Source organism: Amphiura filiformis, chromosome 5, assembly GCF_039555335.1.
Source record: "Amphiura filiformis chromosome 5, Afil_fr2py, whole genome shotgun sequence".
In the NCBI taxonomy this organism is placed as follows: domain Eukaryota; kingdom Metazoa; phylum Echinodermata; class Ophiuroidea; order Amphilepidida; family Amphiuridae; genus Amphiura; species Amphiura filiformis.
Window position 1 is genome coordinate 3,657,578 of NC_092632.1, and position 72,089 is coordinate 3,729,666.

Consider the following 72,089-nt stretch of genomic DNA (forward strand, 5'->3'; position numbering starts at 1 on the left):
AAAGAGAAAAATATGTATTTTCATTTAAAATTGTGTTTTCATATATTTACACACTGTTAATGTTCGAAATGTTTCCTGACGCGATCTTCAATAACACAACATCGATGCCCAAAACGATTAAAGGGTTAAAGTATCTTTTTTACATTCTATGTACAATATTCTATGGTAATGTAACTTGCGTGCTCATATTTATTTTGTTCAAACTGATTTCAATAGATACATATTTATAATTTATAGTGAAATAAATACAATAATTTATTCTACGTTCTCGTTAGTAAAACAATAAAATTTTCACACCTTGGAGTTTTAAATAAAGAGGTATAACGACAAGACAATATAAATAAAAGCGCACAAAACAATTATTTACAGCATTGTAGACAGGAAGACATTGAACACAATGACTCGTTTGTCGCTCAAATGTAAGGGCTAGATGAAAGAAATATTACTTTGACGGTATTCGAAGCATTCCTAACGGTATTTTGTTATAGAATAGTAGGCCAACATTGTCTATCATTTGTAAAACTATGATACTATGTTCAAAGATATGATACTATCTGCATTTCTTATCATTTCTAAGAAAGGTTCTAGAAAACACAAAATAAAGTTGGTTACTTTTGCGTAATGTGAAAAAAGTATTAATGTTGGGCACAACTCGCCCTGTATTGTTATATTGATTTATCCGATTTCGTTATTTTAAGCATTGGTGCCATGTATATCGACATTAAGTAGACAAAAAAAAAATGATTTGGGCGACAAATGACTCACTGTGAATTATTAAGGCACATTGATGAAAATAAGTTAATATTGCATACGGTTATTTCTAAGTTTTTTGTTTGCCTCCATATTTTAGTGCATTTCGGAAAAAAATTATATATATTTCCCGAACAACAGGTTTTTTTTTGTATAAAGCTTAATTGCATTATAGTCCGTATATACCTTCCTCGAGTCAGTTTCAACTTTTGAGATTTTCTCAACAACTTAATTTTTGCAGGTATCTGTTATAGTTGGATTCATTGCATTATTTCCTTTCTGAAAATGTATACTTTTATATACTTCTCATCAATACATTTAGAGATACAATTAAAACAATAGGCCTATCTAAATTACTGACTCGAGGAAGGTATTATTGTGTTCGTGTTGTATTGCACTAAATATTCTGTGGGTATATAAAGTGTATTGTGAGAAATTATGAACAATAATCCAATCTAATTTAAAAGACCTAAGTCAGAGAAAATGGGTTTCCCGGGAAGAAAAGAAACCAACATGATTTATCAGCCACTACCGTACTGATCATGCTGATGCCTACTGATTCAGTTGGCGTGTGAGCATTGCTGCTTATAGCTACTAGTAGGGCCTGTATTTACGCGCAGTTTCTTGGAACTTCTTTGTTGGAGCATACATCTGCAGAATGGCAGATGATGAGGCATCCATCCATCTTTCCAGGAAATAAGCTCGGGCTAATACTTCCTCTGAGTAACACCAAGCACCACACAGCACGAGAAGAGACAACTCACTATTGTGGTGCGTTTGGTGTACTTGTCCAATAATTGCAAAGTATAGGTTATTGTGAAAGGCATTATATAATGTGCGCATAAGGTTTGGTGAAAGTTTCCAAAGCTATCCAGGGCAATAAAAAAGATAAAGTGGAGATTGAGGTTGTGGCATGTAAGGACAAAATTATATACGTTCGATCGACGCGGATGTCGACCCGACTAGCGTTGTGCTGAACATGACGTCAAAAGCACAACATACGAACATCACACGCTATGATAATCAACCTCTCTAATGTCTTTTTAACAACAATACCAGATGTATTGTAGGTGTTGGCATTCACAATGAGCAATGCTATTGCACAATTGGTATGACGTACGACCTTCGGAAAGTTTTTGTCAACATCGGTCACCCAAGAGCTGGAAAGCTTACATTACACTAACACGAACTCAACAGTTGCAATATTATAATGCTTGATTGCTTTAGCATCAGGAAATCGGAACATACGGCTGATTTGAAATAATATATTTGAAGTACTTCAACACATGTTTCAAGGTAAAGTTACCGACTTTAATTCTTCCGTGTTTGGTAGGCTACTTTGTTTTTATCAATGGTGTGCACATTGTATCGAGCTTGTGTCAGTCAACTAAAACCAATCGATCAAAATTTGAAATAAATAAATAAATAAATAAATAAATAAATAAATAAATCATTCAATTAATGAATCATCAATGAATCCCACCTTTGTTTATCCCTCAGCCTTATACATTTTGCAATTAACGGGTTACCTCCTCATCAAGTCTCTTTTGCACAACGCCCTATGTTATTTTTTTACAGTAAGTTACAGTAAAGCAGAGTCATGTTTACATTGACCAAATTGCAGCACCAGACATTACAAAAACATAAAAGGAGAAAGAAACAACAGAAATTGTTAGTAAATGCACACGCACTCATCAAGAAATTGTGTTTATATACAAAAATAGAATTAAATAAATAAATATATCAGCCAAATTATTGCCCGGCACCTGGCCAAGGCACATACGAATAAGCACCTTCCGTTAAGACGGTGGTGGGTTACACTTTTACAACATTTGGTTGTTCTCGTGATTGAAATCCCTTTTTATTCCAAGTTGATTTAAAAAAGCGAACTTCTTCGGTTCACAATATTGGCCCCATGTTCTGAGTAATCATCAGTAGATATCCATCGCTCTGAAAATGAAGAGTGCGACGCGAGTATGGAGCCACCAACCCACGTCGAGTAAATCCGTTCCTCTGGTGCAGTGATTACGCGATCCACTTTGGCCCGTGTTAGTTCGCTCTGAAAACGATCCACAAAACCAGTTATCTTTGTGTTGCCTCCAGTGAGTAGTATGGATGGTTCTCGAGTGCTTAAAAATTCAGAGTCACACCTGCACCAACAAACATCAAAAGTAAAATAAAGAAAAGGGATTTTTAACACCGAAGCAAGGCAAATCTGGGGTGTATTCCTATTAATTCACTAAACCTTTAGTAAATCTCAAAATCCATCGTAAGTTACTTTTTTTTTATTTGATTTGTTCGGGTTGTGACAACCCTGGATAACCCAAGAAAGCCTCTATTGAAGCTTATTTCCATTGGGGTCCATTTGAACGCCGGGACGGGTTGGGAACAGTCAGGGGTTAACACCCTACTCTTTTCGAAACTGGCTGCGAGATACATGTACAGGTATGCCTCTCTGCACACTGTTATGATATATCGTAACTCTATTTTACAAAGGACATAAAGGAGATTTACGATGGTACACATCTTAATTAATTTGGGCCCCCAGGAACGTTACCATGGCCTACGACGACTAGAGTCATCGTAACTTTACGAGGGGATACGTATACGAGCTGTTAAGCTACAATGGGTTAAAAGCTACTGAAATGGATACCTGATCCAGGCAGAACTGATCATTTTTTGTTTTTGGCCATATCTAATTCTATAGGGCGTAATCGGGTGATGGGTGGTGCCGATTATTGCCAAAGTGAATAGTGTTTGCTGAAGGTCCAAAGTACCTTCAAGTTTCATGTGAAAAGGTTGCTTTCGACCAAAATCCGGCAAATACAAAAGGCCTCTATGACGTAACGTTTCAGGATATGGGTTTTTTACCTTTGTAAGGATTCTGTAATGAGATTGGCCATTCCAGATTGGTGCAGGATACCAAAGATATCTGGTTGAAACAAAGGTTCTGTGCATCGGAAAAGATCTGTTTGACCTATACTCAATGGACTGCCATCTGGTAGACGGTATTCAGCTGCAGCGGTATGCTTAACTTTCAACATTTCAGCTTCATAATCTGAAGAAAACAAATGCGGCAGATTACATTTTAAAATATGTTATATAACGAAAATAAAACAGTCGATCACTACCATGACTACTGTAACAAACAATCCAGTAATTTAAATGAAGACATATTAAAGATGACGAAGACGCAGATGATAGTCTATCAGCTAGCTCAGCGGACGAATTTCGTTCCAAAGTTAAAGATTCGGCAATCTGTAAAACGTCAAACTGAAGAAGGCGAATGAAATAAGAAAATAAACACGCTTACCTGAACACACATATGCTAAGCTTTCCTTCATATTTCTCAGTGTTTCCCGTTCAGATGATGAGCTAAAGCTGTAGCCTCTTTCCATTTGTAAAAGTCTTCCAAGTTGCCGCGTTACTTCTTTACCAGCAATATCCAACTATAGGAAATAATATCAATTAGAATAGATATGTCACAAGATTTCAATTAACCTTCAAGTTTTAAGGAAACTTTTAATATTGACTTTAAATAATGTTGTTACATTTCTAGAAATTGCAAATGTGCATGGCGCCAAAAAGTCATCCACAAACTGCGTGGTGGTGACAAGGTACTTGTGATCCATCGGTACTTTGAGACATCTAGACATTTCAGGACGTCTTGCGACCCGTTAAGGGGTAAGCACCGTAATCTTCTAAGGAAAGAAGTGGCGCATGGCGGATATTCTATTTTTATTGTCGGCCTTGAAAAACTGTCTATCCATGTATACCTTGCTGAAACAACGTGTATTTAAGTTGTTCCTTACCGTAGTTACCGCATGTTTTAATGTGTTTCCATCAAGTACCGGTACAACTTCAGTTATTCCACTGCCACTACTCAACACGAGACCGGAGGTATCAGCATTTGCATATAAAGCTAGCGCTGCCTGATTGGCTACGTAAAGAGCGGGAACATTCAATTTCTCAAACATCACCTGTGGGAAAAAGCAAAGAGGGAAAATTGAAACATCAAACTATGTCTCTCTATACCGTGGGAAATAATCCACGGAAGAATTGCATCGGTGGAGTCTAAAATGGCACCCATTGCTAATTAAGGGCTCGGATGGCAACGTGTACACAGTATTTTTGTGGATATGAGAGCACATCAGACATATCGAATTGAATTCTGAATACAAGAGATTCAAAATGCAATTCGATATGTCTGATGTGCTCTCATGTCCCACATAAAATACTGTGCAAACGTTGCAAACGTTTCTGAAAAAGTAAGCCGGATGGTCATTAATAATTCCGGGATAAAATACAATAACTGTATGTACCTCCAAACATTTCTCTCTCTGTTCTCTCGGCGCTGAAGCTATTTCACTTAGAAGTACCGGATGTTCCCCAGTGGTGAGGGCAAGCTCCTGTAACATCACATGCTCCCAAATGGCTTCCAAATCATTCCAGTTATCAACAATACCATCTAATAATGTAAGCAATACAAGCAACTGGTCAATTTATTTATTTATGTTCAACAATGCATTGTAAGCAATACCAAACATGTTATTGGTATAATTATTTATCATGATTATAGATGTTGCAATTACATTGTTAATTTTCGTTGAATGACACCTTGGAGACCGAAAATGTACATTAGGCCTACTTGGATATTATTAAACCTGCCAGTAGTATGCTAATATGGAACAGAATAAAACCTTTTTCCACAAGGCATCTACAATCATTGCCCTTATAATGCACCATGTAAACAAAGGGAACAAAACTGTGATAAAAATTATTCAAATGTTTAACTTATCTGCTGTAATTATTCTCATACCTTCTATGGGGTAGTCAAATGACATCGCACCGTGCTTGCTCCCCATCACTTCATGCCCAATAAATGCCCTTTTTGTTTTAGCACGAGCCAGGTCTCCGCTAGTTTCGCTTTGTCGGCCAATCACCGTAGGTATAACGATGCTTGGTAGATAGCTACCAGCCATTCCAGCTTTGAGAATTTCAGATCCATTGTCGAGTACAATAGCCGTTTCACTGTGTAAATCGGGACTACCAGCAGTTGCTAGAAAAGTATAGAAAGAAGAGAAAGTAATTTTCAGGGCCATAGCTTTGTGAATTTTGACCCATTTTGAATGGTCCTGCAGGAAAGTCATTGACCATATCCAACATGTATTGAAACTTTTAGTTTAGACCAACAAATGTCTACAACCAAAGATCATTCATAGAGCATCCAAGAATACAACATTTGCTGTACGTGCCACTTATATGAAATTTGACGTTTTTCAGCCAGATCAAACCAATTGACATAATATCTTTTATTGAAGCATGCGCTGGGAAAGGATTATAATGTTCTTTCATGTGCAAATAACCAATTTCGCACTCTAATGGATTAGTCCATCTATCAGTAACTACCCCTTTGTTATAGCCAGGGGGGGGATACATTACGTAACGTAGGCCCTATATTGTTAGATGTTACTTTGATGCCGATTTGATTTGCTGACAGGTTATTCATAAAAGTTGTACCATTGTTTCGAACAAAGGGGTTCCGCCATTAAATTGGTAAGTGATCTGGCAGAATATTGACACTTTATGCGGCCCACACACGATCAATGTTATTGATCAATATATTGCGGACCCAAAATGCAGGAGTGGATACAAATCTATTGTGCGTGTACAATGGTAGATTTTGACAAAATTGAACGTGTATGGGCCGCATTACACAGCAGACGATTATCAATAAGTGGTCACAATAAAGTCATGTGTAAGTGCACCACTTGAGAAAGTGATACCATTGTTCTCACGTATCCCAAATGTGGCGTATACACGATCAATTTGATTAACCCTAGATAAAAGCGTTACGTAATTAAAACACCCAGTCAGTTGTAGTTCACACCGACCAAGCACAAGTCACCCGATTTCGAAAACTGGACGTTCACTCTACACTCTCATGAATATTGATTGGCAACATTTTCCAGTATATCAGCTCTCTAATCGGAAACAATAGATCAATAGAGTCTGCATTCCGTTGGTTATAGCCCAGGAGGATTTAATAAGAGTGAAGGTGAAACGATTATGTAACGCAGTGTTACTTTGTGCTGATCTGATTTGCCGACAAGCTATTCATCGATACCTTTTGTTCAAGGCAAAAGGGTTTCACCATTAAATCGGTAACTGACCTGATATCAGCATTTGATCGCTTTACCAGGCAGCCTACTGTCAATAAAACACAAGTCATCCAATTTTAAAAATTGGACGTTGAATGTACACTCTCATAAATATTGATTGGCAACATTTTCCAATATGTCAGAACTCAAATCGGAAACAATAGATAAATAGATGCTGCAGCCCGTTGGTTATATAGCCTTCCGACATTTACGCGCTGAAGGTTGTGGTTTTACGAACATCAGTGAATATTAAAAGAGAAGCTAGGTTGGTCTCCGTGTCAAAAAATGTCTGGTTCCCATTTTTCATTTTAAATTTCATAACCCTATTTTGTCTTACTTTCGTGAGCTCTTAATTTTTGAAAACTTGTACAATGAGTACATGAGACCCTCAGTTACCCATATATACCATTCAAACCCTAAGAGCCCCAGTGATATTGCTGCTGTAAAGCACCTTTCGTGTATGCTCAAAATGGGAACCTGCATGCACCAGGATCCAGTTTAAGGGTATTTTGCCAGAGGATGATTTAAGGAAGCCCCATCATGCACTGCGAAAGTGTTATCACTAGAGTTTCAACTGGCACTTTACTTTTCAAATCCCATTGAACTCTGTGCAAAAGATGCTGTTTTAGAATTGTACGTGTGTCATTATTACTTGGTCGATTTCAGAACAAAAGTGATATGTGTTTAAAGGATAATTCACACCTTCTGTAGATAACATAAAATGTAAAATCGACCAGCATCTTCACATCGTATTTTATGTAAATGTAACTGTACAAATTCAAATTTAACCATGCACTTCTATGCAGCATAGCAAAGCAGTGGTGTCATGTTACTCACACTGCTCGCCTGATGCTGCACAGTAAACCCAGTGGTGTGGTGGGTAGTACTTAAATCATCCTGTGGTATTTTGCTAAAGCATGTTGCATTGTGGTGATGTGGTCATAATCTTCTTTGATCTACACCAGCAAGTGATATAAATGTTATTATTTGAGTCGCGACTCAAAATCGTGACAGAAAGTCCAGACTATCATTTTCAATTCCACGCAAGTATTAATGAACTTGTATGAGCTAAGTTCACTTAAATTAAAATCTATTTTATAGTAGGATAATATTTTAGTTAAAATTTGGGTTTGTTCAATTTGTGATAGGGTCTTATATTGGGTAGAGGGGTAAAGTTTAAGATCATAGGTTAAATTCATAAATGACTTTGTTTTTGAGTGTCTCTAAATGTATTCTTACCTGACCAGATATTTGTGTATTTTATAGACGGTCGTGTGACGGTCGACATTCCAACATGTGGCGGTTTTTCTTCTATTGGACTAGGGGTCCCAATACTCGGAGTTCTAGCACCTGCTCCGGATAAGGAATCCGTTCCCATACTAGTGATACTACTGCAATCAGTTTCAAGATCTTCTTCGGAGTCATCATCTTCGGAGTCATCTGAGTCAAAGAAGCCAATGTCTTCATTTGACGCTTCACGGAATCCACGATATCTATCTGAACCTGTATTCAATGGATTAAATAAATTGCATTAATAATGTAGGCCTATATGAATTTACTTCGAACCTCTAATCATAAAGGACTGAGCTAAGAACCTGATTATGATGACGATGTTGTTGTTTTTGTTGTTGGCGGTATCTAGTCTATAGGCTACATATTACCAGAACAGCAAGTTCTCTAAAATCTTACAACAATCGTATGCCAAATGAGCTTACATTTCACAATACTGGTATAAAATAATGTTGTTATCCGATAATATCTGACGCATGGGCTGATAAAGTAATATAAGATAAGATCATGAAGTAACATATAGTCTCTGCAGCTTTTGTTTAGCATCTCAATATGCCCGGGGTTTTGCGTATTGCGGTGCGCATTTGTCTCGGCGAAATTGGCCAATTAATTATTTTACCATCTTATTTTATTTACAAAAATATTGGTAAAAATACGTTAAAAGCATGTTGCTGGAAGAATTGTGTGATCAAATCTTTAAATTGGTGAAAGTATTTCATTATGTGTACAAGAATGTAAGTTTAGACAATGTCTTTTTGATCGAGTTTGAGTTGTGTAAAAAGCTCCAAGACATACTATTGTCCTGATGAAATATTGGAAATTCCAAGTACATTCAGAAAACATTGAAAAAAAAAAGTTTATTGAATGGTTACTTCAGAGTTGCCTCCACATTTATTCGATATGGCGTTTCCAAAATAGAGAAACCTGAATTTTAATTTAATTGTAATACTTAATGGCACTTCCCTAACCAATAAAGGGGGGTTTGCCCGGGGTTTTGTGTTTCTAGCCACTTCTTTGTCATGTTTTTTTGGGGTGGTGTGGATCAAAAGATTTCCACAATTTAGTTGATTGGGACATTAAACGTGTAAGTTACGTAAATTGACTGTATTTCAGTGCACAGAACACTGTGTTTATATTTTTCGACGGACAGAAAATACAAATATCTTTGTCATACGACCAACTCTGCAAGCTTCTGCAAGAACGGTTACGCATACAAACAATAAATTTAGTACCTAGACCTAAGTTTCCGATGGTATAAAAATCTCTTTAAAATCTCAACTTTTTTGGAGTAAGCGAGGATGAGACCGTGTGGATTACGAAGTCCCCCTTCAATAGAACTTTAAAATGTCAACCGCACAATGTCTGCTGAAGTTTAACGGTGGGCCCTATTTTATTTTAACATCTACCAGTTGACAACGACAACCATAATAGCGCAGCGTTGGCTTTGTGTGTGTAACAGTATCGTTGCATGCTAAGGTCGTTTTACCAATGGCGGGTGTACCGCTAACTCTAAATCTTTCGCACAGAAACATCCGCTTCATCTGATGGCCCAAACAGATGCATTGCATGTACTACCGTCCACTATGTGTAATCATGGAAGAAAGAGATAAGAAGGAACCACAACGAACGCATTCACTTTGTCCACTCCCTTTACCGACATTTAGTTGACATTGTTATTCATGAGGATTTACTTTGATCAATACCCCGCGTTAAATAGGTGATTGGTATTGTATTCCATGTATTTGCATGTCTTCTGGAGCGTGTGTGAAGGATGATTTGAACTAATGACCTTCCGTGCAAGCACCCTATAGGATTTTCTTTGGTGACGTGATCATCGGTCATTGATGGCCTACATCCTTTTCTTCCATTTTGCCCAATTTTTCCGAACTTTGATGACTTTTTTCTCAGAGTTGGCAGTCTTTGGCACTGAAACGAGTTAGCTAGTTACGATTATACACATATAAACTATTAAATTAAACAGGTTTTATGTACCGGACTCAACCGGAACATTGTGCATTATTTAAGAACATTTTACATCTATTTTTCATCGAAAAAGTCACCAAAATCTTACCTTATTTGCTAAAGATGAAACTCAGCAAAAAAACGGCCGATTTTGATTACCTTTTCGATGTTTTATAGGACATTTTCTACACAACACGATCAAGAAAACAGTTTGATCTGTAGATCCCAAAACAAAGCTACTATACATGTTCAGAGCATCAGTGAAATTCCATAATCTTACTTCTGGGTAGCGTTTGTTTGTTCGTGGATGGGTTTGTTATAAATTTTTTCCAGTACTGATTTTGCCAAGCATCGATCGCGGTAAATGGATCATACATGAAAGTAAGTACCATTGATAGCTTTTCTTTTCATGCGTCAATAGATAAGCGGATTAAAACTTGGCCGATCGAAGTCGTTGTGGTTCCTTCTCATCTCTTTCTTCCATGGTGTAATTAATGGCGAGCGACTCACATACAGCATAACGTACGACAACACTTTCGTTTTAATCGTTTAATAGTCGAGTCGACAGTATTCATATTTTAAGTGAAGTAATAGCTTCCTGTTGTTTCATCTTTAGATTTGGAGACGGTGAAAATTAGCATTAAGTTCGTTGTTTATTTTCATAATCCAAAGATTCAATGTTATTTTTCAAATACAGAATCATTGAATATTTCACTTCCTGGCAAATCTCAACTGGCCTGGTTGTACACATTTTAAATGCTTCTTCATTTTTTGGTTTCAAAACTTTTTAAGTATAGATATTAGTTATTCGTTGTTTACTTATTTGTTTTGAACTGTTTAATCTTTTTGACAGGACTCAACACCGCCAGTTATCTTGTTAGGCTGTGTACGAACGCCAGCCATGTAGCTAAACTTGAGGTCACATATCCCAGCTCGATCCCAGGTTAGCCTGTTGGCTGTAGTCTTTATCAATGAATGATCAAATGTCTTCCCATACTGCACAGCAAAATTAATATTGCGAAAGATCTTAACAGAGTGATGTTTCCCCAGGAAAGTATCTTTCATAATCCGAGTTGATAATTTACTAGGCTAATAGGCCTATTTGCACCTACTTTCATCAGTACTCTGACTACAGTATTATCACTATAAAGTAGTAATGGCGTTCAGCTTTATTTTGAACAAGCCTTATATACAGCGCTGCCGCTTTCACATGGAAGTATTATCTCAACCTACTATATAGTAAATTGTCGCCAGGCACTTTGGACATTATTCAAACATTTGTGATATAACTTTTATTTCAAATTGTTATGCATTTTATTCCAACTTGTTTCCAAAAACCTATAAGCGATATTGCTTATTATATAAACCTGCACTGCACTGCAAAAACAGTGTTTAGAAAGTATAGGACAGAATTTAGAAAGTTAAATGTTTAGCATAAGTATTTAAACGCTTTAATGTTTAAATCCTAAACATCTATACACAAAATCACATGAAATATGTGTAGGATCTAAACATTAAAACGTTTAATTTCAAGTTCAAGTAGGATACTTCTCAACGCCTTATTAGGGCCAAGCGAGAAGGATTAATTGCTATACATTTAACCATCATCTATACACCAGTTATTCGGTCTCCGATTCATTTATAAACACTATTTTCGCAGTGCATGTCGTTGGTAGGCCTATTATGCGTTCCGTCGGGTCACTTTAATACAGTAGGGCATTGTGGGATATCGTCCATTTTGGTGTGTGTTTTTTTACATCGTGACGTCAAGGCACCAATCTAACTAACACGCAGACTTGCACTGGAGGTTATTATAAATACCACGATAATGAAGGGATACAAAAATAGATCCTCGCAAACACTTAATATAGAACTTTAAAAGTAGATGACAATAAACTTTATTAACTTTTATTAATAGAATGTTTTGTGTAGTCGCTAATAACTTTGTGACGTCTTAGGATGTGTTTGTTATTTCAAGGAGCGGCGTGTTTAAGTGTTATATTAAGACCCTGGTATCGGACTGCTAATCTAATATGGCGACGATGTGATAACTGATTTTAAAACAAAACATTTTAGACGATCTGGTATTATTGATGTAGTTGTATGTTTTGTTGTATTGTAACGCAATTGTGTCAGGTATAACCATCTCATTACAGCCGCGATACCAAAACTGTGTAATTTCACTGTGATATTTTTGGTGTTGAAGTAGTTTATAACCTTGCTCATGTGAAATTCCTTATACTACCATTAGCCATTTCTAAAAACAGTTCATAACTCCAATTCAATATCATGCCCCAAATTCAAAACAATGTGTGACATTTACGAACCATGAAACTTTACAACTTCATATTATCACCTAAAGAGTTGTAATTTTATAATAGAAATCACTGTAGTGAGAAATTTAAGAAGCGGTAGAAGCTTTATGAGTGACATTGGATGGCACGACAGGCAACATGGAGGATATTAAGAGCCTTTTATTATGAAAATACGATCGACACGGTGATTTTGGCATTAGGCCTATATTTGTTTGAACAGACTTCTCTGATCTGCGTAGTTCAATGATGTATACTTACCTCGACTGCTAATACTGTGTAGCATCTCTCGATCATCGTCGGAAGAACTCGAGCTTTCTTCGTCTTCATCATCACTTTCGCGGATAGTCAGGGATGGCAACTGTTTCAGTTCACCTCGAACTATGATAAGATATTTAAAAGAAAACAATAATAAACGAGGATCAGCATACAAGTTCAAGTTCAAGTTATTTTATTGACATCACCAAACAAATAGGTACAGTCAAGTTACACAAAAGATACACATATAGAAAATATAAAAGAGAATAAGTAAATTATAAAACTAAACTATTAAACATCTAGGTTACTACGTGCTTGAAAAGCAGAGTTTACAAAAGTAAGAACAGGTTTTATACTATCAAAATCTGTGACACTCATTATTTTTATAAATTTAACATCGTCAGTCAGATTATCAAAGTTATCATACATATCAGTTAAAATTTTCAACATATCTCTACGCAAAGTATCATAAAATGGGCATTTAATAATAACATGAAATTCATCCTCAATCATATTTAAAGTACATAGATGACAAATTCTCTTATGAGGATCTAGTTTAGGTATTAAATGACGCCCCTTTTCAATCATCAAAGAGTGAGCACTGAGTCTTAATCTACTGAAATTTGATCTAAATGCGCGATGAAACACAAGAACATAATTCTCACAATGAAAATTTGTTTTGAACAAACAATAAGAACGAAGTTTAGGCTGATGTTGACACATAAAATCTAAACATTGAACTTCATAATTGGATTGAAGATTGGAAAGAATATTAACATGAAAATTGTGCTTAGTTAATATGTTTGGTTTATCCCAAATATCTAATCTATCTATACTAGCAAGAATTTTCTTAATACCAGAAGACCATGAGAATAAACCAGTATCACATAATATTCTATTGTCCAAAAGAGCATCAATGGCTAGGGAATTATTCCCATGCATACATAAATAAAACAGTAAATATTATATACTTAGATGACTTGTGATGCATTAGTGTTTAGAGTAATGTTTAAGGAAAAATAAATGAAACCATTATTGGGGAATAATGCATTGTTTTCTTTAGGAATGTAAAATAAACAGATCAAGCATAATTAAACCGAAAGTGTTGACGTACCTTTATTGGTTTCCGGTTGTCTTTTAGACCGTCTTGCCAAATTACTCTCCGTTGCCATGGAGCTAGCTTCATCATCAGCGTGTTCCTCCTGCTCCTCCTGCTCCTCCTCCTCCTCCTCCTCCGCTTCCGCCTCCTCTTTCTTCTCCCCGTCTTTTTCATCTTTGCATGACAGTAAAAATCTACTTTTTGCACTTGTTGAATCATCATCATCATCATCATCCTCACCTTTAGGTTCTTCTTCTTCTACAAGAGTAGGACTATTCGGCACGCTTGACTTTTCTGTCTCAAGGACATCTGAATCAATTGAATAGCGAACTGTTTGGACGAACAACCGTGAGGTTAACAGCTCGTCTTCCTTGGAACCAAAAAATCGTATTTTAGCTGCTCCGCGGTCACTAAGAGGTCTAGTTGCTGTGTAGGTCACGTCAGGTGGTTCTGGCGTCTGCTCTGAGTTGTCTACTGTTGATGAACCTGTTGTAGTTGCTGAAGAATGGCTGTCAGCAGAATATAACTCTGGCATACGGATATTAGGCTCACTGATGGACTCTTGCGTACAAAGTACAGAGATAACTGCTTTGGCACCACAAGCCTCAAAAAAGCGATCCTTGGCACTCTTCTTATCAATGTCCATGCTTTCAGTGTCTGTATTAGGTTGTGACGCTTCTGTTTGTGAGAAAGGGTGTGGCCAGCTTTTATCAAAGACAATGGTTCCTTGAGCAAGTCCTTCCTGTACAATAGGAGACCTTGAGAATGTTTCGCCCTCATTTGGCTCACCTTCCGACCATTTACCTGGTGGATACATACTCATGAATTCTTCGTAAGAAGGCGGTGGTTTATCATCATAGCGAACGGCAAGGAAATTACTAAAGTCAAATTCAGCGTGGGGAATTGTTGGGTCTGGAGAATCTACACTATGATGTCTTATAGCTCGCTGTCGTCTGCAAACTCTTCCCCCTCTCCGGCTAACACGCTTAGATTCATCGTATGGTGGTATGTCGGGGGAAAATGTGACAGACTTCTTTCGCGCAGAACGATCTGTGCCCGGATCTGTGCTGTTGCTTCTTTTGAGAATAGAATTGCGTTTCCTTTTGGCACCATGACCTTCAAATGATGGGTCCCTTCTTCATCGGGTGTGGTCACTACAATTGGTATATCAAGACTTCTTGGGCGCATTTTCTGATTACCCAATCTTCTGAAATGACTCTTTCTCTATTTCTTTCAATTTGCTCCAAACGAGCCAATTCATCAGATGGTTCGCGTAGCGGTGGAAAGCTAATTTCACCGGTAGGAACTAGAGGTACATCTAATTGGGAATTTATGTTAGTGTCTTCAGATATTGTAAGACGCGGGGTAACGTCTTTAATTGCCACCGAGTAAGGTGGTGGCGGGGGACGATTGTCTACTGGTCCAGGAAATGATACTTCACCAACAAAAACAGGTGGCACTCCCAGGCTATCTTGCCGGGCGAGATGAATCTCCTCACTGCTGACCACTGATGGTGGGCCTTCATCAGGCTTAGAGCCATCAGTGGATTTTGGAGGCTCCTCTTGTGTCACCTGTGGGGATGAGATACTATGAACTGGTCGACGGTATGGAAGAACAATTTCATCAATTTGATTACCACTGTCATCATCACATGCAATAGCGGCTAAAATAACAGGTGGACTCCCTCGTCTTTTTGGTTTATCAGTTTGATTGTCATCACTACTAGGCGTGACAAGGACAGTTACTGTGCTGGTACATGTAGCAGTAAACCTAGGCACATTGGTTGAACGTGTTGCATTGTCTGATGAGTCATTTTCAGTTGGAGACACAATTGCTAAAGTTGTCTCTGGCGCGGATTTGGAACTGATGAGTTCCGTTGAAAGCACATCAGTTGAGTCAATGGGTTTTATTTCTTCTTGTGGAGTGGAAGATTCAGAATGATCAATTGCAGTATCATCAGAATAGTCCACGCATATGGAAGGCACAAGTGGGCGCAGTACTTTGGTACAAGTTTCCTTTGGTTTCTGTGTATCTGTAAATGATTAAAACAAGAAAAAACGAATTTTAATCTTTGGTACAAATGTATTTTGTTTGGTTTATGACTGTGTCAATTTATTGATATGCAGAAATCAAGCAATTAGCCCGGGGGTCACTCCCATTGTGGCCTGTACACCATCCGCGATAATGAAAACGCGTAAAAAGGGTCGTTTTTCGTGGGTAGGCACGATACGCGCGTATCGCGTTTAGGGTGTCAAAAACATGAAAAATTGGAAAAAAGGGTAGCAAAATTGCAATTTCTAAATACGCGGAAATGAAATTTAGGGTATGAAATTTGATGTTAGGAATGAAATCCCTGTTTAGGGTGTCGTTTTAGCCAAGGGTTAAATCCTTGTTTAGGGTGCTTTTCAAAAGTTGATTATCGCGGATGGTGTACAGGCCACAATGGGAGTGACTTCCCCCAGGGGCAATTAGTCATCTTTAGAGAACAGAAAAGCTTGAGTATTTATTCGTCCAGGATTCTGTCAAATAGGTTGCTCCAAACACAGATACTTAAGGTGGGTGGTCCAACACATTTATATTTTCTACCTCACATTGTGGCTCATCACCAAACATTCATATTCTAAGATTTAGTATTATTTTTAACTCCTCCAGCTAACTGTTAAGCCTGTTATATGTTTCGTTTATGTGGTATGAACGATAACAATGTAGTTATACCATATACCACACCGGAAGTCAGGTTCTATGGGCCACTGTAATAAACATTTTTCTTCTAAAATTCAATGTCTATAGACCAATAATGTAACTCATTATATGGTCGAATCCAACCAAAAGTGTCCACGGGCCAAAAATAAAAGTCCGAAATAAAAATGTCTCCACAATTTTTTCCTTTTGCCCATTGATTGATGACATATTGGCCTTATAGGAACCAAAAGTGCCATTACTAATCTTGAAAAATAAATCCAGGACGTGTGATAGTAAATGTGATATCAAAACCCAATGTTACCTACGAATACCACTAGGATGCTTTCACTATCGCAATACTAATCAACCTAAAACAAATGGAATATTCCCATTAACGCTTTTTTCGTGTAATGTAGACCACAGGGTGTCAGGAAAATGCTAGCTCAACCAGAAAATATTTGTTTTTATTTTTATAACGCGATCAATATGATCTTAGTCAATTTATGCTAGTTTATTTTTGAAAATGAAGTTTTGGTCAGTTTCTGTATTTTATTTATCAAATGAGTATGAATCAATTTACACATTGTATAAGAACGAGTAGGATATATGTTTTCAAGAATATTAGGAATTATAAGCATACACCTAACGCTTTATACAATGAAAAGGTGAACAAACCCGGGTATTCGTAGGTAACATGAGCGATTTAACAATATCTATATTGAGTTTAGAGGTTTAAAGTTTGCTATTATGGTAATGAATTAATAAAATGGTAGTTTTAGATCTCTTTCAGATGGTACGTCCAAATGAATAAATGCTATTACCTTAGATCAAAATTTTTTTGATGCTTTTAGCAAGATTTTGACCACTTCATTTTGATATACAAGTAGTTAATCAGCAATTTTACATACTGTAATAAATAATTGTTGAATGAATCCGTATATGGGTAATAATAGTGTCCTGGGGTACCGCTTAAAGTTTTTGACAATTAATTTCCATTGGTAGCGACACTTCATTACACATGTCATGTATTATGCTGTATTCGTAAGTAACATTTCAGTATTTGTAGGTAAGAATTAGACTTTTGGTGGATATCCCAATCAAAACTTCATTTTATAAAGCACTTTGAATGTATCATTTTCTTTATGTGCGTTTATTGATACTTTAGACCCTATCATGTATTAATAATGTCGGTTCACAGCGGTTGAAAGAGTATTGAAGTAAGAAACAAAGGCACTAAAGTGACTTTAATTTGCTTAATTGCACAAAACTCGCTTAAAACCGTTATTGCAGACTTGTGAAGTCCATCTTGGAGTCAGTTACGTCTTGTGGCCTTTCGTTTGAGGGCAACTACAATTAGCTTTATACCAGGGTCCATCATTATGTTGTCTAGATAATGAGACAATGAGAACAGTCGTTTTTTCCATGGTATTCGTAGGTAACCTTAGCGAAAACGTCCAAAGTTACCTTCGAATAAATCAATTTGGACACAAATTACTCAGACACCAGAAGGTCGGTAAACATTTAAAATGAAGCACACATGACAGTTGACAAATCCAAGTATTTATCCCTTCTAATCTTCTTTGAATCTGATTTTTCTTTCAAATGAGCAGACCGTCGTCTATTTCAGTACATATTTTTCAACAATTAAGCCGTATTCCGTTTTGCATGGTGGGCATGTATGTGAATTCGCAACTTTCATTGACATATGATTTGATAGCAAACATACAGGCCTTCGTTATGTACCAATATGGGCATTGGCATGAATGGCGGTGTTTCACAATACTGTCATGATGTCCGAGTGTATTCGTAGGTAACATTCGGTTACCGAAATTAACCTACGAATACTTGCTTTTATTGTTGACACCTCAGAAATATTTAAACGCAGGCTATTGAAACTTGGTAGAAATAAAGAGTGTATTACCCTGCACCTATTGCTTAACTATTGTTTACTATTCTCTCACTTTGTGGAAATGACACAGCTTTTAACATGTATTCGGAGGTAATGCATATTTTTTACCAAACCTACCTTTGTGCCATTTAGAATTTCTGGCAGCTAAACACAATAACATATCAAAGCTTGTATCAATTGCGCATTTATTAGTGATTTCCATTTTTTAAAGATATATCTAGTGCTATGAAAAATTGTATTCGTAGGTAATGTAAAAAATACCACTCAAAAATGATCACAAAAAATTCATAATTATGTACAAATATGTGAAAAATTGAACAGGCAATCTTTGAATACACGCCTTTCAGGAAATCAATTTAGATTCAATCCAATGACTTCTTTTCATAACTGATTTAGACGTTTTTAAAAATACTTTAAGAAATATTTTGAAAAAAATGGGTAAAAATAGCATGTTTTGGGGTCTCTGTGTCTAAGTTTTTCACAGAAGGGGTCTTATTATATATGGCGCGAAGCGTATGATCAAGGCGAATAAACACAATACAAAAATGAATGCCAATTGATTAATACTTTTAAGTTATGGCCCTGAACATGCCGTGTACACTTTTCGTTGGATTCGACCATATGCTTTGATGAATCCAAATGTTCGAAAATATTGGATTCAAAACATAATGATGATAAAATAAGCCTTTTTAAATATGGCGGGCACTACGGGAGAGGGCGTACTTTGATTTGGGTTATCTTTTGTCAGCTGAGAAGCATACAAATGATTACCCAAACCAAAGTACGCCCTCTCCTTTTGTGCCCGCCATACTTCAAAAAGGCTAATTGGATGCTTTACGCCCAATATTATTGAGTTTCAAAACATTGGACTCGACTACGTCTCGTTCAATATTTTAAAGCTAAAGCTCGACCAAGAAATATAGATCGATCAAATTATACATAAAAACTTGACGGGCCTCATTTAGAGGTAGAAAACATCATGTTGTATACTTTTTATAATTGATGGAACCAGTGCTAGTTCTGATCAACTTCACTTACAATCGCATTATTACTTATAATGGCAAATGGGATTTTTGGGTTTTGGCCAAACACTCCATTATAGACTATATAGACTTCAAGGAAATAATTCAAAACCATAAACATTCAAAATGTTTAAAGCAAATGATTTTTCACGGATGCTCTATTTCTGGCCCTTTACTTATGCTATTGCATTATAAGTAATGAATGACACTTAATCAATTGTAACTTATACACTACATATAACTTTGATTTAAGCGACATTTACGTCACCATAAATGTATTATATATGTATGTGTTTATACATGGATGACATCGTTAATTAAACAGTATTGGAGAAGCCATAAATATTCAGTTATTAAAAGAACAAGAATTGGACATAAAATTGCATTTTGAAACAAACTAATTTTAGAATTAGATTGATGATGGTTCTGGAGATGCCTAAAGAATTTGAAGTATTTGCGTTATAAACATTCACATTAAAATGTGCTGGCGCATTCCTTATCTTTGGATATACCCTGGTTTAGCGAAGAAATGTAAATATTTAGACTATCAAGGAACTGCAACATATATGCTCCTCCATTAAAAGTTCGCACAAACTCATAACATAGACAAATGGAAGTTTTAGTAAGGATTCCTTGTCATTTGCAAGGCATGCTCTGATGATTTAAGCTCACTTCCTGATTGTAAGCGTCTCGATTTATTTGTGCGTTGAAATGGCCATAGCGAGCTTTGTCATTTCTGTTGATGTCATCATGGTGATCAAGTAGATAACACTGAAGGATGTCCAAGTGATTTAAATATAACGGTGAAGAACATATGGTATGGAGATGAGAGAAACAAGAACCTTGACGTCATCATTACTTTGGTTTGTTACTAGGCAAGGATCAAAGTGATGACAGATTGTGGAAAAAAAGGAAGCTGTACCCATCAACCTTTTGGTAGAGAGTCGATATTTTGGAGTTGGAGAGGTGTGTTTTATACCCTTGTGGCCTTCTCTCCCTGCTGGATAAGGTAGTAAACCAACGGACAGACAGACAGACATAATTGCAAGACATTATCAGAAGAAAACATAAATAATTAAACCTGCTGGTTTGATAAGGACAAGGAGGGATAAATTCGATAAAGACGATCAATTGAAAATTTGACCTTTCGCATTGAAAATTTTGAAGATATTGGAAAATGGAAAACACCAAACAAAATTAGGTATTTTGGGAGAAAAATGTATATCTTCAACATGAAAGGCCAAAATTTTCAATTGATCGTCGGCCTTCCATCCCAGCTATATACACATTAAGTACATATCATTAGATTTATAAAGTTTACTTCGAGGACTGTAAAATATCAAAAATATCAATTTCTTATAATTTGCCATAAAATGCGTATTATATCGCGAATTTCAAAAAATCATTATTATTTGATATCAGAAGGACATTCTTTGTATTCAGAATGAAATTCCACATGTCTGATGTGCTCTCATGTCCCACAAAAAATACTGTCCAAACGCTCATATACCAGAGCCCTTAAAAGTACATAGTCCAATTAGTATTCTCAGTGGGCATGGTGGGGAGCCCGAAAATGGAAAGTCTACGTTGCTATTGAAATTGTTAATGCGTGTACCAATCCCGGTACCAATGCAGCAGAGTCAAGCCAAACAGCACACCGTGTTTTTTTTCTTGTGCAGTTGATAAGTTCAATAGTTTTGTAATGCTACACTTTAATTTTAATACAACTTTTACGACTAGGACTTGGTAACCATAAGACGATGTAATCGAACATCTCCTTGAGTCGTTGCATGATAAAATAATATAAAAGGTGTCTTTCTTTGTGCAAAGTTTTCCTCAAATTATTACGTAGTTTGGTGGGTAAAATACGTTATTGAAGGTATCTATCAAAATGGAGATGACAGTATTATATTACCACTATTTAATACGCTCTGAATATGTACCCATGATCATGTGCGTCATGCGATCAACTAAAAATATGAAAAAGTAAATATTTAACGCCATGTACAGATACCGTAAAGATGTTCACACCCCACCCAAAAAAACAAAAAAACATTCGAAATGTCGTTTGTAATGTTTCTCTAATTTTACAATATAATCAGTAGTTATTAGTAGATCTTCGTTGAAGGAGTCTACAGCAAAATAATATTTAGCATGCTAAGAGAGCATAATACTGTGGATATTTCAATATGTTTGCCTGCTTTACGGGTACATCATGTTTTGCTTATGAAGATTATTTATCCCATGGAAGTACTAGTTATCCGGAGTCTGCATGGGATCAGGTCAAAGTAAACTTATGTCAATTATTATATCAAGACTTTAGTTCACATGTGTTATTGCTTATGGTTTAATTAATGTAATGTCAAGAGTCTGCTATCCCAGGTAGTTTTGAATCGTTATTATGTCTGCAAAATGGCATATGTACATCATAAGCAGCTCATCAACGTCAGAATTTGGTCTCTTTCGCGTTGCTGACTGTTTCTGCACTACGATAAACATATTGTGGCTGTTTCTCGCTACATACTATTAATTGTCGTACGAAATAAAGATATATACTATTTCATATACATCTGTTTGGTCAGCGAATTTTTAAACGTGTATGTTTTGTAACTTTTAAATAACTGTTTAAACCATTTTCTGGTATAGTTTGCCAAGCTGGTGGCTTGGTAGATATAGCTTCATATTTCAGTCTCTTCTGTAAGTTGTAACCCTATCACCTTTGATGGTATGAACGTCTGCCTATACTGTACAACGCAACTCAACTTTTGGTTGTCTATACACATGGTATAACTATCTCGTCTCGCTCATACAATATTAATGCACAAGTTATCAACTTGTACAAAGATGGCGTCTGCGGTGTTTTATGAGGGGATTTCCCTCTTTAGTATATGGTCACCTCTTGAACCACAAGCATGGCAGGTTTTGAAGGTCAAGCCAGTGATAAGCATTAGAGTTTCATATTTCACTATCTATAAAATTGAAATTTAGATGAAGCTGCTATGTGTGCTTTATGTGTTTAAAACGTCCGAGAACTTTAAAGTACATGGTGCATGTAGAATAAACGCTTGGTCCTGGGTCTGATTTGGGTACTTATAAGATTTGCCATTAAACTTGGGTGCAAATGGGACGTCTTTGAACTGCAACAACTTTAGGACTTGAAAGGAAGCAACAATATTCTGCAAAAATGTCGAAAACGATAAAGCACTAGTTATAAATGACATTAATTATCTCCAAAAAGTAACAAAGGAAAATATAAATAAATAAACTAAAACCTTTCCAACTCAACAAAGGTGGTTTATGAGCTGCAAGTTTGTGTTCTACTACCCCAAAAGGCAGCACTCTTCATACTTTAATTCCCGAGAAAATGTAAAATATACAACAATATCTCATTTAAGGGGGAATAATACCCTGATTTTCATCAGTACCCTTCTTCTTTTTTTTCTTGCAAATTTATGAAGTACATAAACATGTTCATCATCTCATGTCCTGAACTTTTAAAACATCTCTACCTACAAAGTGCTTTTAAACCATTTTAGTATATCATTTTTGCCCTATATACTTTTTTGTTTACCTGTTACTATGGGATTATAGTAACTCAGTATGTGCCTCACTCATAACAAAACATAATTTATTCTATTCAAGTAGTACTTGAATAGAATAAATTATATCCTTTGTTATACCATCTTCAGACTGTGATCAACTAGGCATGCTAGAATATCTCTTCCTCAATGAATGGTATAGCAAATTTAATACAATTTAGCCTCTATCATGTGTTGTTTGGAAAAGAGATTTCTATAAGGTTATAGGTCATCATAGGTCAGGTTATAATCACCTGGTTGAGGTCAAATTTAGGCAACCATTTTGAAATACATGTGATATATCAACATTGCTAAAATGAGGCATCAATTTTTATATTTGGTCTAGTTTGTCTTTTTACTGGATATATAATGCTATGATGGACATAATAACATTTCTTGGGAATGGATGTAAATGGTGAGTACAATTTAAATTGTCTAGTTGAAATAGATTGGGCAAACCAAAGGTAAAATTGGTACCAAAATCACAAAAATGAAGCTTACGAAAAACTACCTAATCTGATGGTATAGGTGAAGAGAAATGCAATTTTTTTCTACATAACTGTAGTTTGGTTGTGAAAACTTTTTACCTATGGCTTAATTAGGTTTCAGTGAAATAATGTCGCTAGTTAAAAATACAAAATATAGCTTATCATTGAAAATAGAAGCATTTTAACCAGTTCGTTTGTTGATAGGTGTGGAGCACTGAAAATCACCAAGTTCATGAAGTCATCAAGAACCACTTATTTCCATTTTACATATCAACATTATTTCTCTAATGCGTTAGCAACATGTATCCAAAATGTTAACGAAATCCGTTGACAGTAAGCTTTCCAAAATGAAGTGAATTTAAAACATTTTTTTCTCATTTCTTCACAAAATGCAAAAAAATGCAAAAAAATGCAATGGGTGTAGTACCCCTTAAGCCACTTATTTCCCTTAACAATTCGACTCATTTTCAGCCAGTGACTGTAGACCATTGATTTTATGCTACTGCTGTTATGTAATGAAGTGTGTTTTACATATATATATATGTTATTTGAAGACAAAGGTATAGTGTTTATGTGTTCATAGAGAAATGTAATGAAAATAGTCCATATATCGGGTTACAAGTCAACTTTTATTACACACTGACCAACCCTCGTACTACAAATGATACCACATACTTGATTACGTAACAGTCTTAGCATAAAATCAATAGGCTACGGACACTGCCAAATCACGCAATAAGGCTGGCCTTTAAAGTGTAGTGAAAGCATTTGTTTAAAACGTCAGAGAACAGAGAATATATCCATGATGCAGTCATGTCTACAGTAGAATTCACCACGACATTTGCAGGACTTAAACCCCATTAAAAGCTATTAAACCAAGATAACACTCATTGAAAACAGCTCAACTGATTAAATCAGATCTTCTCTGGTACAGACAGACCATAACACTAACAGACAGTGAAAGAAACCAAGATAGAGAAAAAGACACGTTACCCAAGTACACATTCCAACATTTTCACAATTTCATTTTGAGACAGACAGACTTCTTTTATAGCCTACACTTTACAAAAACTGATGTTGCCAATTTTGATCAAATGAGGTTTGCCCGGGAGGTTTGACTACAATTGTTTAAGTTGTTGTTGTTTTACAATGGTAATTGTTTAACTGTACATTTAATAAAATCTTATATACATGTAGCATCATGTATAAAACTGCTTTAAAAAAGCGGCCAAAGTTGTTGGATAATAAAAATAATAAAAGACAAATATTTTGTAATGGAGAACTTTTCTACCATCTGTTTTTATCATGCTGGGCTTTAGTGTAACTACTACATGACAAGAAATTTGGTTATGTTATGATTACTTAAGCTTGACCATTGAGGTCCGGGTCAGTCTTTCGCTATCCGACATGCAAGGAATCTAGGTTCAGTCGAACTGCAAAATACTCTTTCTATTATTGGTCTTTGAGATCGCCAGCTCGGAATGTGCGGTGATGCTGGCAACGAGCGAGCCCGGCCGGCCGGTCGGCGTGATGGCCAGCAAGTATCATACACATAGCGGTGTGATTAGCCCTGCCTGCAAGTTTAATTAATTGCAACATCTAGTTTACTTCCGGTTAGGCATTCCTTTATCAGCAGTCCTTACATATCATATTTCGTTGTCTAACACGAAACCATTATTGACTAACAAAGGTTATGCAATAGTTCGCCTGCCCTATGAGGTCGTCGAATGATCATACTCCATGAGGACTAAATCATTACGCGTAATAACATACTATGTTGCTCACTGACCTTGTCATTAACATGATATTAGAGTCACGCGGTAGCCGTAACCAGCAAGTTAAAAAAAATAAAACAACTGATAAAGGAGAATAAACAGATGCTCCTCGGGACTGTATTTACACGTAACACGACGCTATTGTTCTATGATATTTTTCGTTGGGTACGAAATATATCTAAAATCATGCTAAATCTTATTCACTGTCCCAAGTGTAATATTTTGTTATGACGCTATTTGCTTTCCATAGCTAATTTAAATATATCGCTCCGCGGCTCCCTCTCCTCAATTACCCTGGTCTACTATTCTGGGTAGATGACAGCCAGCCGCTGGAGAGGAAGGACCTGAGCATAATTATTCAATCATCTATAATATGTTGTGATCACTTTGTTGATGAGAAATTAAAGTTTATTTGTGAAGTTATATTTTGCTATACGTTTATTTCTGTTTGAGTCTTTCCCCGTCTCACTGGAAGATCCATTGGCCATGTGTCTGGTTTAATTTCCAAATAACTGGTTAGTGAATCTTCGCATCAGTTTTGAGTCATATTAATTTTAACAACTCATTAATTCAAAAAAAGTGACACCAATCCTTCAGTCAATCATTGGTTTGATGATAAACAAACATTCCTACTTCATCATCTGATCATGTTCATTTCCCGCGGTGTTTCATAACCAAAATTAGTGGCAATAAAACTGATATCCAGAATTTTTGAACACGGCTACAGCTCTACCTGGGAATCACTTTGGCACTACTTTCTCACATACACTTTATACCCTACATACAAATTCTGTACCTCATTCGCCAAGAAATCAAGTTTTTCACAATTCTTTTATTCTTTCCGGACCACAGCAATTCATATTACTAAATACTCCATTTCCCCAGCTGATTTAACATACTGCAGTTAATACTGTTCATTTTCCTATACACAATACACAGTGCTCTCATCATCATGACCATTGACGCGTGACCTCTACAAACAGTGTATGTTATAGGTATAGGGCATTGCCTAGTTAACGTCACTGTGTGAAAAATAACGGCCAATATTTATTGTACCCTCTGAAATTCTAGAAAATATAGTTTTTTAACATGTCCTAAATTTTTAGCTAATTTAGATGGTTGGAAATATTCGCACTTTGGTGTTTTAGTAAGGAAGGGCACGCATGGCCTGCAAAATTCCCTGTGTAAATCGAATGCAACTTTTAGTGACTATCACTCATTAAAGCTAAACCACTTGACGAATATTTTTTGTACTTGCTGTCAATCATTGTCAATCAAGAATAATGTATATATTACATGTAGGCTAAAAACTGAGTAGGTGGGGCATCTGCAAATGTTCGTACCTCCCTGATATGTAAGTGACAAATAACAGCAAAAACAACTCCCATATCTGTCCGTACATTTGGTCAGTGGAGCGAGTCAGGGATTTCAAGTGGGTGATTATTGATTGGCAAGTGCCATATTTGGGCATAAGTGCAGTCCACCATTCAATGTGGAGGATGGGCTAGACTTTATCGATTGATTTTGCTGGAGTAATTTCCTGTTAACCAGGTTTAAGTAAAGGTCGAATCATGTTTGCTGTAAAGTTTCCACGCAGTATAAGTGCACTATGAAGCAGCTGCCCGTGGCGGAGCGGTCAAAGCGATGGACTCGTAATCCATTTCTGGGTTTTTTTTCGCTCCGGCTCAAACCCGGGCACAAAAAGTACGTATCGAACGGCAGTGGAATCTATTCAAAATCACTCTCCTGTGACGGGATTTTGAATATATTGCACAGGCGTTGCTTATACTACGTTTGGAAATCGCAATCTCTCTAATACCCACTTCAACTCGTAACGTTCATTGTGAATCCAATAACCTCATTTAAGGGTAGACGAGGTATTGTTGGTCGAAGCAGCCAAAACAATCGATTTTCATTATCTAAATCAATATATTATTGAAAAATAACACCTTGATGTTTTGCAAAAGTCCATTCTATAAATCATATACTTTGAAAACGTGCTTGATTTATTGTTGTTTAATGATATGTGTACGTTTTTCAAAAGTGTTGTTGTTTCAGCCCTCTTTACAACATAACTCAAGAACCACAGCACCTACAGAAGTATATCTGTGATATTTGAATTCTTCTCACTATGAAATGATCAATGCAATTTTGGCCAAAGCTTACTACCATTCGCAAGATACTGTGAACTATCAAATCACAATTGCTAACCTTAACTTTTGTCAAACATACTGTATAGTACGGAAGCATATAAGTGCCACGACTTGGCAAGATAATGTCGACTTATTATCAGCATTATGTCAACATGACGATATAATTTATCTCGCAAAGACAACTTACTACTACTATTCCGAAAGGCACCACTCTCCATACTATAATTCCTGAGAAAATGTAAAATATACAACCCTCAATATATCATTTCATTTTTAGCCAGTGACTGTAGACCATTGTTTTTATGCTAATACTGTTACGCAATCAAGTGTGCGATATCATTTTACATGTGTTGTTTGAAAGACAAAGGTACAATGTTTATGTGATCAAAGAGAAATGTCTTGAAAATAATCCATATATGGGGCGGGTCACAAGACAACTTTCATTTACATACTGACCGACTCTCGTACAGCGTATAAAATTGACTGGTTGAGTGTAGATATAAGTTAAAGATAAAAGAGCTAATTATTGCACAAACAATTTAATTAACACTGTAAAGCTTTAGGTTCATTTGCGGGGTAGGGATTGATTTACATTCATCTGGTATAGGTGTGATTGCATCTGCCATTAGCCGTCTGCCAAATATTAGATTGCACAAGCAGGATATGATACAATCAGACGTGACTGGAGTACGTCAAAGGTATTTGAGATTATTTGATAATAATTCTATAAAATATTAACACCCTAGACCCTAATCACGTTAATTGTATGTGTGCTATGGAATATGACAAACATATACAAATTATGTTTGAGAAATGAAATAATATGAAAATAAAAAAGAAAAAAAACTACTAAATGCATTACGTTGTTTCTTCACCTGGCGAAGCAAACAAAACTGCAGGGGCTTTCCAGTTAAAGGTCGCGACTCGCCAGTTGAATTGATAAACTTCCCGAAAAATTGAAGATGTATTCTTAAATAATGCTAGTCCTCATTTGTATGCGTTTTTAATATGGTTTTATATGAAATTGTACTATTTCTGACAATAATAACATTTTTGTTTGTATGGTTGAAAATGGATTTGTTGATTGATTGCCGATCCACAGGGAGATAGTAATGAATAGTGATTGCAAAATTCCAAATAAATATCATGCTATGAAGCTGCCCTGACCCCCTTCTACAGTCTTCCGGTAGAAAATGTGTGTCTCACTACTTCTACTAATTTACGCTACGTAAATAATCCTTTGTACACAGATAGGTGTACGAGCATAAGGTTCTAATAGAAACTAAACGTTTGATGTAAAAAAATCTGTATCTCAAGAAACACTGATCAAACACTATTCACTGTTAATGACTCCTTGATAAAATGCCAATAAAATGAAGATTAGGAAAACATTTGAAAACATCGTTTTCACCTGCTACACGCAGGGAAATGGTTAAATGATATATTGTGTCACAGGAAACTATATAGAGGTCAATTTGATGGAAGAAACAAATACTCGTATTCATATGATCCTGTTGGGTGTTTTGCCAATACAATTACGTGCATTTTAAGTATCACATGTAAGATGAAAACAACCTTTTTCTTGCTATAGTTTTAGGACACTTATTACGCTTGGTATTGTTCTAATGTTGTTACACAGAGCGGTAGCGGGTTACGCTCGACCGGCTGGCCAAAGTATGGAGCAGGTGTTGACTTTTTCGTGACGTAATCTGGCGAAGCATCAAAATACATTACACCTAGTCGTTATCCATGGAACATGAATTAACACATGTTAACTATTATCTAACAGAGAGAGTTTCCATATCAAATGTAATTAACAAATAGGTGATTTTAAGTTCAGGGCGGTGCAATCGTTAGTCATTTCAAATACAATACTTTAAAAAATATTAGAAACACTCATAATTATTTAAAAACTTTCCGTACAAAGTTAGCCAAGATAAGTTTAAACAAATTATTACGTTCACATAGCCCATCATCCGATTCGATATTGTTCTATCAAAGCAGATAATGATATTTTAAAAGGAATGTGCTTGTATTCCTCGAGTATATAAAGATCATATTTTGGCCCAAGATAAAGCAAATTGCACAATTTCAATTTACCATATATACTCTCGAATAAGCTGATGCCCTATCCTATCATATCTATAGTGGAAAGTAAGAATAGATGATGTCATTAGAGGAGATATATTATATTTCAAACAGCTTTCTTTAATATAAACCGCAAGTCCGTAGGAAGTTTATAACGTAAGGATGTCTGGAAACAACTTTCAGGGTCACTGCAATAGATGTCAATTGGTTAACAGCTCTTGGTTGATTTACATGTCAAAGCTATGGTAGGAAATGTGTACCTCTGGACTTGGTAATCCAGGTAGGCCTACTAACCGTTCGTTCGTTTTCCTATCTGTTTATTATTTACAGTAAAGGCTAAAAAGACTCAATTTATTTTATTCTTTTATTCATATGCCTAGAGTGTAAACTTAAATTAACCTTTTCTTGAATTCTATTTTGGTATAAATTGCAAACGAAAAACTGCAATGAGTCGACTTTTTCAGTTTCAATTACATTTTTCCTTTTTTCTTTTCACACATTCTTGTGTCGAAAACGGTAAACGACTGGGTACTGTTTTTCATTTTCTTAAAATGTAAGAGAAACAACAAACCCAGAAATATAACGTTTAGATTTCTGATTTTAAATTAGGAAAAAAGAAAATAGGTCATTTTCTGTTTTCTTAATGAAACGGAAAAGCGAAAACAGTCATTTACCGTTTTTCTATTTTTATAAATTCAAAATAGGAAAACGGAAAAGGATTGTTTTCCCTTTACCATTTTGATATGCAAATTTGGTATTTTAATGTACAGTGATGAATAATTAATGTAATTGTGTCTGCAAACATTTCGCTGCATAAGGGCATATCAGATAACTTGACCTACGGACAACTTGACCTACGGAAAACTATTTATTTCCTTTTTCATAATTCAAAATCAGAAGTCTAAATGGTATAATTTTATTTTTTCTCTCACATTTGAAGAAAATAAAACAGTAAACAACCGTTTACCGTTTATTGACGCAAAGATATGCGAAAAGGACAAAGAAAACAAGCCGTAATTTAATCAGAAAAAATCGACTTGTTACTGCTTTTCTTTTGCAGTTTAGACACTAAGAATATGGTTATTTTAAGTTTGCATTCTAATTATATCATAAAAGAATAAAACAAATTGTGTGTTTTTATTTTTTACTCTAAGTAAAAAGAGATAGGAAAACGAACGAACGGTTAGTACATGCATTCAATCCAGCAAGTCTGCTAGTAACGTAGACTTTCCCGATTACGGTTAACCATTACGCGTAACCACGGTACTCCTACTTAGTGACGTTGACGATAACATCGCACCCACGTACACCAACAAAGAAAACCACAAACATCTCCATTCTAATAACATAAATCCAATTTAAAAAAGAGTCAATTGTTTTGTTGCTTATTGACTCTAAAGCTTCAAATTTGCTAATAATAACGATGTTGATAAGGTCAATTAAAAGATTGATTCTTGTGATCTTCTTAGAAATGCAACTATATAAAGAACTCTAGTATCAAGTGACTCTTAGAATATCGCTAACTAATTTAATCTATCATTTTATATCCCTAGGAACGTACCCCGTGATAGTAAGGTATTGGACTCATAACAACACTTAATTTCCTCTCTCTGATTACTATTTGTTTGATTTGTTTGTTTAATTAACGATGATCTGTCGACACTGCTCTGAACTTGACAGTCATTTTTGAAGGTCTCTAAGTACGTCATGATCTTCGAATCCAGGCAAGTGAAACCCCGGGGCAGCAAGGTTGACAAGTCATTGATATGCCTCACCAAGTTCGCTCGCGTGTGAACCAAGATTGCTGCCCTACTCGCCTATCTGCTCGTCTAAGTGCCTGCTTGTCCCAGTTCTGTATTCCAAACACACAGATCGCATCGCAAAGGCCCTTAGGACACAAACTAATTAAAGATGTAATTCTTTTGACACCAAATTAATGTAACACTTGCATGTGAATCAATAGCGTGATGTTCAATTTAACATCATATCAATTATCCTCAAGTGCTATGTGCATGTGTTTATTCTAAAGAGGCAAATATCACTGGAAGGATATTATGATTTAAATAGTAATATCTAAAATAAGGAAACCACTATAAATGAACCATAAAGGTGTCTTATTTTTGTTGCTATTGCTTTCAACTTTTCTACACAAATTCAGATCAAACAGTTTCATAACAAAAAACCATGCACGCCCTGAAGCTTACCTACACATTTGGCGCTTCAAAATAAAAGTGATAATGGTCGCGTGCGAACTCTGGATGTCGGTCTGCTTGAACCTATTGGATAAACGAGGTGATTGGAACTAGCTATGACGCGTGACCCACCATGGTGGTTGAGTAAGTTTAGATCGGCTCTACTTTTTGGTGGACAGCTACATTTGTGTAAACAAACCACTGTCCTTTAAAGAATTTCAAATCTTTCGGAGATGGGCCGGGTGGGATGATAACAGGGATACGCTTGACGGGACTTCGTCAACAAGTAAATTCTAATAACTAGTGATAACCAGTTCTACTTTCTCCAAACCGGCTCGTTAACCAGTTTGCAGCAGACGTTGGGTTAAGTCCAGTGTTTCAAAATTGTGTAACAATTTGTTTTAAGTCAGGATTTCACAGTTTCAAGACCCAGTTTGACATTAGTTTGAGAATACATGAAAGGAAAAGCCTATATTGATTCATTGATTCCTGAGTTTCTTAACCAATCTTTAAACTGTAATAATATAATTCAAACCCAACGAAATCTGTACCCAGTTGTTAAAAAAAATATATCATTTACCCGTCACAAAAAGTAACTGCCATATTTGATGGGTAGGGCACAACAAACATTACTTTACAAACTTTACTTGCAATAATTATAATAATTGCACAGTTTTGGTTTTCGTATCTTCAATTATTAAGTCAGAGCAATCAAGGATCACTTAAAAGCCATATATGTGACCGTTCACGGCGAATGAGCCGTAAATTCCTCCCCCGGTCAATTTTGTTTTATTTCGTGTTTAGAAAATATACATCATAAGCTTTAAAATGGTATATCATTTGACTTCAAACGATATCCAGAAGAAGCGAGGTTATGGTTTGTTAAACTTTGCTCCTTCAACAAAATTATAGCTTTTTTCGTTTCTACATGTGTCACTTTTTCCACATTGCTGGCAATAAATATCAAACAGTCATAATTGGCGGTCATTTCAAATCATCCCCAAGTCAACGAGGTTCAAGAAAGTTCTCTCATTGTTAATTGTTGGTTATACATACTTATACAAAATACAATGTCTGGTTACCCACCACTTGAACAGGATTTAGCCAAAGCAAACAAAGACCAGAGCTATTAAAATTTCTATAGCCATCTAAGGTAGAAGCTTAATATCCACTTCAACAATAGGATTATTGATTGGTGTTTGACTATCAAAATGAGATAGATGTCGCGCCAGCTTAAGTTACCGATGAATACGACCTTCGTACACATTTTACACTGTAACTCAGAATACAATTTTGGGAATTTACGGCTCATTCGTGCTGTACGGTCACATATTAATGAGCACAAAGAGGTATGAGAACCTCTATTGTTTAAACGTTAAACAGTGACCGTTAAGCGTTTTACATTGTCGTAAGTGCAAAGCAATCTGTTTCATTTGATTGAGATAAACTTGGTGCTGTTGAATACAGAATCATAAATCAATACAAATTGCGTTTTTTAGGTAGGACTGGGAGCAATACAATAGATATGACATACGAACATGACCAGCAAGTCTTCCGTAGCTGGTCAATTAAGATCTGACGAAGGGAAGGGTTAGATGCTACGATACTTCTCCCCTCCGGATTTGTACTTGTCGCGTACGCTCGAGCAAACCGCCAAACGAATTCATGTAATGTCCGCACATTCTTTGTGCTCATTATAACACTACTCTATCACCTTAATAGCTACACGTATTTGAATGGGGCCTCAACTTTGCCAATACTGAGCACTGTTTTCTTCTTTTTTCATTTCAAAAATAGCTAATGACAATTGTAACTTGTTTAATGACTTATCCTTCACTTTTAGACAATTTATAAATAATTTACAATTTTTTGTACTTTCACTGAGATCACTGAAGGGGTCTGTAACCAATCTTTAAACTGTAATAATATAATCTTTAAACTGTAATAATATAATTCAAACCCAACGAAATCTGTACCCAGTTGTAAACAAAATTATTATTTACCCGTTACAAAAAGTAACTGCCATATTTTATGGGTAGGGCACAACAAACATTACTTTACAAACTTTACTTGCAATAATTATAATAATTGCACAGTTTTGGTTTTCGTATCTTCTATTATTAAATCAGAGCGATCAAGGATCACTTAAAAGCCATATATTAACGATCACGAAGAGGTATGAGAACCTCTATTGTTTAAACGTTAAACAGTTACCGCTAAGCGTTTTACATTGTCGTAAGTGCAAAGCAAACTGTTTAACTCTTTCATTTGATTGAGATAAACTCGGTGCTGTTGAATACAGAATCATAAATCAATACAAATTGCGTTTTTTAGGTAGGACTGGGAGCAAGAGCAAGTGTCAGGATTCAAGTTCCTTCAAAATTGTGTTATTGGTGTTGTTTGTTGTTGTTGTTAACGGTAGTGTTATTGGTTTGTATCCTATCAACATTTCAATGTGGTATCTCACTTCAAACAATACATGGACTAGTCTGATATGATTTCATACACGTTACAACACGATAACCCTCATGTAACCATGGTAACGAGAGGGATGTCGTCGTAAACGCTCAAACAAAGAGACAAATAGCTCCATGTAATTGTAAGACCACTCTAGCGAGAACACCTTATCCGGGGTACCGTATACGCCGTCCAAATTCGGGGTAGAGGTTTGTTTAGGCCCATTTGTGTTCATTTTTGCAAGATATTTCAAATGACCATTTTGTGATTCTAACATTCTTCTTTTATGACACGTCTCAGTAGCTTTTCACGAAAAAAGCTTATTCTCAGAATGTCAGTTGATTCCGATTTTGCGTTTTCGAGTTACGCATAATGTGTATTACACTGCTCCTGCTCCATACTAGTTTATTTACCATGTTTACTGTGTTATAATTTCGTTTTGTTATCATGGCTAACAGAATGTAAATACAAATTTGACAATATTTTCCCAAGCTAATGAATCGGCAACAAATTGTTTTGCACATACACATTACGTAGCTAGACTAGAGGCTTTCGGTGGTCAGTGGTGGTATAGCAATCTCAACATTGTTTTTGCAGAAAAGTGGAGATGAGGCTGTGGGAAAAGCTCCTTTAATTTTATGGGTATGAAGCTTCCTTTTTATGTTATAATAGTCATGATAGTGGTTTCCTATTTCATTTCAAGTAACAAACACTACAAGAAATCTGTTTATATGATTTGAGGTAGAAATACATTAATATTTTTAATGGGAATGGACATTTTGAAGCATTATTTTTTATCATTTTAGTGATAATACGACCATGACGACAGAAACCTGTTTGTACGTTTTCTGTTTTGTTGTTGCTGCTGGGTGTTTTTTTTTTGTGTATTTTTTTTCGAGGTGTTTGTCAATTATCAAGTTTAAAAGTATAACATCATTGGATATCATTAGAAAATTAGCCATATTTTAGCAAACAAATATAAACTAGGTGTCAAAATGACGGATATATATATTTTCAAACCAAAACTGTGCATTTATTATGATTATTGCAAGTAAAGTTTGTAAAGTAATGTTTGTTGTGGCCTACCCATAAAATATGGCAGTTACTTTTTGTGACGGGTAAATAATATATTTTTTACAACTGGGTGCAGATTTCGTTGGGTTTTTCTAAAAATCGTTACTACGGAATGGGGACCAAATATCTCAGTAACCAAAGTCAATGTTTATGTCTCACCCATACCGGGTTGACAATATGTTATGACCCCCTTTTCCGGTCATTCAGGGGGACATTCAGTGGGCTCCAAGAAATATGTGATAGTTTCCTCACTGGGCCCAAAACAAATGATTCAAAAAGTCACGAATTGTGCTATGAGCTCTCTATAGAAAATAAAAGCGTTAACAAAAATGTGATAGAAACTGAATTTTGGTCAATATTTTAAATAAGTCACAAAAAGTCACAAGCCCTTTGATACTTTTATGAGCCCATATGTTTGTGTGAAAAAATAAACCTTCACATATTTAGGAGTCCCCCTTGTCCAAAAAAAAAGAAGAAAAAAAAAAACATCCCTGTAGGATGTAATGTTAAGTTGTTAGAGTACAGTTTGGCTCATTGCAAGTAGCCCCAGTAATAAGCCAGCCTCGGTTTATTTTTATTCTGATCTCTGTAAGTCTTATCCATCTACTGCTGCTGTTACTATTATCAGATCGCTAGTGGCCCTGCCGGTCATGGTTTAGAAAAAACAGGGATAAACCAGAGAAAATTGCTGATCCCAATGTTCATTTAGTAACTGCTCTCAACAACTACAGGTGCTCAATCTATTATAAGCTCCCTTTAGAGATCTTTCTCCCTGCCACAAAAATTAACCAGTCATTTTCAGATCAAAATTGACTTAATATGTTTATAAAACATGTGAAACATGAAATCAAAACATTGAGTAGATGTGAACCACCGATTCACTACACAGGACATCGGAACTCTACATTGTTTTCTTAATTTGAAATAGGCAAAACTTTGCGGGAAATGTAAGATTTTATTACTTGCTTCTATTTATAGATCTAATATCAACTATTTACGTCATGAAAACCTTGTCAGGTAACTCTGACATTAATGCTAACGTGTCAAACATCTTTGAAAGTAAGAGAAACATTTGTTGTTCATAAGGCTGATATGTATTCGTAAAAGTTTCGCAGAAACAACAAAAGGATATATCTTGACTCAATATTGTACCAAATATAAGAAAAATTCATAATTATTTTGGCTAAAAAAGAAAGTAGTAGGAAATGTTATTCAATATTATGAAAGGAACTAATCAATAACAGCAGAACCATCACTGAACCATCATTGTTCTACTCTTAAATTAAGCCTTAAGGTTATTAATTATTTTAAACTGTTGTGATTTGGTAGTTCACAGCATCTTACGAATGGTAGTGAGCTTTGGCAAAAATTGCATTGCTTCAATTCATAGCGAGTGTGTAGAAGAATTCAAATATCACAGATATACTTTTATAGGTGCTGCGGTTCTTGAGATACGTTGTGAAGAGGGCTGAAACAACAACACTTTTGTAAAACATACATAACTAATTAACAACAATAAATTAAGCAAGTTTGCAGCGTATACGGTTTGTAGAATGAACTTTTGCAAAACATCAAGGTGTTAATTTTCAATAATATATTGATCTAGATAATAAAATCGATTTTAAGGTTGGTTCGACCAACAATACCTCGTCTACCCTTAATATTGACACCATGATATACTCGACAAGATGTCCGACTGTTTATCTAATGCACATTTTTTGGCCACATTTCTCGTAAATTCTGATTTTTTTAAAACTTTAGTTGTAACTTTTATTCTCATGCTACAAATAACATGTACTGAATTAATAAAGGATGCTTTTAGATATTTCCTAAGCGGAATCAGAATCTCGAGTTGATCAAATATTAACTTTCCTTCGGCTTTCCTTATCCTGCTGAGGATGAAGCCCGGGGATGAAGATGATTATGAAGTTGGCAAACTCACAGACCTGGTATTGTATGTACTATATTTGCGCTGCATATGATTTGTATTTCACTGTCAACAAGGCAATGGTCTACCTTCGTTATTCATGGCTTCCCACAAACAAAATAATCACTTAATGCAATTTATTAGAGAGAAAGGTGAAGTTCACACGGTACTGCTGGAAGTCTCGATGGTGGTATAACATGTATAATGAGCGATATGACGTAACACTGCTCTGGGATAGACAACTTGAGATGGTCTTTTGCTATTATTATTTACCTGGTGCTTTTTCCCGCGTGTTTTATAACTTTTTATAAGATAATATAACAGGCAATTGTCCCGTTCATGTTTGGTCATGTATATATATAAAGAGAGTAATTAATATGTTAAAGCTGTCAGTAATTTCAAGCTGATTTCTTACCACGGTGCCTGCTCGACCGCCTAGCTTGCCGACAATGGGTTCTCGATCTACCAATCTGGCCCTATAGGCATAGATCTTTGCAAGCAAGCGGGTAAGTTCGTGCTTAGCATTCTGGTCGTGTCAATTTTAAGTAGCCATGTACGTCATAGCACATTCGCTACGTCATGTTGTGCGCTTCAAGGTCACAGAGAGAGGCTTATTAGAAAACTATTATCAACACAAACAACTGTTAGTTTTCTTTCAACCTTACAAGAGATAATAATAACATAATATTCAAACATTACGGTTTCCGACTGTTTGAATGATTCCTAAGAAAGTTGTAAAAGTATAAATCATGACAACATTACGTGAGTGCAAGAACGTCTTAGCAACAATGTACCTGCCACCTACTTGTATTCAAGCCTTGATTTTAAACATTCATTTTTGAAAATTGCTATTGGGCATTATACGAAATGAGTCCAAATCGAAATGGACCCATATGGGTCGAAATGCATCCGAATGCCTCCAAATGGATTGTAATGTCAGGGAAGTGACAGTTAGAAATGGGTGCGAATGATTCCAATTAACCTGCTATTCTCCTTAAACCAGGGAAGTTTAAAGAGTTTATAGAGTTACGCAAGCTGCTGTTTAGTTATTAAACCTGTTTAGAGAAACATGACAAAAGATTTTTATATCCTTTGGTCCTAACGAACTGGCTGCTTGAAATTTGCCCGATCGATTTCGAAGTAACCCTTCGCGTGAAAAGACTCCTTGTGGGACCCCAAGTATGACAACAATGACCCCAATTTAATTGTTGTCCTTTTTACGGGACTTTTGTAGCCAGAAGTAATAATTTTGATACTTTTTTATAAGGGAATTACTAGGTACTACAAAGACACGCTTTGCGGGTTTTTTAACTTAAGGACAACTGTGATTTGTACACCTTTTCCCCGTCTTCTCCACACAGAGGAACTTGACAATAAAAAAACTATTTCGTATGAAATGCAAAAGAGACGCTCCTTCCACGTTTTGACCATCAGAATTGTCTTCTTTAGGTTGTCTATTTTATTAATTAAGCATGCCTCTATTTTGGTCCCTTTAGTATTACTTTAAATTACCATGATTACAAGCTATTACATCTATCAGTTTGTGCACGCAAGCTACTTTGGGGTTGAACTTAAATAATCACACATACGTGCTATTAATAGAGCCAAACCTCTACCTGGCACCAAAACTTGTCAGAAATAGTATTCACCTCGGCGTTATAAGTTTTGATAGGACCCGCTGGCACTTGGTAAAAATAGCAGTGCACTGATGAAGACCAAAATTTTAAAAAGCACAAACAAACCCTGGATTACACGGAAAGCTCTACAGGGATTCTGATAATACTCGCGAGGCTATTACAATAGATTTTATATATAGTTTGTCATCAAGTTCAAATGTCAAAATAGAATCTATCCAATATAACATGAGCTATTAAAAGAAATATTATAAAACTATAGGCTCCTAGCTCCTTTCCCGGGCTCCTGATATACTGAATACTCTATCGTCATTTGAAATCTGAAGTTTAAAAACAGCTTTGAAAGCTGAAATTGCGCAGAGAGGCGGTTAACTGAGAATGAATCCCTGGCAGGGAACGAATCTCCATGTGTGGTTCACCGCTTTGCACTTTGTGGCATTACTTGGTTAACTTGACAGTTTATTTCCCAATTACATACATAGTATATTTTGATCACTTAGTAATATCTTAATTATAATTTTCTTAAGCAAAAAGAAGAAATATTATAACATTATCATTCTATGTCCTTTATAAGCCATTTATATTTCATGATGAAAACAATTTTAAATACATTTTTGACTATTCGTTGATGACCTCAAAACGCTTGACCCAAAGATGTTCGAATTATTGTGTGGCATCAATTATCATGATTATTGAAGACCACAATCATTCGAAACTTTCTAAACGTTTCTGTTATTTAATTGATGCTTTAGAACACGCTTGGTTTCTGGAGTATTTGTCATTCAAGTATATTATAATAAAACAATGTGCGAAGCTTTTGTTAGGCTATTAATATATTGCTGTGGAAAGACTATTAACATACCAAAGGACGGCCAGAGTTCGTGGCCGTAAATTGGTCTTACCAGTGATGAAATAATGTCCAATTATGTCTGCAATGAAGGCATTGCATAAATTTCTAATATGATCTGACGACAAAAATAGTCATCTAAGTGATTACAAGGAAGCAAATAAATGGCCTCTGTTGCTTACTCTTGAGAGTTTTACGGGGGAGAAGTATTTGAAACCAGGCATAACTTTTAATTGATGGACGAGGTATCTTATCTCTCTTGTCTGTTGGCGGTTTCGGGCCACAGGAAAGGTGACCTCACGGTTAGGGACATGCAGGCAATATTCACTAAAGAATGCAATATCATTAACGTGTAGAAGAGGTGAATTATCTGATTGAAAATACGTATGGTTGATCACCTTCCAGGCTTTAGTTCTATGCCATGAATTTGTCCGATAGGTTCTTGGCTGGCTATATATCAATGTACCTTGTTAGAAGTTTCACTACAAGGGTCACAAGTATGTCAATGTCGGATTTGACCTTAGTTGTGGTGTACTAAGTGATCAAACCGATACAGTTTATTTGCTATCTACTGAAGATAACAAATATGTCATGTTAAGATGTTAATAAGCTTTTTCTCTTCTCTTCGTGAGTTTTTATTCACTTCTTTTTTTCCCGTTCTCATTCTTCTTCTAGTTTCTGCGTCAATTCATTTTGTGTGTGATTTGTACGTTTTTTATTTTTATTTCATCGTCTTCGTCGTCTTCTTCTTTAATGCTCTTCTTTGTCTTTTCTACTAAATCTTATTGCCAGTAAATTGTTAAAATTCAAGCAAGTTTTATTATATTAATTTACTGTATCGGAGAAACACCACTCGATTAATCAGCACTAGTTCTCTTCTTTGAGAGACGTAATTCAGTGGCGTACCGTGGCCGCCCCAACCCCGGGGGGGCTGAAGAAAATTCAATTTTGCCGCCCTTCCTCAACAGCCCGAAAAGGTTGACCCAATTTTTTTCTCGGTCGTTTGAAAAAGTGAAGAGCAAAAAAAACCAAAAAGGGTTTCAGGCGCTAGCGCCCTAAAAGCAACACATTTTGATGTATAGTACCATTTTTTCACATTTTTCCGCCCTTTTTTATTTACTAATTCTTTTTGCCGCCCCTTCGTTTTTGCCGCCCCTGTTTTTGCCGCCCCTTCTTCTTCCGCCGCCCCTTCATTTTGGCCGCCCCCTGCTTTGACCCCGGGGGCTGGCGCCCCCAAAGGCCCCCCCCCCTTAATAATGTAATTACATAATTATAAACCAGTGAAAAGTTATTTCAGCCAGAACTCATAGCTTTCCTTGCATATGAATAGCTGTATAAATTAATTATTTTTCAAGCATGACTATACTTCGGCTAGTAAGGTAAATATATTTCATGTTCCTTTGGAATAACATTATGACATTTTGTTGGGCCTCTGATTAGTGTTATTTCATGTTAGTATTATCTACGATGTATGTCTGTAAGGATCCGTCTGCAGATTCCAGGTCTGTGGATAATTTTATCTTGCAGAGGTCAACGTTTATTTTCCCAGCCGGAAAACATCAATCAACAAAATATACAAACATTCACTTTCTACACACTGTTCCTCTCACGCTATAGAAGAGAGAGAGAGAGCGTGTTCAGACTTCAGCCTGCTAATAATAAACATCTTTCAGACCATGCACCAAGACTGAAATGTTAAGTTGTTTCATTTGGTTCTGGGAACGTTCAACTCGTGGTCAGATTATAAATTTAGTATAGAATAATCCTGTCCCATTTTTATACGCTTTACATCTACTTTGATTCGTTGTTTTTTTAATTATTCCGAGCAAACAAAGTATCGCATATTGATAACTACGAAACTATGTTTTTAAGGGGAATAATTCTGATTGTACACCCTGCACGCAAGGACAGTATAACCCTAACTCTAATCCTAACCCTAACCCAAAACCTAACTCTAACCCTACCCCACCCCCACCCAAAAAATATGATTCGCAGGGTAAACCAGAATTGTATTGAAAACACATGGTGCGCAGGGTAAACCAGAATTGTACCGTTTCGCCTCGTATCATGATCATGATAATTGCCTAGTCGTCCTTTCATTTCGCGCTAAACGATTAATATACATAAATCAGAAAATAAGCTTTAAAAAGATACAAAGTTTGTTTTTTTGTACAATGTATGCTTTTGAAGATATAAAATAATGAAAGGTTCCTTAAATATTGACATGAATCAAATTATGCGATTCTGAGAAATGAATCATTTGTGGCACTATACAGCAATGGCAATGAATGAGAATATAAAAAGTCAACAGAGATTATTAACATGATTAATGATAAATATTGCCCCTCTCTCAAATAATTTCCTTTCGTTCTTTGATAAATATTACGCACCCCGTTCCCATAAAACCCAAGACATGTCAAAATTGATTCGGATGCATGCAGCTATAAACTTGCAGGCCTGTATACTAAAGGGTCTTTATCTGTATTTTATTAAAGGGTCTTTTTCTCAAAGGTTTCGGGTTTTTAGAACGGGTCACATAAAGGCTTAGTATTTTGGAAAGATGAATGATGATGCCTTTATCGTGTATACAACTGGTAGAATTGGATGTGATCCAGAAAGATAAATAATAGCTTTTGCATGGAACTTGACACATGTTGTAATCTATAACATATCTACGCGGGGACCTTTTAGAATATTGAATGTGCTACTGATTTCCATGCCTACTTTCTGTTTGTGCCATGGAGAAGAGAAACAGAAGAACGAGAAGAAATTCCACTGAATCGGAAATGAAAAGTAACAACACTAGTAAAGTGCGTTTGCATTCCAATATGGAGAATTGAACACGCGATTATGAGCAGTGATATGATTAAGAAGACATGAGAAGCAACAAGCACGGCTACCCTTACACTATAATATAAATATACGTGAAAACAGCTGTCTTAGACAAGATTCTGCTCTGTAGTCAGTGAAAGGATATGATGCTCTTATTTATTACATCTCTAGTTAAGTCAACCGTGTCCCTTAGTTGCAGTAGTTACAACAGGGATCTTCCACAATAGGGTATACATGGTAGAGACTACATAATGTGATGAGACAATGTAACGGTGACAGATTAATGCATAAAATAAATATGAGGGAGAGCGTGGCCTAGTGGTTAGGGTACTTGCCTTTAGTGTATGAGGTCCCGAGTTCAATTCCCAGCGGTGGAAATTTGTTGTGATGTTGACTTAGGGAAAATATGTCTGAAATTAATTGGCAACATCTGTAGATTAAATCTTCCGCTTTCCCCATGGTTCATTGTGAATTGAGTAAATGAATCATGAAAGTACTACGTCCTTCGGAGGGGATGTTAATCCATCGGTCCCGTGTAGAGAGAGCCATACCTGTACATGTATCTCGCAGCCAGTTTCGAAAAGAGTAGGGTGTTAACCCCTGAAAGGTGTTAACCCCTGATTGTTCCCAACCCGTCCCGGTGTTCAAATGGACCCCCAATGGAAATAAGCTTCAATAAAGGCTTTCTTAGGTTATCGAAGATTGTCAAAACCCGAACAAATCAAATAAAAAAAAGAAATATCTGCATTTGGAAACCTCTTTTGCGTGTCTATTTGACTGCAAAGCGGTGAACCACACATGAGAAAATCAGATGAGAAAGCAGTAAAATGCAGGGAACTGAAAATTCTGTAATTGGAAGCGCGTAACAGGTACAGCGTGTTTGGCCCAAAATAAGCTGAAAGTTGAAAGAAAAAAAATATTTAAAATAGTAGGAACCATTTGTGACGCGATCAAGCAAAATCAGTCGGAACTCGGAAATATTAAATTTTCAGTTTCTTGTCAGATAGTAACAAACATTTGCAAAGCTGCAGTTTGCAGAAAACCCCGTTGCAATTGAACAACTAGTTTCAAAGATATGATCAATTTAAGAGTGTCCAAAACAATAGAAAACAAAAGGAAATATTTCCCTTTTTGGCTATATCTCAAAATCAATATTTCCGAGTTCCGACTGATTTTGCTTGATCGCATCACATTTCTTGTACGTGGCAGCATAATGTCGTAAAGTATGCATGTTTCTCAATGCTTCTTATCCGTCTCATTTTGTACACTTGGATCCAAACTTAAAGCCATTACAATATACACAACACTTTGTGATAATCCGAGTAATATTGATTGCACAATCTCATATCATGTTAATTGTTATATTAATTTGAAAATTAAATGTAAGCTTGATTTATCAACATGTCATCGCTTCCTCCGTAGGGCTCTCCGTTGAACAAAACGAAAATATACAGGGTAGTATATATTTTTATGCTAGCTGTTTTAATTTGCGTATGCCCTATTTACCCCGGGTAATTTACCCTACATGTTGGAATCAATATGTACATACTCGTAATGTAGTTGGTGTGAAAAGGTCAAACGATTTCATTAAATAAGCGAATTGGTTATTTGAAATCTGTTTCTTTTGTATAGTTTGTTGTTGACGTCTGATGTTGTCGTTTTCCCAATCAAAAAATACGTGAGACTCGCGGTGAGAGTTTACGTACCAGTTAACCTATAAAGTTGCCATCACGCAGTTAACAAAAGATGTTGAGTCTAAACCAGATTTCTGTCTAGTTGCCAGCTTTCTTATAACCGTCAATTTACGGAAAGAATTAAAGCGCAAATTTTCAACGTTTTTTTTTTTTATTATTCATTTTGCTTTTGATTTTTTTTTCCAACGTTTTACAATTGTAGCGTTTACTGGTTTTTGTTAATGAATCATTTTTCATCATGTTCATAGAGCGTATTTTTGATTTGGATTGTATTATTTTAATTTTGATTTATGCAATTTGTATAGCATTTTACCCAGAGGAGTCTGTAATATATAGATGATATTAGAAGCAGATCACATGCTTTAATCTTGATTCCTTGTTAGCCAAAAAAATATTCTTAACACTTTCTAACCCCACATATTACACGGTTATGAACTAATGGCCATAAGTCTTATATTGGGACCCTCTTGTTTTAAAGCGTAGCTCTTTTTTAATTTGACACCAAAACCAGGATTTTCCATTGATGCTATTTAAGCTAACGAACTTGCAGGGTGGAGGATGTGTGGACACGGATGTGCGGACACGGTACCATAGAAAGTCTATGGACAAAGTTCATAAACAATTTGATGACGTACTTTTTCTCCTTTATGTTGAGTTGAAAACTAAAATCCATATTTTTTAGTACCAATTTGATGTTAGTAATTGTAGGAACTAAATAATTATGTACTTTGTGTAATTTATAGCTAAATAGCAGAAACAAAGCCAGGTTAATTCTGCAAACTTTGATACTTCATTTGTCTGGATAGCTCAAAGTTTGTAGCCATGGGGAGACTCCTTGAATAAAAACAGTGCATTTTCAAAAGTTGCACTAAAAAGCTACTCAAGTCAGTGTACCATTCATGATGGTCAAGGATGAACCGCGCGGTGACCAGTGACGAACAGGCACCTCAGCAACAAAAGCAACATTTTCAATGAGTTTAGGTGCAACTTTTGAAAGGGGTCTTTTTCATTCAAAGGGTAACCATGTCAACAAATGTTGCGCTATTAAGACAAATGAGGCATCAAAATTTGACAAACAAAATTGGGTTTCATTTTGCTTTTTCGGTTTTAAATATTGATGCATAGATTTTGAGTTACTATCTCGTAATAAAGGGGGTAATTACTTATTCGTAGATGTTTACATTCATAAACACGTACTTGAAAATAACCTATTATCAACCCACATACGTTTAGCTATCTACTGAAGATAGTCATCTGGTCATCTACTGAAGATATCACTCAATGTAAAAAGACGCATGACCTAATTTTGGTATTTGTTTGTTTTAACAACAATTCTAATGGTATAAATCATTGATGGTACATTTATTGTATTTATTGTATTACCTCACATTACCTCTTTGAGTATGCTGAAAACAATTGATGGAATATTTAATGAGTTATCATAAGTTACTCTGTACTCTTTTAATCTTAATTATTTTTATTTTTTATTATATTTTATCCAGGCATTTCAGTTTTTTGAAGAAAACTGAATGCTGACTGATAGTTGCAATATTGATTTTCTATTAGCGTGTGGTGTGGATACGGGTGGTATATGGAAATTTGATCTTGATTCCTTGTTAGCCGTAAAAATATTCTTAACACTTTCTAACCCACATGTTACACGGTTATGAACTTACGAGGCCATGAGCATGATGAGTCTTATATTAGGACCCTCAACAGGGTGGAGGCGTGACATTTTTCTTGAACAAATGAAATGATACTTTCAAAATGAAGATGAATACTTACAACCTTTATATGGTCTCGTTTTACAGCGTAGTTCTTTCTTTTTAATTTGACACCAAAACCAGGATTTTCCACTGATGCTATTTATTATAATTATGATCAATTAAGCTAACGAACTTGCAGGGTGGAGGATGTGCGGACACGGATGTGCGGACACGGTACCATAGAAAGTCTATGGAAAAAGTTCATACACAATTTGATGACGTACTTTTTCTGTTTTATGTTGAGCTGAAAACTATGATTATTTAATACCAATTTGATGTCAGTAATTGTAGGAACTAAATAATTATGTACTTTGTGTGAAATTTCATCTAATTAATTGGACTTACGAGCACGTTCACTGGGCCGTCCATGCCTTTTCACATAGGCTTCAATGTAAAACATTCAATTTTCAGAATTGCAAGTAATTAGTCTAAAAGTGACAAACAAAGAGATAGTGTATTCTTTCTGGTTTTAAATGATTATTTATGACTAAAAGCAGTTACTGAAAAGTATTTAATCAACTAATTAGCACTAATTAAACGTTTTGAATAATTAATTAGGTCTGATAACGAAGCAAAATTTTCTCACCATGTATACATGGAAGCACGCGATAGAAGTAAGCATCGCACTGTATATAAAGTATATATTTTCTGGTGGGTATTTTCAAGATTTGTTTGATTAGAAACATAGAAAATACTCCTGAAAAGAAATAGGCATAGGCACTCCCATACTTTACCACATGTTCATTAAAAAGTTAATAGTTACACCCTGTATATCTTCCAGTACAGCCTGAATATTAACTTCAGGTTTGGGTCATTGTAAGCACTGTTCATTATGCTTTACAACAAGGTATACCTTTACATACCTGTAATTGGTACATAAAATGGTATAACAATGCATCTCAAAATTGTTGTTTTCAGCTATGAAAATAGCATGTCACGAATGAGGGTCGTAACTTGTGACATATGGCATTATGTGTAGCCTACATATAAGTAAACTTGAAAATGTCCTATTATCAGCCCACATGCGTTTAGCTATCTACTGAAGATAGTCATCTGGTCATCTACTGAAGATATCAAAAAAAAAAAAAAGACGCATGACCTAATTTTGGTATTTGTTTGTTAACAACAATTCTAATGGTATAAGTCATTGATGGTACATTTAACAATATACTTAGTATTACCTCACATTACCTCTTTGAGTATGCTGAAAACAATTGATGGAATATTTAATGAGAAGATCTGATTGACATTACTCAAATAGGTTAAACGCGTGTAGGGTTAACAGAAAGTTGTGAATAAATTAAGACAAATAAGGAATCCCAGAAAAGGCTAAAGGCATCCTCCTCGCTCACCCCAGGTTGTAATCTCGACTTCCGCTCAAAGCATAGGTTGAATTGACGTGATGTCATACCTTTAGTCGTATATCACTATTTGGTATCATCTAGCATTACTATAGCAGTATTAAACAAGGAACCGCCGAGACATTGAGTACCAAACAATGAAAATAATAGGCACGTGTCTCGCGCGCACAAATGTCAAGCCTCAAAAGCTAGTCGCTAACACAATCACCACAGAGAGGTTGGCAAGTTAACAGGGGTTTCACACAAACGTGTTTCACTGGATAGTTTGTTCTAGAAACTACGGCACACTCCCCTAGGACATACCGACATGCCCGGCGTAATAAGGTCGAGCTATATCACTTTACACTGTGACGCATTGGCGAAATTACGCCTGCTATGCCTCCCGCATGGAGAGGGCTGCGGCGCCCCAGGCTGGCTCCCCACAGGCAACATTGGTACATATAAACCTAGAGGCCCCCCAACCGCTAAGTTCCAGACAGAACTATTTATTAAACCAAAAACGAACGGTTAAATTAACGCAAAAAATAAGTTTTTATTACATTTGTTACATTATTTACTTCAGGGATTATTGTACTATGCGCACACAATACAAGTGTAGCTAGATCTAATTTTGTGCTTCAAATAATTATTCGAATTTTACATTGGTATTCAATTCGATCACATTGTCCTAAAGCTTTGTAGCGGTTTGCACAGGTTAACATATACAATATTTTAGTTATTTAACGCATCGTCGACAAAAATCACTTAGATCTATCGTAGAGGGAAAAAACAGTGCTTTACATTATTTTATAATCGTTCAAGGCTTACTAATGGATTGCTATTCGAATGCCGCGAAAAGAATAACAGTGGTCAACTACTTTGCAAGTTTGTTAGAGATGACCGGTAAACAAGGAACAAAACAAAACAAACAAACAAATACAAAACAATCGTAGACAGGAAGATATGGGGAATATCATCTTCAAAATAAGTAAATACGGATTAATTAAGAAATAAATTGAACGTGCATAGAGTTTGCATACCATTTGCTGTGGGTGACGTTGAAGTATCAAGATCCGTACACCCGGAAGACTTGGAAGATGCGATAATATGAACATCTTCAGACTCTGCTGAAGAGTTGGACAATGAAGACGAAGAAGACGATAATTGAGTCCTCCTTGATGGACTTTCCCTGCTGCGGTCTCTTCTCTTTCTCAATGGAGGTACAGGAAAAGCTTGAATCTCGCTTTCCGATGGAGGAATTAAAATTCCTTTTCGAACAATTGAGGTACTTTGCTGTGGTTTTGCAACCCAATGAGATCTGTGCATAGCCTCTTGCTTAGGTCTTCGGCTTCTCTGTGGTCTGTCCGCTGGCAATGAGTACGACCTTGCACCCAAGCCGGCCGGCGCTTCCCCTGTTCCTCTTCTTTCACGTCCAGATCTTTCTGGTGTTGGTTCAGAACGAAGAAGACTTCGTATTTTTCTTTGATAGACGCCATATTCTTCAACAAGTCCGGAAGTTTCAGATGGTATTACTTCAAATACTTCACTTTCTGATGACGAGCGATCGGTGTCTCCTGAGGCATACTCATCAAAAGGTTTTGGAATCTTAATCCTTGCTCTTGTAGCAGCATCACCTTGGTCTCTGAAGCTAAATAAAATCGCAGTCAAAATATTGTCTTCATGGTTTTCTCCATAGATTCACTTGATGGCGACAATAGTAAAAGGTAACAGTGGAAACTATCACTGCGGCTACTGAAACAGCTACTTGGGTGACTAATGCAGATGCAAGAAATACTTCCACTCCATAGAAGAGTGGGTAAAGAAGAAGGGAAGCCATGTTGCCGGCCGGCCAGGAAAGGCACACGGCCTTTAAAATTATCAAATTCAATCAGCACGGTATACACTTGTTCCAACAATTAAGAAAAGTAGTCCGTATATAAATCCAGAAGGAGCTTGTAGCTTACAACGCCAGGTTAATACCTCAACTGAATGCAAAGGTCGTTATTTAATAAGACGTCTACGACAAACACAACGCACAAGCCCAATGTATTCCGTCTCGGTATGGTATCATGATATATATCACTTCTTGCTCATCTATTTTTAGTGCTATAGAAGCAAGCAAGGATCGAGCACCCGCATTAACCAACGCACTGTGTCAGTTGAAATGGTTTATATGTGCAACAGCAGATGCGGGACGTGCTGCTGTTTGCTTTACTGTACCAGAACTAAAATATACCTCTCAATTAATGTGTCGCTTGTTGGCGCAACAGCGGTTTACAAATCCGTCCACATTGGCTTGATCTTAAGGTTAGGCTATTTTAAACTGTTGCGATTTGGTAGTTCACAGCATCTTGCGAATGGTAGTGAGCTTTGGCTTTGCTTTGGCAAAAGTTTTCAATTTTCTACGATTTGTAGAATGAACTTTTGCAAAAAAATAATATTCTGATTTACACGTTTTTTTGGCTGCTTCGACCAAGAATACCGAGCCTACACCTTTAAGCTATCTTATTATTTTAATATGTGGTCTGAAAATGAAGGTGCACGCAGCTTGAAGAAATATGCAAGAGGTGGTGAAAACTTTTCAAAAGTATATGATTTGTAGAATGAAATTTTGCAAAAAAAAGTGTTTTTTTCAATAATATATTGATTTAGATAATGAAATACGATTTTTTGGCTGCTTCGACCAACAATACCGAGTCTACCCGTAAGCTATTTTATATATTATTTTAATATGTGGTCTGAAAATGAAGGTGCATGCAGCTGGCAGAAATATGCAAGGGGTGGTGAAAACTGCTCATTACACGGAGCAAAACCACCCAATGTGTTTCAACGTTTAAATTACCGAGTCATTTACACTGTCCGTTGGAGGATTTAGATTCAATACGTTGAGCGAAAAACGAAATATTTTGCATATAAATAGTAAGATCCTTACACAGGTAATTATTTCCAAAGAGTAAGTGGAATAGTGTGGAACGGGACTGCTTCCTCTTTTCACACACTTTCTTCAAGAGAAACATGTCGTCTTATATTCCACACTATTCCACTTACTCACAGATTTCTTGTGTTGGATGCCAATAATTGGGCTGTGAATGTGGTCCAGGAAGCTGTTCAATGTCAGTGCATTTTGCTGTTGTGTCAGTTGGACAACTGTTTAGTTACTGACTAGTGTTTAGAGCGGGGTTTAGAGTAGAGTATTGAAGTAATCCTGTATGCAATTGTTTTTCATTTTTATGGACTGGATTTTGAGATATGACCTTGTTTCTTTTTGAGCCCAGTTTATTTTAATTGTGTCACTAGAAGAGCAAACTCTAGCTTTAAATTAACATTTTTATTTCAATATTTAAAATTATATTACGCCAGCGAGCACTATCAACTGAAAATAAAATAAACAACTGACAAAGCACGACAAAAATGTATGCAAGTTATTTAATTAACATAACAAAATGTATCAACATGATCAAGATATAAAAAAAACCCTCATATGGAAAGGTTTCTATACAAAAACGATTCTCTTATAAACCATCATGCGCACAGTTTCCACCTCGATACACCTGAGCACACATTTTCGTCAAAGAGCTCTCAAGCAATGAGCAAGTAGTGAATTGTCTCCCCACAGTCTTTGATTACACTGAGTGCATAGCAATGTAAGAGCTGTGGAGCATCTAGCTGAAAAATGGGCCTCTTTGATTGGTTTTTGTCGAAACCTCAAGTGTTCCCTTCATCCAATCCGATTTTATTTTATATCAAACGAAAGCTCCCTCTAAAAACGCTTTTCGTCACTAGGTCAACAGGTAACACAATCCAATGTTATAGCAAGGCGAATGTGGAAAATCTGTTGAAAACTACCTATCCAAGCACATTTTTCGACCAAATTGTTGGTTTTAAAAGTCAAAACCTCAAGTGTTCCTTTCAATATTTTTCAAGTTTTATATCATTAAATGAAAAGGCACACTTATATTGTCCATATACTAGCGTCACTAGAATGAGCAATGGCCTATTCTCTTTAAATTGCACATCGTGTGCAAAAAGTTACTATTTTCGCCTTTTTTGTCATACGGATGTAAATTCAATGAACTATAACTTTGTTGGGAAACCTCAGACGAGGTAGAGCTGGGGCGACAGTGTTCCAAAAATATGGATCTTTCAGTCTCGCGACATCCACATCGAGTCTCCTGGCCATCACATAGACTTGGACAAAGTTCAAATTCTGGACAAGGAACCCAGATATTTTGAGCGTGGTGTGAAGGAGGCCATCTATATCAGAGTGAACCAGCCATCGCTGAAGAGAGACGGGGCCGATACAAGCTACCTAGAGTCTACGACCCTATTTTGGGGTCAAGTGTCCAAAAGGTCGCTGACCTCTAAATTGGGTTGCCAGTCTGCTGATGAAAGTCGAAGTGTCGACTGAAAATTCCAGGTACGCAAATGTTTGTGTTGTGATCAAAGGTTTAAACCACAAAATTTTGATTATTTATCTTTGTTTACAATTAAAATCTATTTCATGAGACATTTTTTTGCATCAAGTTGATCAAAAACAAATTGAATCATTTCTAATTTTTGATAGCTGGGAATTCCCATTTCTAGAATGTTCATTGTGTTGCACAATTGGGGAAATCCCCGAGATTGTAAAGTGAAAATGACATCATGTTGGGAAAAACCGTCAGAGAGTGATCATGGTGATGTAATGTGAACGGGTAATGTTATAATAAGAATTTCCCAGATTACATCATATATTGTGGCTATTAATAGAATGGGATTTTCCATTGCTTGGTATAATAAGAAAATGTTTACACAATTTAACATAGAGATTATAGTGTTGTTCTGGGCTAGCTAATGTGCTGACAGTCCATTTCCTTAAAAGAAAGGTAATTGCGAACCAGAAATATTTTTTTTAAATGTAGTTAATGTACTACTAGCCATTATTATTGGAGCAGATCTAGTTTACGTCAAAGTGCGTACCTCCTCCAAGAAAGGAATATATACTCTTCTGTCGACTTGCTGAAGTCTGGTTTATGAAACAACACATCTGTCAATGTAAGTGGAAACAGGAGGACACCTGTATGCGTCACAGGCCTGTTTCCTGAAGAAATTGTGTGAAAGGTGAAAATACCACCATTTTGGAGATAGTCAACTGTGCGAGGAACTTATGCAAAGGATATAACAGTCTTCAGTGGACATTGCTGAACAGTGATCTTCGCAGGACAAGTGAATCAGGATATACATCAAGAACAATCATCAACAAGAATAAGGTTGCTGGATTAGTTAAAATTATTAAACAGTGTATTTGATTGTATTGATTGTATTTATGTTCACTCACAGTATAATTGTTAAATTATTAACTTTGCTTTTGATTAAAGACTTAGACATTGTTAACTTGATTAAACAGTGTGTTTGGTTGTGCATTCTGAAGTGAATTTTGGATAAAGGTGTTTTTGGCTTTGAGTTATTTAGGACTCGTAACAATAGTACGGTACTAAATTTCACTACCTGTTTGTTAAGATAAATGTTTTATGTTTTATAAATACATTTTATCATTTTGCCTTGTAAATATTACCTATGAAACCATCTACAACCTGACCAACACCACTCCACTGGTTGCCAGAGTCAAGATTCATCAACTCAAATTTCTCGGCCATATACTGCGTCTTGAAGATGGCGAGCCTGTGAAAGAATATGCCCTTTATATTCCACCACATGGGAAGAGGAACCCGGGACAGCCACACACACTGTATTTACAGCAGGGCTGTCAACTCTCACGCATTGGCCGTGAGTCTCACGCATTGGGTCACTTTCTCACGGTCTCACGCCAAGGTAGTATAATCTCACGCCTATGTACTAAATCTCACGCGAAAAGCTGGAAAATTAGTAAATTCTCACGCATCGTCATGAATAATTTGTTGCTCCTAGCATCCACCCCCCCCGCTTTTCATATTCTGGAGCGCCGTGGCTCAAATAATCATGGTACACAATGAACATTGGAGTCGGCAAATCCCGGTACGCCTCTGTCTCACGCCAAGCAATTCCAAAAAGTTGACAGCCCTGATTTACAGTATTTGTGGCCCATTCTCCGATAAAGCGTTCACGTTTGGTCTCAGGAATGACAAAATGCCAACCACAAAGAATTCATAAAATTCATTCAGAATCGTAAACTTTAATAGTTTAAGAACACAAAACAATGCATGGGTGATTTTCAACAAAATTTCATTTTTGAGCAATATTACTTGTACGTATTGGGGTAACGTATCAGTGGTAACGTATCTGTGAAACCCTTTCCCATCTTTGTCTTAATCGTGCAAGTGTAAAAACTGACCGACTTAATACCCATACTTGATCAGTCATCACCCAATGTACTAAAGTCTGATATGGTATTTGGCTTCATTTATCACAGCGTTTTTTCCGAGGGGAGTAGAATTTAGGTAACGTATCTGTGACGGCATGAACGTAACGTCAGGACTTTTTGCCATTAATAGACCTGAAACAATTGTGTTATGTTCCATATACCGTATATAATATAACTATGGAGCCTGCTTGATCCATCACAAATGAGAATATTCATCTAGCCAATTATTTTCACAGATTGTTATCCATTAGAAATATGGTAACGTATCTGTGAAGGGGGCGCAGCACTAATTCAGCGCCCCATAGGATAACGTGTGATTTCGGCCTACTTCAAGCGCCATTTCTGGCGTCCCTGCAATACTTGGCAAAATAAATTTGGTATCAAATTAAAGCTCTGTTTCTCTAGATTCCAAAACTTTTGTCGGCATATATCGATGACCATTGGCTTTTTTCGCTAATTTGCGGTGCAAAAAAAAAGAGCTAAAAATATACTAAACTCACCACTCACATTTCAAAATCGGGTTTCTCTTAATCCGCCACAGAGAATTGCTTTTGAGATCAATTGTCCAGTTTTTATCTGCATGTTATCATTAAAGACACTTGTCGAATTCATATGAGCCGATATTGAGTGATTTAAAGTGAACATGTCGGTAGATATGGTCGCTACAATCTCATATTCACTATGGACTATATTAGCCGAATTTCGTTGTTACATAAAATGCGGAGTGATTTAGTGTTGCGCCCTCTTATAAGGTGTTAAAAGTTTTCAAAATCCACATTTATTACTCATTAAGTAAACTAGAGAAAATTTGAAGCTCAACACCGAAGATTTCATGTCTCTGCGACATTCCGTTCAAGAGAAATGATGTTTTAAAGATCAATGCCGAAATGCCGAAAATCGAATATTTCGACTTTTCCTCCAATATGCGAAAGTTTATACAAAACTCACAAAATTAGTGACAGACGACAATTTGAGCACGTCTTTGAACCAAGATTAATTTCTTTTCTAGATTATCAGTGTTGCCATTTTCTTTTGGAAATCATTTATTACTGAGTCTCAAGTATAAATACCCCCCCCGTTCCAGTAGTAACAATTGCGATCTTTTTGAGTAGGCCTACTGAATATTCAGCAAAACGGCTTCATGCAGATTAACAATGTCTATTAACCTTAAAATCCATTTATGAGCCTTTTTGAGGATTTTTGGACACATTTCTTGACTTTGAAGGCGCCTACTCGGCCAATAAAGTGTTTTTTTCCAATAATTTTTCATGAGAATGACTTTTTGTAATCTTTGTTTATCATCATGATGGAAATAGAACACATTTTGTGAAGCGCGTCTCTTATTTTGCGCGAAGAATGTAAAAGGAACGCGTTCATAATGACGGCCGTTACAAGCGGGCGCAGCACTACTTCAGCGCCCCATAGGATAACGTGTGATTTCGGCCTACTTCAAGCGCCATTTCTGGCGTCCCTGCAATACTTGGCAAAATAAATTTGGTATCAAATTAAAGCTCTGTTTCTCTAGATTCCAAAACTTTTGTCGGCATATATCGATGACCATTGGCTTTTTTTCGCTAATTTGCGGTGCAAAAAAAAGAGAGCTAAAAATATACTAAACTCACCACTCACATTTCAAAATCGGGTTTTCTCTTAATCCGCCACACAAAATAGCTTTTGAGATCAATTGTCCAGTTTTTATCTGCATGTTATCATTAAAGACACTTGTCGAATTCATATGAGCCGATATTGAGTGATTTAAAGTGAACATGTCGGTAGATATGGTCGCTACAATCTCATATTCACTATGGACTATATTAGCCGAATTTCGTTGTTACATAAAATGCGGAGTGATTTAGTGTTGCGCCCTCTTATAAGGTGTTAAAAGTTTTCAAAATCCACATTTATTACTCATTAAGTAAACTAGAGAAAATTTGAAGCTCAACACCGAAGATTTCATGTCTCTGCGACATTCCGTTCAAGAGAAATGATGTTTTAAAGATCAATGCCGAAATGCCGAAAATCGAATATTTCGACTTTTCCTCCAATATGCGAAAGTTTATACAAAACTCACAAAATTAGTGACAGACGACAATTTGAGCACGTCTTTGAACCAAGATTAATTTCTTTTCTAGATTATCAGTGTTGCCATTTTCTTTTGGAAATCATTTATTACTGAGTCTCAAGTATAAATACCCCCCCCCGTTCCAGTAGTAACAATTGCGATCTTTTTGAGTAGGCCTACTGAATATTCAGCAAAACGGCTTCATGCAGATTAACAATGTCTATTAACCTTAAAATCCATTTATGAGCCTTTTTGAGGATTTTTGGACACATTTCTTGACTTTGAAGGCGCCTACTCGGCCAATAAAGTGTTTTTTCAATAATTTTTCATGAGAATGACTTTTTGTAATCTTTGTTTATCATCATGATGGAAATAGAACACATTTGGTGGAGCGCGTCTCTTATTTTGCGCGAAGAATGTAAAAGGAACGCGTTCATAATGACGGTTGTTACAAGGGGCGCAGCACTAATTCAGCGCCCCATAGGATAACGTGTGATTTCGGCCTACTTCAAGCGCCATTTCTGGCGTCCCTGCAATACTTGGCAAAATAAATTTGGTATCAAATTAAAGCTCTGTTTCTCTAGATTCCAAAACTTTTGTCGGCATATATCGATGACCATTGGCTTTTTTCGCTAATTTGCGGTGCAAAAAAAAAGAGCTAAAATATACTAAACTCACCACTCACATTTCAAAATCGGGTTTTCTTAATCCGCCACAGAGAATTGCTTTTGAGAGCAATTGTCCAGTTTTTATCTGCATGTTATCATTAAAGACACTTGTCGAATTCATATGAGCCGATATTGAGTGATTTAAAGTGAACATGTCGGTAGATATGGTCGCTACAATCTCATATTCACTATGGACTATATTAGCCGAATTTCGTTGTTACATAAAATGCGGAGTGATTTAGTGTTGCGCCCTCTTATAAGGTGTTAAAAGTTTTCAAAATCCACATTTATTACTCATTAAGTAAACTAGAGAAAATTTGAAGCTCAACACCGAAGATTTCATGTCTCTGCGACATTCCGTTCAAGAGAAATGATGTTTTAAAGATCAGTGCCGAAATGCCGAAAATCGAATATTTCGACTTTTCCTCCAATATGCGAAAGTTTATACAAAACTCACAAAATTAGTGACAGACGACAATTTGAGCACGTCTTTGAACCAAGATTAATTTCTTTTCTAGATTATCAGTGTTGCCATTTTCTTTTGGAAATCATTTATTACTGAGTCTCAAGTATAAATACCCCCCCGTTCCAGTAGTAACAATTGCGATCTTTTTGAGTAGGCCTACTGAATATTCAGCAAAACGGCTTCATGCAGATTAACAATGTCTATTAACCTTAAAATCCATTTATGAGCCTTTTTGAGGATTTTTGGACACATTTCTTGACTTTGAAGGCGCCTACTCGGCCAATAAAGTGTTTTTTCCAATAATTTTTCATGAGAATGACTTTTTGTAATCTTTGTTTATCATCATGATGGAAATAGAACACATTTTGTGAAGCGCGTCTCTTATTTTGCGCGAAGAATGTAAAAGGAACGCGTTCATAATGACGGTTGTTACAAGGGGCGCAGCACTAATTCAGCGCCCCATAGGATAACGTGTGATTTCGGCCTACTTCAAGCGCCATTTCTGGCGTCCCTGCAATACTTGGCAAAATAAATTTGGTATCAAATTAAAGCTCTGTTTCTCTAGATTCCAAAACTTTTGTCGGCATATATCGATGACCATTGGCTTTTTTCGCTAATTTGCGGTGCAAAAAAAAAGAGCTAAAAATATACTAAACTCACCACTCACATTTCAAAATCGGGTTTTCTCTTAATCCGCCACAGAGAATTGCTTTTGAGATCAATTGTCCAGTTTTTATCTGCATGTTATCATTAAAGACACTTGTCGAATTCATATGAGCCGATATTGAGTGATTTAAAGTGAACATGTCGGTAGATATGGTCGCTACAATCTCATATTCACTATGGACTATATTAGCCGAATTTCGTTGTTACATAAAATGCGGAGTGATTTAGTGTTGCGCCCTCTGAACAATATTGGCGACATAGTCTGAAAGACCTGTTGGAAAAATTTAATAATCTGTGTTGTGATGATTTATACTTTATAATTAAGGCATGATACCAGCTAATGAAAAGTACCCATAATCCATTATATGCGCGCATGTTTAGAGAGCAGGGACACATTATACGGAACACACCTTGGCTGGCGACATGGAGGAAAACAATGGACATGCACAATCACCTTTATTGTTTTATACTTTCTAGGCATGTTACAACCTCTAGCCTCACATATTTTAAAAAGCAACTCCAAAGTATAAGTTATATTAATAAAAGTTATTTCTTTCTGACGAAACAAGTCTGAATACGACTTGAAACTATGGGCGACACATATTTGGCATTTTGAACACTTTCTCGGAGAATGTGCCTGAAGGGATGCTGCAGCAAAAAAAATTGTTTCGCTTGCCCAAGATCGCAATAGTTGGAGAAAGCTTGTAGTGGCCTGCTTTTTTTTCTGCCTCCACGGGAGGTAGTATGCTTTGAAATTGACACCTAAAATGCCGCACATTGCGCGGCATGTAGGCCGATTGTACAAATTTATATTCTGACAAGCAAAGAGGTTTTAAATAGAAATAGAGTCGCAATAGATTATATAATCTTTTGTTCGTTTGATGCCGATTAGAAGTTGCGACAGGCTATTCATAAAAGTGGTACCATTGTTTCGAATAAAGGGGTTCCGCCATTAAATTGGTCACTGATCCGGCATCATATTAACGCTCTACACAACAGGCGAGTATCAATAAGTGACCACACTACAGTCATGTGTAAGGGCAGTCATGTGTAAAGTGGTACCATTGTACTCAATGTATCCCAAATGTGTGCTTGTGTGGGTCTGAAGACTATAAGGAGGCTTTAGCTGTCGATGCAATCATCTTTACCACCCACCTGACGATAGGTGTTTCATTTAAATAAATTGAATGCTCTTGGTGATCGATTACACATTAGAATGTATGAAGGCTGCCATTTCCAGTCCATATATCTATATTACACTATAATGGTAATCGCTATACGTATACATGTAAGTATAAGTATAGGCCTATAAAGGTTGTTTTAAGAAATTTCCATTTAATTTTATTTTAAGAAGGAGATTGGTATAGAAATAGTGGCGTACCCAAAGAGGGGAGTGGGTTGGGGAGGGGCAGATTCACCTCTGTGATAAGTCTTGGGAGGGGGAGGGAGGAAGAGGGGAGGAGGGGATATGGAGAATGAGAGAGGGCTGGAGGAAGGGAGAAATAAAAAGATATAATAAAGACAAGTAGATAAATAGAAATATAAGGAAAATGATGGGAATGAGAGAGTGAGAGTGAGAGGGGACAATGAGAGCGAGGGAGTGATAAAGTGTAGGCCTAGGAAAGAATAAGTACAGAGAAGGGAAAAGAAAGGAATGATGAATACATTTAATAATAATTATTAGGCCTATATAATAACCACATAACAGCACTTGGCAGCCATTCGATGATGTGAATGCCTTTATTCGTTACGTAATTAAAACGCCCAGTCAAATGTATTTCACACCTACCAAACACAACTCACCCAATTTCGCAAACTGGACGTTGAATGTACACCCTCATGAATATTGATTGGCAACATTTTCCAATATGTCAGCGCTCTAATCGGAAACAATAGAACAATAGACCCTGCAGAGCGTTGCTGACAAGTACTCTAATTTCCGCCCAATATTGAGAGCCCAATATATATCCCCCACCTCTCTGCGCCATACATAAATTCGCCTATCGCCATTTCCGAATGTTTAAAAAGGTAATCACGCTTCCTCAGCATGTGCAATAAATTAGCATTAAAATTAATCTTATTCTATATGGGTTCTAGAAACACCTAGCACGTGGCGCTGCTGGCGTGGGTGTTTCAAGTTCATGAATTATGCATTAGAATATTCTCAAGCTCATATGTTGTATAATTGAAGACCGAATTAAAAAGACTAGCTTGCGTATGTCATCCTGTCAACCAGACCAAAAATGCCATACTGCGCAGGTCAGCAACCAATCACGGCGCGCCTTTGTCATGACATCAGACGCAAACTAGTCTTTTTTTAATTCGGTCTTTAATTACAGGTTGTCAGAGACAGGTTGTAGCCTATCGTAGAATAATAGCAGCTTATCGTAGAATACAAGCCGGACAACCGTTATGATGTGGCAATGGGAATACACATCAAACAAGATTTAATTTCATGATTACATGAAACCTGATTATCAATGCAAAACTTTGGCTGGAGAAGTTGAAGCTGACGTTCATGGCGACACTTTGGATGTGATAATTTGACATCATGGATTGTTTTGTGCAAAATTGGAGGTATTTTTGTGCCGTAATACGCGGCGAGTCAGCAGACCGATTGGCATGCAGGCCTAGCTCGACTAGGCCGCAATCATCGTTCTTTAATTCCTCGCTGATTTGTTTTATTTATCCCTATTATAGCTAAACGATGACGTAGTCGCTAGCGACGAGCAACTAACGTGTGACCAATAAACGTGGTCGCTTATTGTTTTTTGGAAAGAACAATCCGTTTCATTGGTTAAAAATCAATATCTCGTCCCTAGCACCCGATTCGAATCTACATTCAACTTGTCTAGTTATTCATCTATTTTTAATATTTCGAATTTAATTTTATCTTGCTTATTACTCGGCTCGACTGTCGTTGCTTGCCTGGTTTATGGCGTGTATTAAAGGAAAATTTCTCCAGTATACCAGCCCTATTATGCTGAAATATGATTGGTTTTTTTTCTCGATCGGATGTTAAACTTCAAGCTTCAAATGTGAAGAAAATGTTACTGTAAATCACTCATTGACTTGTAAGACGTATTTGCAACTGGTAGAGATATCATTTGATGAAACTGAGGCTTGGACCAGGGAAGTGAAACTGAAGAAAGGGAGTGGAAAGGGGATCGTAAGCTATATAGAACACTAAATGCTTAGGGGCAAGGAGTAACGTCGAAACACGAATTTCATTTCGAATCTACGGCACGACCTAATTATTCTCTGAACTGAAAGGAATCAAGAGCAAAAACGTAAGTTTGTTTCTTTTCGTATCTCTCTCAAGCAATTTTTCGAAATAATTTTGTGCAAAATACTTAAAACTTATTAATAATATTTTTTGTTAAAGCTATGGTTTTTCTGTCTTCTCAATGCAAATATAAAAAACGGTTTTGTAAAAGCCCCTTTGGATGGACACGGAGAGGTCTCCTTAAACATGATCTATGATTATGTACATTATTTTGTATTTTTTTAAGAAATTGCGTTGAATTTATTAAAAATGGTCTCAAATTAATAGTCTTGTTGGAAAGAAAAAGAATAGTTTTAACAAATTAGGGTGCTTCCATGTCCAGCTATTAAAACAATTATCAAGGTCAAAGTAAATCAATAGAACTCAATGCAACTGAATGGATATTATATTATTTTGCTGTGTTACCAAGGTATCAAGACTACATTTGAGACCATTTTTAACAAAATGGAGCAATTTCAATTTTCGCTCCCTGTGATGCCCAAATGAGACTCATGACGTCACAATCTTACCGCTCTTGTCCATAAGGTTCCACGCCACCAAATAGAGTTCATATTCATTTATGTGTTAAAAGGTATGGAGGAATTGGTCGTTTTCTCATAGTTAAACCTCCCTGGTTCATTCAAAACACCATTTTACCTAATGTTTATGATATCTTCTACCATATAACCAACAAATATTGGGTAGGTAAGCGGCTTGATTTTTCGCAGTGACACGTCGAAAACTATGTACATCCTGTCAATCTTACAGCACACTGATTGTGACAAATGTAATCTTTTTATGCTTAGATAATGAGAAAACCATCCACAAAGTACAGCTATCACAAAAAAATAGGCACATCAGCCTTCTTTTCTAACTTTTTTTCCATTAAATTAACCCTGGTGTGGTTCTCACAATAAAATCACTGATTTTCTTACCAGTCATTTACCTTGGTGGTGTGATTTGGTGGTGTGGACTCATAACTCCAGAACCGTACGCTGTAGATGGGTTAAACTATACTTTTTTCTGAAATTCTTATGACTAGAGGAACACATTGGTGTTCTTTTTAACGAAATCCGAGCAATTATGAACTTGACCCCTGTCTAAAATTTCTGCCACCTTTTTCCACCAAATAAAAGTGTTTTGAGATGCTCCCACCTCCTATAATGATCAGCTCTATAAGTACTGAGTGCCAAAATACATCTGATGATCTGGCGCTTTGCAGGTGAACACACCGTGCGACGTGCCCATGTTTTACGTGCACCCACGCACACAACAACCATTTATCCAGATGAATTTATGGAAATTGACCTGTCAGAAATTTCAGAGCATAACTGTTCATTTGCGATTGAGCCCCGCACGGCCAGAAAGCCCAAATTGCAAAGACTCTCACTGCAAACCAGATGCGACCTATAGTCCAGGTCTCGTTCATAGTATAGCTGAAAACGCGTTCCCAATTTTACTAATCGCCGCTGGTTTTTAAACGTCATAAACAATTTGATCAGGTCCGCGCGATATTTTTGTAGGAAAGGCTGAAAAAACAAAATTATAACTGCCTTGATTTAAATATTTGTGATATTTCCCCCTCAAAACAACTATTTTAAGAAATGATGATTAAAAAATCAAAATATAGAATTTGTACCGAAAATAGTGTTTTAAAGTGTATTACCAAATAAATTGTTTTCATTTATTGGATTAGCAAATAAATTGTTTTATATACATAGAGGCTGAGCACTATTTAAACGGAGCATGCGCGCTGGTTACTTTATTGTCACCATGGAGCTTGTATAACATGGAAATGCAATATATTACGCAATGCATTGTTCCTTTGATGCCGATTTGATTTGCCGACAAGCTATTCATCAAGCGGTACCTTTTGTTCATGGGTTCCGGTATTATAGAAGGAGGTTCCACAGAAAAAAATCCTAATCCACTCAATAGGGTTAAGCCGATTACGCTATTCAACGCGAGTCATCACTTGAATAGATTTAATCAGTGCAGTCCCTCAAACACGGCCTTTGATGTTTATGATCGTTATGCGACAATATCGATCATCTATTTTAAAATTTAATTTAAACAGACCCCCCCCCGTGACCCGTACCGGAAATGGACGGTATTAGTGCCCTTTTGCATCGGTCACATGATCTTCGATTGCGTCATTGTGTTTCCGAGTTCAAGTTGATTTACTAGCGAAAACCTGATCGAATTCCCTCATTTCCTTCCAAAGTTACGGTGAATTTATGTATTTTTTCTGATCATGATTAGTAATAGCCTACTGGCGGGTGTCTGCGGGACTTTTAATCCAGTGGAAATGATTTGGAAAGGTTTTCCAAGACTGGCAATGTTGTTTCTATGATCCGCCAAGCTTGGCCATAAGAAATATTGGCGTTATAAAATTACCGGAAGTAAATTGTTTTCCTTTGTTTATGGTCACGGCCACAATGCTTTGTGGGTAAAAATGACGTCATTCTGCTTAGAAGTCGCGATAACGGTGGTTCATAACCGGCCAAGCTCAATAGATAAGAAGCTTAGCAAATCGATAGTGCACCATTCATACCTGATTGCTCAGTATCGACACATAACGATCATAGTACGAAGGGGACTGGGTTCGTGAATTCCCCTTCTATTAATACCTACCATGTTGAAAGTGATACACTCTCATGAATATTGATTGGCAACATTTTCCAATTATGTCAGCGGGTGTTTCTTACAATATTTTATGTTATTAAAAAGTACACTTATATTCTCCATACACTAGCGTCATTAGAATGAGCAATGGCCAATTCTCTTTAAATTGCAAATCTTGTGCAAAAGTTACTATTTCGCCTGTTTTATTATACGGTTGTAAATTCAATGAACTATGACTTTGCTAAAGAGTGCTTACAAATTGACATGATAATGCAATAAACATGTTCCATGCAAAAAAATGTTCAAAAATATCTTACTACTCCTTTAATCCCAAAACGGAGCGTCCCTTTAAGCGGTTAACCTCATTGTACGTCTTCTTGAATCCTTTATCATTGCAAATACAGGTAGCTTACTAAAATACTACACTGTGTTAGGTCGTACCTATTCTGCTTTTTAAAGCATGTGAACTTTGACTTCTGGGGTTGCGACTAGCAAAGCATACTTCTAGGGTCATGAGCCATCATTGTACAAAGTATGAACCCTGAGGGCGCTATAATTTTTGGGCTAGAGTTGTTTGAAATTTGGTTGTAATGTTTGCGCGTAAGGTGTAATGCTTCTGGGCAATTTGTAATGTTTGCGGCTGCTTTAACCGACGCAGATTAACAGGATAGATGAGATCAAAATTAGCATTTCCAGCAACAACAACAACAACAACAACAACAACAAAATCCCTATATAATATGGGGATTTTTTCGGCTTTGCATACGATAACACGAGGATATCCAGATATTGCTCTATCGGTATCATCGGAAAAACCTTTTGCTTAATAGTTTGGCACAAAATGCGAAAATCCTGCTTTTCGTGTATCAAAAATATCGATATATCGTGAAATCCAGTATCCTGATACCCATGTATCGCACCAGGATACAAAAAAATGGAACTACGGTGAAAAGTAACATCAATGGATGGGCTCGCAGATAGATACTGGAAGGATATCATATCATCATCTGCTTTGCACTCATCTATTCGAAGACACAAATCGGAGCATGGATCAATTGGCGCGAGATCCATATTGGTGCATGTATTTTGCATAATAATTGTCTTTTACTTGGGGTGGTTCAGACTGACGGGGTTTACCCGTTTTACTTATCGACATAAGCTTAGTGTTTGGCTGTATATCATTACTCTACATTAGTGGCGCTGACTGGTGAGTAATTATGTAGCTGAGGACATATATTGAAAATTAGGGGGGTGGGCAAGATATGTTTTGGTAATTCAACTGTGTGTGTGTTCTTACATAGATTGTGTCTTAACAAAACAATTTACCATACTTTGTGTGATATTATTTATTCAGGCACAATATAATAAATTTGAACACAAGAAAACAAAACGTATAGCCAGGGACGTATAGTCATATGAGTATACGGTATAGAAGTAAAAAAAAAAAAAAAAGTAATTAACCGCCTTAAATAATGTCCATTATTCAAAAACGGGTGATTGTATTACAAATCTGTAAATTGCGTTGGAAGCAGAATTTATTTCTGCACATTTTGACACCTAATTTGCAGCTCTCTCTCTCTCTCTAGGTGCCATATCCTAAGACGTTGGCGATCATGTCATGCCACAATTCTCTGTTATAAGCCATCTCCAGAAGCTCTGTCGCTTTATGTTCAGCTCCCTTTCTTTTAGCCAGTCTTTCAGATTTGATAACCACATCACTCTCTTCCTGCCTCTGCTCCTTGTTCCTTCTATTCTTCCTGTCAATACTAGGTTCTCGAAACCATCCCTTCTGAGGATATGACCAAGGAATTTGAGCTGCTTAACTCTGATTTCACGTAACAGATTCCTGTTCACATTTGCTCTACTTAGGACATCGTCATTAGACACTTTATCAGTCCACGGGATCTTCATCATTCTTCTAAGGAACCACATCTCGCAGCTCTCCAATCTTCTTTTAATGTCTGTTGTTATTGACCATGCTTCACTTCCATACATTAATACAGGGACGACATAGCAGTTGAGTACCCGAATTCTGGTCTCTATACTGAGGGCACTGTTTTTAGGATCTTGTCTAATTTTGAGAATGCAGACTTAGCCAGTGCAATCCTTCTCTTAATCTCCTTAATACATCTGGCATCTTCTGAGATTAGACTGCCAAGGTAGTTGAAGGAGGAAACTTGCTTAATTCTTTGATCTTTCACCTTCAATATGCATGTTGGGCTTTCAGTCTTTGATACCACCATACATTCTGTCTTCTTGCAATTTAACGATAAACCTTTCACTTTCGTGAACCACCACATCAAGAAGCCTTTGCAGATCCTCCTCAGACTCAGCTAATAGGACAGTGTCATCTGCATATCTTATGTTCGTGATGTTATGTCCATATACTGAGACCATTTTCCTTTTCTAGCTCCCTTAGAATCAGCTCACTGTAATAATTAAAGAGATCTGGTGACATCACACATCCCTGTCTGACTCCTCTCTTAATTTGCAGCAATTGACTAAAAATTGTATTGATTTTGTATTCAGTGTAATGGAAGGAAATCTGTGTAATGATATCTGAGTGTTTTTGTATTGTAAAAATTTGTATGTAAGTGCAACTTTCAAATCTGGACCTCACAACATTAAATTGACCGATATTTTATTGTTTTCTGGGCTATCGTGTCAAATGAGGTGTCAAAATGCGCAGAAATAAATTCTGCTTCCAACGCATTTTTCAGATTTGTAACACAATAGCCCTTTTGAATAATGGTCATTATTTAAGGGGGTTGGTTACTTTTTTTAGATGTTTAGATAGCAGTAACCATGGGAAAGATATCGATTCCACAATGACAGGCTTATGGCATGAGATTCCATAGACGATTGCACAACTTAAGGAATAATTTTTTTAAGCAGACAAGAATATATCGATGTGGAAGCTAAATTATATTATACTCTTCTGTTGTGGTATCATCCCGGGTATCATCTGATATGCAATATTATATCACTCATACATAAATTCTAGACAGTTCCATAGGCGTAGATCCTGGGGGATGGGGGATTTATCCCCCAATATTTTGCCAGGGGGATGCTCCATACAATCATCCCCCAATGTTGACGCCTGAATATAGGTTTCTGACCAAATTAACCTCATATTTGCCCATTTTAGCCCCAAAAGTGCAAATTTTCGCGCGCTTCGCTCGCATTTATTCCACTTTCGCACCATATTTCATCAGTTTAGCTTCAAAATAGCAAAACTTATTCTGTCGCCAAAAGGTGCTGGATTCACTATTCTTCAAGAATTTTTTTTTACACCTCCCCCCCAATGTCAAAAAGAAATCTACGCCACTGGCCTCTCCGTGTGATAGTTTTTACCATCATAGTGCTGCGCCGTAGTGCACCTGCGCCAAGCCTTGCGCTGACTCTTAGACTCGCCGATTTAGTTATGGACACCAAAATGGTGTTATGTTGATGAAAAAAACGAATAAAACAAATATCAACTGTCATAAATTCGTGTAATGGTCGAAATGTAATCACTCGGTGAAAGATGTATTGTTCCATTCCACTCGCCGTTCCGGCTCGTGGAATGGAACAATCCATCTTTCACCGAGTGATTATATTTCGACCATCACACTCATAGACAGTTAATATTTACTTGCACAAGTTTACAAATCAACCCTGATAACTATACTTCCTTTCTTACATCGTTTTTGATCGATTAATTACTCGATAAAGTCATCTGAGTGACCAATTAAAATACACCTTATCGATAATTAAGCTTATTCCTCTTTAGCCCTACAACCATTCTTATCATGCTGCTGATTGGTTAAAAAAAAATATTACCATAATTTATGTGATTTTTTTAGATAATTTTATTCAAGTACTAAAATAAAAAATTAAAAAGAAAACAAAACGCACGGTTACGTGTGGGTTAGGTAGAGATAAAGGAAAGGAATCGATTCCACAATGACAGGCTGATGACAAGAGATCACGATGGTACGCTATAAGAAATGAATATAGGTTTTCCTGGCCAATTTCGCAACTTGTGCGTTCGATTTAATAAAAGTGTCATTCGTTTTCGCGCAAGATTGAATGATTGCAACGAATCCCGATTTCTTTTTCGCATTATGAGCAATCGATTTCATTTTAGTTCAATCAAATTAATGTATGATCAGAACAATTCATTATTGTGAATTCAATTTCGTTCTCGAATGTTTAAATTTCACCATTAGACGTCTAATTTAAAGGAATATGCAATCAATTTCGCAAAAGATGCACGGGGGACTGCGAAACGTTGTTAATCCTATTTTCAATTTCATGCATTGACAATCTAATTAGCGAAAAGGAATTCAATTTGAAATTATGCGGATTTTCAAGTATACTGACATAGGCCTATAGGCCCTACGTCTACGTTGCAGCAGAAAAAAAGTGAGTAGCCCTATGTAACACAGAATAAACACACACATGTTTTAATGGGCAATGCTTGTAATGAGAAGTATAATGCTTGCAAATACGAATGTAACATGTTAATATTGTTTTTAACACACGAACACATTAAAATATGTTTAAAACGTCGCTTAACACGTTCGGGTGTTAGCAATATTAACACTTAACATGTCAGTTAATCCAGTGGCGTAGCGTCATAGGGGCACGGGGTGGTGGGCCCGTGCCCCAATCGATCTGAAATTTTTAAAAATCCCCACAGGAAAATGGCCGAAAAACGGCTTGTGCCCCCCAATCAGACCCGGTGCCCCTCAATCATGGTCGGTGCCCCCCCCCAAGAAAAATTAATAAAATGTTATACTATAGGCCTATATATAGTTCAGAGTTTCACACAATGAAATGGACACGATTGGGGTCTAATTAAACAGGTTGTGATGTGAAGGATATGTTTATAAGTCGACTGCAAAATATGCTTATTTAATTTCTAGATGTTGTTTTGACTGTGTTCATTCAGTTTTTTTTATTCTTATACGATAGATAAAAGTTATATTATACAATTAAAAATACGAAGATTTAAAAAAGATCTATCGTAAGAAAAAGTAGCATTAACTTAAAGGAAAAATTTCATTATATTTTTATAATTTATATGATTAACTAGACTGAGCTTGATTGAACTATGGGACATACATCACTTTATGGTTTCTGAAGTAAACCGGGAAAATGCTTTTAAATATTATAATTAGTTATAATTCATTTTCTGTTTTACTAGGCCTATGCATACGGCAATTTTAAACATTACTTAAAAATATGTTTTCCCTTCACATTTAATATAGCAACGTGCTTGTTTGAACAATGTTGACGATACATGTATCTATAATGTTCAATATAAACACGATAAATAGCATTTTTATATTTGAACCATTGTAAAATATTTAAGAACTCCTGGATTTGATTTTGCACTTTGCGAATTCGATTGAACATTTTTCCATTTTGTTTCCGCATATATGAATTTGTATTTCCAAATAGGCTCTGAATTCAAGGCCACGTGAATTTGGCTGCACAATTTGCGAAATTGGGTGCACTATTTAGAATTTTGAATGCGTATTAAATGAAATAGATTGCACATTTGCTAAATTGAAATCGAGAATGTAAGCGTTCATTCAATTTCGCGCGAAAAGGAATGACACTTATACTAAACTGAACGACCAAAGTTTGAAATTGGACGGGAAAACCTATATTTAAAAAAAGAATATATTGATGTGTAAGCTAAATTTATACTCTTCTTTCGATCCTACAATACTGCTTATATGAATACCAGCGCATGTGATTACTTGCACGAGTTTACCAATTAACCCTCTGATAACTATGCTGTCTTTCTTACAACGTTTCTGATTGGTAAATTAACCGATGTAGTGACCAATGAAAAAATAGGTTTCTATGTTTTGCTATGTTTTAAATACTATAAAGATAATTTACTAGAACAAGTTTCTAGAACAAGTACAAGTACAACGTACGACTATGAGATGAATTTAAATCTACTTCAAAAACACATATACTTAAAAGGTCATTTCGTGATCCACAGCCTCATCCCCCACTTTTCTCAAAAAAGTTGAGATTTTTATATCACTGGATAATGTTTATGTACAAAATATTTCTTGCAGATTAATTCGTTTTGCAAAGATATCGTGAAATTTGAATTTCGTTCTGGTGCAACAGAACGAGATTACAACGCATTGTCTATGGAGCAGTGAAAGGGGACTCGATCTTTTGTGCATAATTATAGAGGGCCAGGGATTCACTCTATCATTAAAAAATCATTTAAAGAAGTCAAATTGTCTTTTTGTAATCGATCAAAAACAAACGTTTTATATCATTTTTAAATTTAGCCTGAATCCGTAAATATGGTACCTCTCGCCCTTTTTTAGGTCAAGGCTGTTTTTACCATTATGCAGCGAACCATTGTTGAAGCTATTTCACATACATGTATAAAACATTCTAGAGAAAGAATGATGCCATATACTGTTGAAATATCTTTTGTTGATTTCGAATGATAATGTCAAGAAGTCGTAAATTTTAAGGTCAAATTCCTAAAACCAAAACAAAAAATTGCGACGCAGATATTTCCCGACTTACGCAATTTCATCATCACATCAGTGTCTTTATTATTTGTTTGAAACCTTTCCCAAACGTTCGTGCTCTTTATGCATAACACGGCTAATCTATCTTTACAAAACGCGTCTTTTTTTAGTAAACAAAAGGCTAAAGATGGCATTATGAGATTTATCATTTATCATTACATTCCTCCACTCAACTGCCACCGTGGCCGAGCGGTAAAGCGCTAGAAGAGTAATCGAAGGAAGTTTCGAATCGCTGGTTCGAATCCCAACGAAGCCTGTGAAAACTTTTTTTCTTCAAAATTCATGAACGCATTCCGAAATGAGTCACTTGTCGGTAAATCATGTATCGTATCCGTAATACACATAATCATGCATAACTCGCGAACGCAAAATCGGAATCAACTGAAATTTTGAGAATAGGGTTTTTCGTGGATATCTAATGAAAAATGACATAAATAGAGGATGCTAGGATCACGAAATACTCCTTTAAGGTACCTAAATTTAGAAATTCTGTTGTCTATTCATTTGCATTACATTTGGCTTCGTTCTAATCAGAACCACGTAAACACCAATTTAATGATATGATATCAAACACAGAAGTTACAAGTAATATCGCGTGATGGGCGTAGTCTGCAAGGAAATTTGCATAATATTCTTGAAAAACAATACTTTATAGCTGCCGCGTGTCTAAGTTAGCAGTCAAGTTAACTTAATCGATAAGGCGCGGCGTTCGACTATTGTGTGAAAGGTTGCGGGTTCGAACCCCGACTGTGGTTTAGTACGCTGTCGTGGAGAAATTGACTTAGCTTGAAATTTCCCTGGACAAGTGACTTACTGCTAATTGTCTCATTGTAACCCATACGAAATTCGGGGAGCTGATCCTGGCTGCGAATGCAATTGTGGAATGTCCAGGGTGTGCGCTTTTTAGGTTTGAGCTATAGTTAGCAGCATACCTAGAATATTTGACCTACCATCTTATCCAAGGGTTGGGTATTCATCATTATTCAGTCAAACTTCGAGGGGTTGTTGAGACCCAGCGACTTTTATTTTTGCTCTTACAAAAAAAAAACAGATTTTTTTGGCATAGGTTTGATATAAATATTGGCAATATGTTCACACACTTGGGTTCATCAAAACATAATAATGGACACAATTTGACCAAGGGTAACAGTTACACCTGGAATTTTATTATGTACAACTCAAAGAGCAATAATCAGGAAAGAAACAAACTATAATAAAATGGCAAAATCATCTAGTCCTTCAAAACATTGTTTTCTGTGCTGGATTAACACCTTTTCCCCGACAGAATTTGTGAAATTGTTGACCGCCAATTTTTTGCACCCGCTCCTAACTTTTGGGGTTAAATAAACTGCCAGTACACATCTACAATAAAAACAACAACAACAACGACAACAAAGGACAAAAGCAAAATACACAACTTAACAGCAACAGCAAGCCGACAAAATATTTAAGCGAAATCTATTCAATTGAAAACAAAAAGTCTCGCAATCGTAAAAAGACACAACTTTTATAGTATTAAACCTCTTTATATTTGAAACAATATTATTGCAAGTTAAATGGACAATTTTTGAAATGAATTTTATTTAAAAAATAGGAATTCTCATTGCCCTAAAAAAGAGGTAAAACTTCACCTTTGATGTGGGCAACTCACGTGTCTTCTTTATTCTTGTCTGTTTTATTTTTAACCATACGTATATCTTTGTGTTGTTTAAACTGATCTGTGTACACGATTAGAACGGGATCCTTAAACAGACTGAAGATCTACTGTATTGTCGAAACTACCATTGCCCATCACTGGAAGTCGATCAAATTATAAAAGCAAGTATATCACTTCAATGTGATTTATCGTCAAACCTAACTAACTAGTTGAGAGAAATTGTTACGTATAGTTCTTTTGGTACTATCCTGATTTGTGTAATGCTTGGTGAGGCGTATTTGTACTAGATTACTAGTTTTATAGTTATATAGCACACGAAGACACCTTCAAAATGTCAAATTTTAGCATATTCCGAATCAAAACTACTCCCATACTGTTTCCCTTATTGTCTTAAATCTGGTGTTTCATGTTATTGCGAGTTTGGAAGTAGTTCCTCTATGGAATACTGCTGACAGCTTTATATGCTCTCCCACCAAGGATAAAAAACAAA

At 36.3% G+C, this 72,089-nt stretch overlaps 2 protein-coding genes across 2 annotated transcripts; both read right to left on the reverse strand.

The window, feature by feature from the left end:
- Positions 1–713: 713 nt before the first annotated feature.
- LOC140152495 (uncharacterized) lies at positions 714–14,659 on the reverse strand. The gene is made up of 9 exons (XM_072174828.1): positions 13,848–14,659; positions 12,737–12,856; positions 8,151–8,414; positions 5,570–5,809; positions 5,073–5,218; positions 4,563–4,730; positions 4,064–4,199; positions 3,622–3,808; positions 714–2,900 (listed from the first exon to the last, which is right to left on the reverse strand). The coding sequence occupies exons 1-9, from the start codon at positions 14,653–14,655 to the stop codon at positions 2,627–2,629; spliced, it is 2,343 nt and encodes a 780-aa protein (XP_072030929.1). The 5' UTR covers positions 14,656–14,659; the 3' UTR covers positions 714–2,626.
- Positions 14,660–14,986: 327 nt separating this feature from the next.
- On the reverse strand, positions 14,987–49,465 carry LOC140152496 (uncharacterized). The gene is made up of 2 exons (XM_072174829.1): positions 48,331–49,465; positions 14,987–15,864 (listed from the first exon to the last, which is right to left on the reverse strand). Exons 1-2 carry the CDS (start codon positions 48,614–48,616, stop codon positions 14,987–14,989), a joined length of 1,164 nt encoding a protein of 387 aa, XP_072030930.1. The 5' UTR covers positions 48,617–49,465.
- Positions 49,466–72,089: the final 22,624 nt, after the last annotated feature.

Bases quoted from the DNA above. Each gene is read 5' to 3' on its own strand.
- LOC140152496 (XM_072174829.1), bottom strand. From the start codon at position 48,616: ATGCACAGATCTCATTGGGTTGCAAAACCACAGCAAAGTACCTCAATT. The intron at 15,865-48,330 runs GTATGCAAACTC...AATCATTTACAG, and splicing joins AACGTCACCCACAGCAAATG to ATACACAGAAACCAAAGGAA.
- LOC140152495 (XM_072174828.1), bottom strand. From the start codon at position 14,655: ATGAGTATGTATCCACCAGGTAAATGGTCGGAAGGTGAGCCAAATGAG. The intron at 12,857-13,847 runs GTACGTCAACAC...ATCTTATCATAG, and splicing joins ACAACCGGAAACCAATAAAG to TTCGAGGTGAACTGAAACAG. The intron at 3,809-4,063 runs GTAAGCGTGTTT...TGTTTTCTTCAG, and splicing joins CTTAGCATATGTGTGTTCAG to ATTATGAAGCTGAAATGTTG.